General features: G+C 44.9%; 5 protein-coding genes, 3 long non-coding RNA genes and 1 pseudogene across 15 annotated transcripts in view; 5 read left to right on the forward strand and 4 right to left on the reverse strand.

The window, feature by feature from the left end:
- Positions 1-9,862, reverse strand: part of LOC112888974 (protein DETOXIFICATION 16-like) — a 15,722-nt gene extending 5,860 nt beyond the window's left edge. Inside the window, exon 1 of the mRNA XM_025955420.1 lies at positions 9,365-9,862. Within this exon, the coding sequence (XP_025811205.1) occupies positions 9,365-9,604 (240 nt within the window). The 5' untranslated portion in view covers positions 9,605-9,862. The remainder of the gene's footprint in view (positions 1-9,364) is intronic.
- Positions 9,863-15,044: 5,182 nt separating this feature from the next.
- On the forward strand, positions 15,045-21,629 carry LOC112888975 (elongation factor Ts, mitochondrial-like). Of its 2 annotated transcripts, XM_025955422.1 has the most exons (10): positions 15,079-15,200; positions 15,961-16,163; positions 16,503-16,779; positions 16,870-17,042; positions 17,821-17,901; positions 18,989-19,163; positions 19,868-20,052; positions 20,702-20,827; positions 20,920-21,008; positions 21,367-21,629. In XM_025955422.1, exons 3-10 carry the CDS (start codon positions 16,515-16,517, stop codon positions 21,410-21,412), a joined length of 1,140 nt encoding a protein of 379 aa, XP_025811207.1. In that variant the 5' UTR covers positions 15,079-15,200; positions 15,961-16,163; positions 16,503-16,514; the 3' UTR covers positions 21,413-21,629. The 2 variants fall into 2 exon arrangements, with proteins under 2 accessions (XP_025811206.1, XP_025811207.1); XM_025955421.1 differs by lacking the exon at positions 15,961-16,163 and having other exon boundaries at positions 15,045-15,200.
- A 1,052-nt stretch (positions 21,630-22,681) lies between these two features.
- Positions 22,682-24,870, forward strand: LOC112888977. The gene is made up of 2 exons (XR_003227973.1): positions 22,682-24,294; positions 24,378-24,870. It is a non-coding gene; the product is annotated as an uncharacterized LOC112888977 (long non-coding RNA).
- Positions 24,871-24,957: 87 nt separating this feature from the next.
- LOC112888976 lies at positions 24,958-26,710 on the reverse strand. Of its 3 annotated transcripts, none has more exons than XR_003227972.1 (5): positions 26,508-26,710; positions 25,820-25,920; positions 25,456-25,617; positions 25,186-25,303; positions 24,958-25,083 (listed from the first exon to the last, which is right to left on the reverse strand). It is a non-coding gene; the product is annotated as an uncharacterized LOC112888976 (long non-coding RNA). The 3 variants fall into 3 exon arrangements; XR_003227971.1 differs by lacking the exon at positions 24,958-25,083 and adding an exon at positions 26,133-26,213 and having other exon boundaries at positions 25,165-25,303; XR_003227970.1 differs by lacking the exon at positions 24,958-25,083 and having other exon boundaries at positions 25,165-25,303.
- Positions 26,711-41,442: 14,732 nt separating this feature from the next.
- On the forward strand, positions 41,443-46,123 carry LOC112888747 (G-type lectin S-receptor-like serine/threonine-protein kinase SD2-5). 5 transcript variants are annotated; one of them, XM_025955064.1, is made up of 3 exons: positions 41,443-41,595; positions 42,658-42,754; positions 43,361-46,123. In XM_025955064.1, the coding sequence occupies exon 3, from the start codon at positions 43,371-43,373 to the stop codon at positions 45,897-45,899; it is 2,529 nt and encodes an 842-aa protein (XP_025810849.1). In that variant the 5' UTR covers positions 41,443-41,595; positions 42,658-42,754; positions 43,361-43,370; the 3' UTR covers positions 45,900-46,123. The 5 variants fall into 5 exon arrangements, with proteins under 5 accessions (XP_025810849.1, XP_025810851.1, XP_025810853.1 ...); XM_025955066.1 differs by having other exon boundaries at positions 41,444-41,595; positions 42,662-42,754; XM_025955068.1 differs by having other exon boundaries at positions 41,464-41,600.
- Positions 46,124-46,636: 513 nt separating this feature from the next.
- LOC112888748 (paired amphipathic helix protein Sin3-like 4) lies at positions 46,637-50,049 on the reverse strand. Its single transcript, XM_025955070.1, has 4 exons — positions 49,812-50,049; positions 48,825-48,948; positions 47,089-47,169; positions 46,637-46,992 (listed from the first exon to the last, which is right to left on the reverse strand). The coding sequence occupies exons 2-4, from the start codon at positions 48,882-48,884 to the stop codon at positions 46,807-46,809; spliced, it is 327 nt and encodes a 108-aa protein (XP_025810855.1). The 5' UTR covers positions 48,885-48,948; positions 49,812-50,049; the 3' UTR covers positions 46,637-46,806.
- A 2,462-nt stretch (positions 50,050-52,511) lies between these two features.
- LOC112889769 lies at positions 52,512-55,071 on the forward strand (annotated as a pseudogene).
- Positions 55,072-55,196: 125 nt separating this feature from the next.
- On the reverse strand, positions 55,197-60,672 carry LOC112889768 (phosphate transporter PHO1-3). Its single transcript, XM_025956542.1, has 14 exons — positions 60,077-60,672; positions 59,535-59,871; positions 58,557-58,998; positions 58,425-58,473; positions 58,257-58,328; positions 58,034-58,163; positions 57,835-57,955; positions 57,477-57,726; positions 57,284-57,388; positions 57,152-57,196; positions 56,757-56,909; positions 55,992-56,270; positions 55,769-55,905; positions 55,197-55,682 (listed from the first exon to the last, which is right to left on the reverse strand). Exons 1-14 carry the CDS (start codon positions 60,401-60,403, stop codon positions 55,595-55,597), a joined length of 2,535 nt encoding a protein of 844 aa, XP_025812327.1. The 5' UTR covers positions 60,404-60,672; the 3' UTR covers positions 55,197-55,594.
- LOC112889770 lies at positions 57,511-58,813 on the forward strand. The gene is made up of 4 exons (XR_003228196.1): positions 57,511-57,605; positions 58,252-58,298; positions 58,388-58,558; positions 58,687-58,813. It is a non-coding gene; the product is annotated as an uncharacterized LOC112889770 (long non-coding RNA).
- Positions 60,673-60,948: the final 276 nt, after the last annotated feature.

A 60,948-nucleotide genomic window follows, 5' to 3' on the forward strand; every position in this document is an offset into this window, starting at 1 on the left:
TACCAAGAACCAGGTTTACGAAGTGCTTGCCGTTCGGACCACACCTCTTCAAGTGTCTGAGCACGAGGCTAACGCCAAGGCTGTCAATGCCTTGTTTGCTGGCGTTTCTCGTGCGGAGTTCTCACGCGTCCAGGGTTTTCAAGAAGCCCACAAAGTTTGGTCGTGCCTTGAGAACTACCACGAGGGCACACCTCAGGTGAAGGCCAGACTGTTCGAGACTCACCGGCGTGAATACGAGAACTTCACACAGGGGCCGGGTGAGAGCATTGGCGATATGTTCAGTCGATTTCAATCGATTGTGAACAAAGTCAATGCGAACAGATCTGTTGATGCCCTTGAGTACACGGAGCACGAGAAGGCCCTAAAGTTGCTCTACGCACTTGACCGCTCTGTGTGGGATCTCAAGGTGAACACAATCATTGAGTCTGCAGGCTATGAGACTCTGACCGTGAATGAGCTTTTCAGCAAGCTCAAGGCCACGGAGGTGGATAACCAGACACGAGCCAAGCTCAATGGTGCCCCTCCTTCCAAGAGCATCGCTCTTGTGACTGGCCCAGGTGGAACAAGCTCTAACGCTAACTCTGCTCTTGGCTTTTCTCTTGCCACTTTGCCTTCTGTTACAGATGAGCAGCTGGAGATGCTGGGCGACGACGACTTGTGCCTCCTCATCAGCAAGTTCCAGCGCGTCTACCACAACAGGCAGAGGAAGAAGAACCCCGGTTGCTACAACTGCGGCGATTTGAACCACTTCATCGCCGATTGCCCCAAGAAGTCCGGCGGTGGCCAAAACAACCACCTCGACAACTACCGCCACCGCGACCGCGACGAGGGAGGCTCCAATAAGGAGCGTCGGCGCCACAAGCACCGCAGTCATGACCGGGGAGGACGCTTCGACAAGGAGTCGCTAAAGAAGCGCTTCCAGTACAAGGCCAAGAAACGGGAGAAGGCCTTTCTGGCGCAGCTCAGCGACCTCGACAGGAGCTCCGACACCGACCGCTCTTCTTCACCGACCTCCGACGACGACGACAAGAAGAAGAAGAAGAAGTGGGACAAGGAAGCCACCGGCTTCATCGGCCTGTGCTTGGCGGCCGGTCGGCGCAAGGGTTTCTGCACCATGGCGGGCGAAGCCGATGGTGCTCGTGCGTCTTCGGGTGGACATGCTACACCGACGCACGTCGACTCTTCTCCTGGATCCGAGAGCGATTCAGAGGTAAACTCCACAATCGACCTGCTTGATATGGAGGTTAGGGAGTTGTACGCTGCTCTCGACAACCAAAAGAGGCTGCTTAAGGAAGCAGCTAGAGAGCGTAGAAAGCTTAGGGCTGAGCTGGCTTGTGCTAGGGAGAAATTTAGTGAGGATGAGTGCGCTGGCTGCATATCTCACATGAATGATCTTGTTGCTCTCCGTGCCAAGCATGATGAGAACGTCGCGAACTTAGATGTTGCTAAGACTTCGCTTGCTGACGTGTCTCATGAGCTCGCTAAGGCCAAGCATGAACTAGAACTGGTTAAGGACGCTCCTATTGTTAGCGATGTGCTTGAATGTGATGAGTGTCCTATCTTTAAGTCCGATCTAGCTTCGTTGCAGTCCAAGTTTGCTACTGTTGTGTGCGAGCTAGAGGAGATGAAGTCTAGGCCAGTTCTGCTTGGTGCTTGCAAGCTTTGTCCCACGCTTAGGTCGGAGCTAGATGAGAAGAACGCCTTGGTTAAGTCTTTAGGGAAGACTAAGGTCGTGGAGTCTAGTCCACCTATTGACTGCTCTATTTGCCCTGGTTTAATCTTTGATTTGGATAATCTTGCGGTAGAGAAAGCCAACTTAGAGAATGAAAATACCTATCTTAGGGCGATTCTTAGTTGGGTTTCTGCTAGTGAGCCGCAGTTGGGTATGATGATTAAGCAGTTTAAGCGTGGTGATGGGTTTGGGGTCGGTTACACATACACGAAGTCAGACTTTGACAAGTTGTATGGTAAGATCGGCAAGGCTGTTGGAAACACTGCTAGTACAAGCACGCAGCCTTCGCTTGTTGACCCCGCGGATGGTGTGCTTAAAGAACCACCGAAAGCACCTCCGCAGAAGCAGGTTTGGGTTCCTAAGCCCAATGAGCTGAGGAATCCCCTTGACACACTCCCTGCTGCAGCAGCCCAGGTTGCCCAGAAGAAGGGGGCTGCTCCTCCCCGTCCGCAGGCTAGGCCTCCACCTCCCAAGCGTGAGGTGAGGTACCACTGCGAGTACTGTGACAGGGAAGGTCACCTTGAGGAGTTTTGCTTCAGAAGAAAGCGGGCTGTGAGGCGTGAGCAGGAGAGACGGAACGCGGACATGTACCCTGCTCGGGTGCATGGTCCTCCTCGGCATGGTGGTAGGCAAGATGCTTGGGCGCGCCGTGTAGGTGGAGGTCAGGGAGACGGTGGTGGTTACCGTGCTCCAGCGGGTGGTCGCTTTGCCGGTCGTGCTCCTGGTCGTTTTCAGTATGGCTATGGACCACAGGACCGAGGCTTTGGAGGAGGTTTTGAGGCTCCACGCTTTCCTCGCGGTGGTGTTCGTCAGTCACGCGGTAGACGGGACGGGAGATACGCTTTGTCTGGTTTTCCTAACCCCTCTGTAGAGCAAATGGCTCGACACTGGTTTGCTTCTCACTTTGCTAACCCCAGTGTTGAGACATTTGCTCACCCTTTGTCTCACTACTAATGTGCAGGTTGGAGGCTTGGAGAGCAGGTGGATCATGGACTCCGGTTGTTCGCGCCACATGACCGGAAATGACAAATGGTTCTCCAGCCTCACCCCGATGCGCTCAAAGGAGTACATTGTGTTCGGGGATAATGGAAGAGGAAAGGTACGTGGACTTGGCGCTGTTCGAGTTTCTGACCGCTTTACCCTGAGAGAAGTTGCTTTGGTTTCGAATCTTGGTTTTAATTTGCTCTCTGTTTCGCAACTTCTTGATGAGGGGTTTGAGGTTCGCTTCAAGGAGGGCTGTTCGCGTGTTTTGGATTCCAGAGGAGATTTGGTTTGCCGGATTACACCTCGCGATCGGGTTTTCTTGGTTGACTTTTCTGGAACTCCTCTTGGCCCTTCTCGTTGCTTGTTGGCTGGTCCTTCTTCCGATTTGTGGAAGTGGCATAGGAGACTTGGACATTTGAGCTTCGATTTGTTGTCGAGACTTAGCTCACTTGGCCTAATCCGAGGATTGCCCAAATTGAAGTGTGAGAAGGACCTTGTGTGCCATCCGTGTCGCCACGGGAAGATGATTGCCGCTTCTCATCTGCCTGTTAATCAGGTGATGACCGCTCACCCTGGAGAGTTGCTACACATGGACACAGTTGGTCCTTCTCGGGTGATGTCAGTTGGTGGGAAGTGGTATGTTCTTGTGATCGTGGATGATTTTTCTCGCTATTCTTGGGTCTTTTTCATGAGAACCAAGGATGAGGCTTTCGAGTTTGTTCGAGACTTGATCTTGAGGTTGAAAAACGAGCTACCCCAGGCCATGAGAGCGATTCGCAGTGATAATGGCACAGAATTCAAAAATGCTCGTTTTGACGCTTTTTGCAGTGATCAAGGGCTTGAACACCTGTATTCTTCTCCCTACACTCCACAGCAGAATGGAGTTGTAGAACGGAAGAATCGGACGCTGGTGGAGATGGCGAGGACGATGCTCGATGAGCATAGGACTCCTCGCAAATATTGGGCTGAGGCGGTTAACACCGCTTGTTACGTGTCCAACCGTATTTTCTTGCGTGCCTTCATGCATAGGACTTCTTATGAGTTGCGATTTGGACGCCAGCCCCGCGTTGACCATCTCAGAGTTTTCGGTTGCCGGTGCTTTGTGCTGAAAGATGGAAATCTTGATAAGTTTGAGTCTCGCTCGTCTGACGGCATCTTTCTCGGTTATGCTTCTCACTCTAGAGCGTACCGTGTGCTGATTATTGATACTAACATCGTCAGAGAGACTTGTGAAGTCACTTTCGACGAGACTGCACCGTGCAATTCTTCTGTCTTTGAAGTTGCAGGAGATGATGAGCTCGGCACCTCCATCTTTGAAGATGAGGAGGAAGAAGCTGCGGAGGGCGACCCTGTGGCTACCACGCGTGCTGTGGACCCAGTTGCTTCCGCCACGAGCTCAGACGATGACGACGGCCCCGACCCGACTACGTCTACTTTCCGGGGGCCGGTCGAGCAGGTGACTCAGGCTTCACCAGATGCACCTGAGGAGACACCAGCGTTGGTTGAGGAGGAGGCAACTTCGACAAGGGAAGCACCGCGACACATTCAGCGCCGCCATCCACCTCAACAGATGCTAGGTGATCTCAACGAGCGAGTCACTAGGTCCAAGGTAACAAGTATCGCTGGCTTTGCTCATTCAGCGTTTGTTGCCTCTTTTGAGCCCAAGGATATTGGACACGCTCTTTCTGATTCTAATTGGGTCAATGCCATGCATGAGGAACTTGAAAATTTTAAAAGAAACCAAGTTTGGGTTTTAGTCGAGCCTCCACCTGCTTGTAATCCCATCGGAACGAAATGGGTTTTCAAAAACAAGCAGGGTGAGGATGGGTTGGTTGTTCGGAACAAGGCTCGTCTTGTTGCCCAGGGGTTTTGCCAAAAAGAGGGCATTGATTTTGAGGAGACTTTTGCCCCTGTTGCTCGTTTGGAAGCTATTCGAATCTTTCTTGCATTTGCTGCTTCCAAGGGTTTTAAAGTTTTCCAAATGGACGTTAAATCTGCCTTCTTGAATGGTTTTATCGAAGAAGAGGTTTATGTGAAGCAACCCCCTGGTTTCGAAAATCCCAAGTTTCCAAACCGTGTTTATAAACTTCAAAAAGCTCTTTACGGTTTGAAACAGGCACCTAGAGCTTGGTATGATAGATTGAAAACCTTTTTGCTGGCTCAGGGCTTTAAAATGGGATGTGTGGATAAAACTTTGTTCCTCATGCGGTCTGGCACTGATTTTCTATTAGTTCAGATATACGTGGATGATATTATCTTTGGTGGCTCTTCTCACGCTCTTGTCTCCAAGTTTTCTGAGCAGATGTCCAGGGAATTCGAGATGAGCATGATGGGTGAGTTGCAGTTCTTCCTTGGGCTGCAGATCAAGCAAACTCCTCAGGGCACCTTTGTCCATCAAGCCAAGTACACTAGAGACTTGCTGCGGAAGTTCGACATGAGCGACTTGTCTCCTCAGCCGACTCCGATCAGCACTTCGACGGCGCTTGATGAGGACTTGGACGGCGAGGCGGTGGACCAGAAGGAGTACAGGAGCATGATCGGCTCTCTCCTGTACCTGACGGCGACGCGACCGGACATCCAGTTCGGCGTCTGCCTCTGCGCGCGGTATCAGGCTTCGCCGCGCACCTCCCACAGGCAGGTGGTGAAACGCATCTTCAGGTATTTGAAATTCACTCCTGAATTTGGTCTTTGGTATTCTGCGGATTCTTCTCTGGTTTTGGTGGGCTTTTCTGATGCCGATTTCGGTGGGTGTCGGTTGGATCGCAAGTCGACATCCGGCACTTGTCAATTTCTCGGTACATCTTTGGTGTCTTGGTCCTCTCGTAAGCAGGCTAGCGTAGCGCTTTCTTCCACAGAAGCTGAGTATGTTGCCGCTGCTAGCTGCTGCTCCCAGATACTTTGGATGAAACAAACCTTGCAGGATTATGGATTGAGTTTTGGTAGGGTTCCCATCTTTGTAGACAACATGTCAGCCATTAGCATTGCTAAGAACCCTGTCCTACACTCCAGAACCAAACACATAGATATCCGATTCCATTTCCTGCGAGATAACCATGAGAGAGGACACATAGACCTGATCCATGTCCCTTCAGAGAGGCAAACCGCAGATATTCTCACCAAACCGCTTGAGCAGGACACCTTTGCTCTCTTGCGGGGGGAGCTTGGGGTTTGTTACCCCTTTTAATCGCTGACTTTTCTTTGGTTAGCTTTGTAGGTTTTATTTGCTTCTCTTTGATTTCTAGGTTTGGTAGTTGCATTGTGCATATGCATTGTACATGTTTGCATTTCGCATTGCCTCACTTGCACTAGCATTCTTGTATACATTGCTATGATCTTCTAGTGCCTGCTAGTGTGAGTTGATAAATTTGATCATGTATAGCTTGCGCCACTATGTATATGACATCTTCTGAGTTAAGCTATTTTGTTTTGAAAATCCGAAAACATGATCACCCTGCTTTGGCTACTAGCATGTTAGGGCGTGTTGATGTGCTTTGCTATCTTATTCATGCTAGTGTAGCCTTTCGTTCAGCAATTCATACTTGAAATGATCTAAATTTGATAAAATTGCTTGAACTGTTCTTGAAATGGATTGAAAAGATCCAGGTGGGATTGCTTGTCGCACTGATCGAGCTTTCGGGACGGCTCACTTTGCACTTGTGAGAACCCGGGCAAGGCTGTGCATGACTGAAACGAGTGCTTTAAGCTTCTAATTGTCTTTTGGCATAGGCTTGGCCTCGTTGCTAAGTGAAGCATGACAAGCTTTCAACCCCTGGCATTAAGAATTGCTTGATATAAAATTGATTGAAAAATGAATGTTAACAACTTGTTTTTGGCTGAGTTTGGATCACCTGTATGAGTATGATTAGCATTGCTTTCCATTCCCTACTTGTTAGTGCTAGATCATGGGTGATGCTTTTATTTCTCCTAAACTGAACTTGTCTAGCTCTAGACTAATTTGATATACCCTGTTGAGCTAGATGCAGGTCTTATTTATGAATGCACACGTGCTTGTGACTAGATGTTGCTCATATCATTGTATCCCTGAATGCTTTCACTTACACCTCCTGCATTGCATTCATGGCATGGCATCTGTTCAGGGGGAGTCTCAGCTTCAGGGGGAGCTTTAGGTTTATTTAGGCTTGATGTGTGCATGTGCCAACAAGGGGGAGACTTGTTTGATTTTTTGAAAAACTTGTTGTGCATAGGGCTTTGAGAGTGCATCATTTTGGGAGAGTTGCACTTGTGAGAGGGAAAAGCTTTGCTTGGGGAGTTTCTGCTTTGTTTTTGGCTCCTGGTTTTCCTCGCTTTCCTTCCACTTCCAGCATGACTGCGTCGGGCGTTACCTCTGTCTTTGAGGAGTCATGTTTTGGCTTTTGATCGATTGCGTCGAGCTGTTGCCCTTGTCTTAGGGGATCGATCTGTGCTTGAGTAAGTGACTGGTCTTGCCTTTCTGAGTTTTGTGTCACTTGCTTGAGTTCTTCGCTTTCTTGTTTCTTTTTATCACTTCTCTGGTTACAGGTGGTGTGTTGACAATGCACTCATCAAGGGGGAGATTGAGGAATGAGAGTACTCTATCCTGCCTGTGATGAGTGAATTGTCAACCGTGCGGTGTGATCGTGCGCTTGATCTTTGGATTGCAGGTACACGGGCGTCGAGTGTCGACGTAGAGTTGCCGTGGAGGAGCTCGGGCTGGGCGGCAGCTGTGGCGTCCACTCCTGGATTGAGGACGCAAGCGGCGACGGAAGGCGGGTTTCTTGGTTTGCGCCACAAAACCAAGGAGGCGGACGGCGGTTGAAAACGCCAAGTCGTGGATGCACGGGCGTCGGTCTCGGGACTAACGGAGGCGACGGGCGTCGACGGCGTCTAGGGCCTCGCTGCGGGCGAGGAGGTGACGGGCGTCGGGCGGCGTCTAGGGTCGTCAGAAGGCCGAGGCGGGAACGGCGTCTAGGGCCACGGCGTGGAGGCGGGAATCTTCCCGCGCGTGGAGTTTTGGCGGTTTTCTCAAAACCGGCCATCTACCCGGGTTTCGCGGACCCTCCAAAACCGCGGACCGGATCTTCGTCCACACGACGGCATCGCGGAGAAGACTTCGACTCGAAGAAAGAACCTCGGCCGTCGGATGAGATCATGTATCTTTTTCCGGTTTTGCCCCTACGGGCTTTCTAGTGTTTATTTGAGTCTAGGGGTAATGTAGTCTTTTTGGGTGAGAGTTGTTGGGGTTAAAAAAAATAAATAAATAACCCCCTCACGCCCTGGCTCTTGGGGCTGCCAGTTTTTCTTTCCCCTGACGCAAGAACAGAGGAGCTGTGCTCCTCCCGTAACCCCCTCCCTGTTCTTGCTCTTCCTCCCTCTTCTCCCCTAGGGTTAGGATTTGGTGATGAAATTTTGAGAGTTTGGACCACAGATTCATGGGAAAGGAGGCCCTTTCCTCCTCTTGCCCTCTGGGCGGTTGATTCAATTTTGATTCTTGTAATTTCTGTGATCTCCTCGTGCTGTGTCTGGTGTCGTACTGTTTTTCTTTTCCTTGGTCGATTTTCTGTTCTTGCGCAGGTTGAGGTAGTCCTGGTGGGGTGCTTTTTCTTCCTCCTCTGTTTTGGCGCAGGGTGAGCTTGTGGAGCCTGGCAGCAGCACAAGGGAAGGCCAGGGGCGTGCGTGCTTGCGGTGCAGGGCACCTAGTGGAGGCTACGGTAAAATTATTCAGCAGCTTCGTTGTTTCGTGTATGTGTGATTCTTGTGCAGGAAGACGAATCGAGTGCGCGTGTGGGAAATCCCAACTCTGATCGTGTTCGATTATTCATCAGCACAACCCTGCTCGTAAGGTGTTCGATGAATTGCTTCACTAGTCTTTTCTTTTTCTGTCAATTTTGCTAGATTTTTCTTAGGTCCCTTTTGAGTACCAAATCATGTTTTAGGGCTGCCTTCTAGTATTAGTCGCTTAGCTTCTTCTCTAGATTTATTTTCATGCTCTAGGTTTAATTAATTTTCTGCTTAATTAAAACCTGAAAAAGCAAAACAAAAATTAGTTTAGTTGTTCTTATGTTAGCTAGATTTTATTCCAGTATTTCTAGTTTTTGTTTTATCTATGCTCTAACCGCATTGTTCGAGTTTCTGAGATATTCTGGCTTTCCGAACGCTTTGCTCCAATCTTTGTTTGCGTGGTTGAACTTGTGAGATTTTGTTCGGACTTTTCTCGATCGAGCTTCCGATTGTGAGTCAAGAGTATTCCTAGTGCTGATAGTCGTTCTGAGCTATGCGGTACTGATACTCTTCGTCCGAGGTGTGTTGGGTGTAATCGGTACTTTTCTCTTCGGTTTTTCTAATCGAATTTGAGGCTCCCATTCACCCCCCCTCTGGTCGCCTATCTGGTCCTTCAAAAGTATAATTAAGTTCTTCACTAGAACGGAGACAGACGGAGGTCTGCATGATTCGGATGGCAACTCGGCGATTTAATATTTCAGGATCGTTGATCTTCTTCGTCCCCATCAGAGCGGAGGGTGTCGCAATTAGGAAGGTGAAATACTGAAATGTCGGACAGCAACAGCAGGAAACCCACCCACTGTAGCCGAGACGAGATCGACACTTGGTACAGAACAAGAGCATAGCAAATCAAGCTGAGGACAAGCAGCTCGTCATCGAGCGCGTACGTACCAGCAGGCTGAGGCCGGTGACGGTGGCGAAGGAGTTGGCCATGGAGGCGCCGGCGAGGGGTAGCTCGCCGAGGTGGCCGACGAACATGACGGAGATCATCTGGATGACGTTCTGCAGCAGCGCGCCGACGACCATGGGCCCCGCCAGGCGCAGCTGCTTCGTCACCTCCTCGCGCGCGCTCAGCTCGTCGGGCTGGCCCGCGGCGAGGAGCGCTTCCTCCACGCCGCTCCCCTTCGCCATTGCTGCGGGCTGGGCGTCGTCTCGCTGGCCTCGGTTGTTGCGGTACGCCTTGGGAGCGGGTCAGACTGACAGACTCGCGCTGAGAGGAAGGCAAGAGGGATGAGGAGCAGAGAGAGCAGGTGTGAGTGGAGGCAGGAGGCTCTCCCGATCGGCTTCGTTCTCGGCCGCGTGTGCAGCAGCCGAGCAAATGGACCAGATGGGTTCTGCAGCGGCGGGCAAGGGAGGCGGCTGTCACCTGTCACTGTCAGGCGACGCGACTTGCAGCGCCCCCATCTCATGGTCATGGAGACGGACGGAGTAAAGAAGATGCCGTCTCGGCGGCGGCTGGCTCTGCCCGGCGCGGGGAATGGGTCAACCGATGGCGTCAGGTCAGATGGCGGGCGACTCCGGTTGGGTTGCTGGGGTCGTATCGCACAGCCCATCGCGGCCCATATACCTGCTGCGCATAGCCCACTTCGATAGCAGGAACGGAGAGACAAGCACCCAGTGCGCATTCGTGCCCAGCGACGTGGAGGCACGAATAGACGGCCTGCATCTGTCCGTGAGCAACTGAGCTTTGTATTCTTCTTTTATATTTCATTTTATTTCTCTATAAGAACCTTTATAATATGGTATTCAACATTTTTGTCAAACTGGTTCGACAATATAAAAAAACAAATTCAACAACTTGGGGGAAATCAACATTTCCTAAAAATATGTTGAAATAGGATGTTACAAATGTTGAAAATGGCATATTAAAAATGTTCAACTAGTACATTAAAATGTTGAAACATTAAGATAAAAAATAAAAATAACATATTGAATCTAATTTTCTTACGTTAATTCTAATCAATAGAGATCTGCAAGCGGATTTTAAATTGGATATATAGTTTAAGAGAAAATATCATTTTAAGTTTTGAATTCCTTTAGCTTTCCGTCCACCTTCCCCACTCGTAATGTGACACGTGGATACACCCCACTGTCTCCTCTGCTGTCGTTCGCTGCTCCCCACGTGGGGTTCCGGTGCCTACCAACTGTGAGCTTAGAATAAATCCCAACCATCCAAGAATTGCACGTATCTCAAACATCAGAAGATGTATAAGAAAAAATCTTCCAGGAAATATATAGATTTTTTCTAGGTTGTTTGCCTAACTGCGGGGCTTTCTATATATCTTCCGGTAGATGGATAGCTTATGCATCTTTAATTCATTAACAGCCGAATATTTACGTATGACAGGCCCAGAATAGCCCATAAATGAAATAGGCAGAAATTTTCCCTTTCTTACTTGATGCTAACACAATTTAACAGAGATATCCCTACAAAAATGAAATAGGTATTTCTCTTGCCATATCCAACAAAAAGAAATATGGAATAGCATTCTAAAACTCAAAAGACCCTAACAGAAGAAATAATAGAAGCAAAAGATCCATGAAGTAGCAGACAATATGTTGTAGTAACAATACACAATTCAAAGAGTGAACACAAGCAAAAATGAGATAAATAGAATCTTCTTTCTGTGATAAAGCATGACGGCAAAGAGTGAAAATACCATGCCGTACTAGAAGTCAGTAACCACCACCAAGAGAGGCCAGCATTTACTTTCTAATGATTCAATTATGCTAAATAGCAACAAATTTAAGTTTCAACCACCATGTACTTACCTTAACTAAATAAATTTAAAAGAACCTTATCTGCAAATTGCTAACATGATTTCATGTGCATTGTACTTTTCAAGCTTGCTGTTGAGCACGAAACAGTAGCCCCAATATGTTTTTTCTAGCACCTTGACCCCAAGCCATTCTCAGAATATACTGCACCATGGCATAAACAATGCTTTTTCAGTGAACTAAACAATAAGTGAGCATTGCAACAGTGCAATTTCCTTTCAAAAAATATTGTATCATTATTTCCAGAACTATATCGGTCCAGCACTAGAGGCATTTACACTAGTTGGACACATCTATACAGAAAGTTTGGATTTGATTGTACACAGCCAAGGGTGGACCCAGCATAGGACATTGCAAACGAAATCGAAGTTAGTGGGTAATATATTGTAACCGGATCAGAGATCCTCATACAAATAGTTTTGTTAGGGTTTGGGGTGCTCCATCTCACACAACAGAAGGAAAAAGAAGGGGTGGGCATGCCTTGTGGATGCTCGTCGCCGGCAAAGGGCTGGGTGAAGACGTGATGAATGGTGCCGCCGCTCGCCCAGTCGCCGCCGCCAGTTGAAGGAGGTGCAAGGGAGAGGAGAGTCCGAGAAGGGAAAGAGTTTAAGAAACAGAGATGCCTAAGGCCCTGAGCCCTGAGAGGGAGGGCTATCAATGAGCCAAGCTTGAGCGAGACTGCCACCGCAAGCTGGAGTTAGATAGCATCCAGAGCCGAGGTTAATCCGAGCTGAGATCCTGCCGAGCCTACAGCCAAGTTCTCAAAGGCTCGAGACTCCAATAGACTCGTCTACTGCACATATCTCTACGGCTAAAAAGATTAATTGAGAAAAAATATATTCAAATATTTAACTTTTTGCCATCATTTTGAATGCATATCTTCAAATGCTTTAAAGAGGCTCTTGTAATATTGCCACAGAAGATAGAATTTCACGCTCATTTTTGCCAAACTTGCTGACATGGCGCGCCAGCTCAGCCCCACAGCGTGGAAGAGGCACACGAAAAGATCGTTCTGCCCCTACCTTATCCTTCACGGCCGTAGGACACAGCCGAGCCCGAGGCTGACCCTATTCCCGTCCTTTTACCCAAGCCGCTCTCCATTTGCATGCGCATACTCCATCCATCTTTTTTCTTCTCTCCTTGCCCTCATATGTGCATAGGCCCCTATGCACGTGGCGCGGCGGCCTGCCTGCGCGCGTGTGGCCGGGGCCGCGTAGGCCCGCACGCCCTTGGCGCCCTGCACATTGCCGCAGCGCAGCGGCGACGGCACGATTTAGGATGTTACAAATGTTGAAAATGGCATATTAAAAATGTTCAACTAGTACATTAAAATGTTGAAACATTAAGATAAAAAATAAAAATAACATATTGAATCTAATTTTCTTACGTTAATTCTAATCAATAGAGATCTGCAAGCGGATTTTAAATTGGATATATAGTTTAAGAGAAAATATCATTTTAAGTTTTGAATTCCTTTAGCTTTCCGTCCACCTTCCCCACTCGTAATGTGACAAGTGGATACACCCACTGCCTGCTCTGCTGTCGTCCGCTGCACCCCACGTGGGGTTCCGGTGCCTACCAACTGTGAGCTTAGAGTAAATCCCAACCATCCAAGAATTGCACGTATCTCAAACATCAGGAGATGTATAAGAAAAAAATCTTCCAGAAAGTATATAGATTTTTCTTGGGTTGTTTGCCTAACTGCGGGGCTTCCTATATATCTTCCGGTAGAAGGATAGCTTATGCATCTTTAATTCATTAACAGCCCAATATTTAAGTATGACAGGCCCAGAAAAACCGTTTCTTCTTTTTGGACACCTACTACCATCATATTGCTCTTAACAAAATTAATTTTTCTACCGGACAAATTTTCAAATCAGGACAACATCCATTTAAAATTTCTTGCTTTGCCTACATCATTCTTAAGGAAGAACAGGACATCATCTGCATATTGCAAGCTAATAATCCATCTAGGATGCATGTTTGTTAACAAGCTCAAAACCAAACCCTGATTAGCAGCTTTCATAAGCATCCTTATGAAGACATCTGTTACAAAAGAAGTGGGGGATATAGGGTCTCCCTATTTCAGACCTTTACCAGTCTTAAAGTAAGAGCCATTTTCATCATTAATCCAAATGCACAAAGAATTATCTCTAACTACCTTCCTAATCCAACTCACCCACATACTAAAGTTTAATATCTCATTCAAAACCTCTCAATTAACTCTATCATAAGCTTTTTCATAATCTAACTTAAGAATAAACTTTGCTTATCTCTCCTAACCACCTCATGAATTAATTCATGTACAACAACCACACTTTTCAGAATGCCTTTTATAAAAAGCACTTTTCAGAATATATCCGCCTTTTATAAAAAGCAGATTGATTAAAGGGCTAGAGGCTATCAGCCTGTTATTGAGGGCTTTGAAGAAAATTTTCTGCTTGCATAACGATAAACTATCTTATATATATTTTTTATTTTTTATGAAGTCAGATCGTGTTGATAAAAAGAGATGAAAATGCATTAGCTCGTGAGCTCGCACTCGGCATAAGCAATTAAGCATGGTTTATTCCAAGCTGACACAGAGGCGGAACTTAAAACCTTTCTGATCTTGCACGACACGTCCATAAACCACCGAGCCACGAAAAAAGACCCAAGCACCCTCCAACTCGCAACGGCGTAGACCCAGACGCCAATGGCATAATGGTCTTTTGCACAAATATCCTTTCTTGCCCCCAAAACCCTTCGAAACCCTTCTTCGTCCGCCGCTCTCCCCTCTTCTCGCCGCAAAACTAGCTGTTCCTCTTTCTCCCTCTCGATTCCCGGCCGAATAAAATGGCGGCGGCCGCGCGCCTCCTAGCGTGAATCTCCCGGTAGGGTGTCGCCTCGGCCGCTGTGGCAGGGGCGGTGAGGCGGCGGCCGGATGCGGCATCGCTCCTGGGGGCGTCTGCACTGGCGGCGGCGGATCCCGGCGCTTCGATCAAGGTGGGGTTTCTAGTGTCCGTTTGAGGCTCGTGAGCAGAGCAAGTCGGTTGTCGAAATTTTATCTTGGAGTGCTGGATGTGGACCGATTTACAATTAGTGGGTCTTAAGGGCTTATTAATAGGCGGTGAATTCTTTTTTTTTTCTTTCTGAGAGATTAGGGTTTAGAGCAATTCACTTTAACAATAATTTTGATGTGGGTTCTAGGGGTCAGTACTGCATGGAAGAGATTGAGGATGCTTTTTAGGGTTTATACACTTAAAAGGAATATTTTCAACTATACCGTCTCAGAGATGGAGACCACCTCTGGGCTGCCTGGATTTTCATCATAGGCAAAATTGGTGTGTGCATGCAAATGGCGAGCGGCTTGGGTAAGAGGACGGGAATGGGGTCAGCCTTGGGCTCGGCTGTGTCCTACGGCCTTAAACGATAAGGCAGGGGCAGGACGGTCTTTTCGTGTACCTCTTCCACGCTGTGAGGCTGAGCTGGCGCGCCATGTCAGCAAGTTTGGCAAAAATGAGCGTGAAATTCTATCTTCTATGGCAATATTACAGGAGCCTCTTTAAAGCATTTGAAGATATGCATTCAAAATGATGGTAAAAAATTAAATATTTGATTTTTTTTCTCAATTAATCTTTTTAGCTATAAAGATATGTACAGTAGACGAGTCTATTGGAGTCTTGAGCTTTTGGGAGCTTGGCTGTAGGTTCGGCAGGATCTCAGCTCGAATTAACCTAAGCTCTGGATGCTATCTAACTCCAGCTTGCGGTGGCAGTCTCACTCGAGCTTGGCTCATTGATAGCCCTCCCTGTCAGGACTCAGGGCGTCAGGCATCTCTGTTTCAAACTCTTTCCCTTCTCGCACTCTCCTTTCCCTGGCGGCGGCGACTGGGCGAGCGGCGGCACCATTCGTCACGTCTTCGCCCAGCCCTTCACCGGTGCCCGTCACCGCCCGCCCCTCTCTGCAGGTGACTGACCGCCCCTCTCCCCTCCCCTCTGCCGCGCCACCCCCCCCCCCCCCGCGCCGGCGACCGGCGAGCGCGCGCCAGCCCCCCTCCCCGCGCGGCGCCCCCCCCCCCCCCCCCCGGCGGCGGCGGAAACCGCCCCCCCACCCCCCTGGCGCCGGATCTGCCGCCCCGCCCCGCCCCCCGGGGCACCGCCGGCGGCGCCCGCCCGCCGCCGCATGGCTCCCGCCGCCCCCCCGGGCGCCGCGGCGGCCTGGAGGCCCCCCGCCCCGGGCGCCTGGAGCCCCCCTCCCCTTCCCCGCCGGCGGCCTGGAGCCCGGCGCATGGCTCCTTGATCTGTTCGTTGAACTTCATCTGTTCAGTTTCAGTGATTCTTTATTTTTAATTTTGGCAGTTCGCAGGAGAAATTTGGCAGGACAATGCACTTAGGATTAATTCTACATATTATGTCATGTTGAAACTCAGTTAATTATATTGCATATTAGTCGTGTTGAAACTCAGTTAATTATGGTGCATTTTAACTGAAATATGGTGGTAAGCTTACCCCAACAAAGGAGAAAGTAACCACACTCACTTGGCTCTCCAACCAAATACAGAATGGAATGGTTCTACTCTAACGCACTCTCCAACCAAACAAAAAATGGAGTGGCTCCGTTCTTCTTACCAAACATAGAACGGAGCGGCTCCATTCTCAGAAACTGGAATTGAGCCATTCCATTCAAATTGGCTCCCCAACCAAACGCACCCTAACTCCAGCTTGCAGTGGCAGTCTCGCTCAAGCTCGGCTCGTTGATAGCCCTCCCCCTCAGGGCTCAGGGCCTTAGGCATCTCTATTTCTTAAACCCTTTCCCTTCTCGGACTCTCTCCTCCCTTGCACCTCCTTCCCTGGCGGCGGCGACTGGGCGAGCGGCGGCGCCATTCGTCACGTCTTCGCCCAGCCCTTTGCTGGCGACGGGCATCCACAAGGTATGCCTGCCCCTTCTTTTTCCTTCTGTTGTGCGAGACGGAGCACCCCAAACCCTAACAAAACTATTTGTATTTGGATCTCTGATCCAGTTACAATATATTACCCACTAACTTCGATTTCGTTTGCAATGTCCTATGCTGGGTCCGCCCCTGGCTGTGTACAATCAAATCCAAACTTTCTGTACAGATGTGTCCAACTATTGTAAATGCCTCTAGTGCTAGAATGATATAGTTCTGGAAATAATGATACAATATTTTTTTTTGAAAGGAAATTGCACTGTTGCAATGCTCACTTATTGTTTAGTTCACTGAAAAAGCATTGTTTATGCCATGGTGCAGTATATTCTGAGAATGGCTTGGGGTCAAGGTGCTAGAAAAAACATATTGGGGCTACTGTTTCGTGCTCAACAGCAAGCTGCGAGGGGATACTCATCTTCAACATTTGAAACTCGTCTATTGGGCACTCCTGTTCCCCAAAATGATATGTTTCATAGGAGATTCAGCTCTCAAGTGTCTTCTTTAGAGCACATGAACCTTATTAAACAACTCCGAGAAAGAACGAGTGCTCCAATCAAAGATGTCAAGGCTTCCTTGGTTAGCTGCAACTGGGATATTGGTTAGCTCTTCTTTCTCACTGTTGGAGTACTTTGATTGATATCTTTAATTATTTTCATTTATTCTATTTGAGTTTGTTTATTTCTTTCAGAGGCTGCACAGAAAGACCTGCGGAAGAGAGGAGTGGTTCTTGCTGCCAAAAAGTCTTCACGGACTGCTGTTGAAGGTTTGCTAGCTATTGCACAAGATGAGAAAAGGGCGGTTGTGATTGAGCTTAACTGTGAAACTGATTTCGTAGCAAGAAATGATGTTTTCCAATATCTGGTTGGTTTCATTCCCTGTAATATTTTATCTTATTAATGGGAACTAAGCTGCTTTGTTGGTTTATGTTTAAGAAGTTTGTACCTGAAAAGTACAATGCACATGAAATTGTGTTAGCAATTTGGAGATAAGGTTCTTTTAAATTTATTTAGTTAAGGTAAGTACATGGTGGTTGAAACTTAAATTTGTTGCTATTTGGCATAATTGAATCATTAGAAAGTAAATGCTGGCCTCTCTTGGTGGTGGTTACTGACTTCTAGTACGGCATGGTATTTTCACTCTTTGCCATCATGCTTTATCACAAAAAGAAGATTCTATTTACCTCATTTTTGCTTGTGTTCACTCGTTGAATTGTGTATTGTTACTACAACATATTGTCTGCTACTTCCTGGATCTTTTGCTTCTATTATTTCTTCTCTTAGGGTCTTTTGAGTTTTAGAATGCTATTCCATGTTTCTTTTTGTTGGATATGGCAAGAGCAATACCTATTTCATTTTTGTAGGGATATCTCTGTTAAATTGTGTTAGCATCAAGTAAGAAAGGGAAAATTTCTACCTGTATGTTAAGCAGTTTGGTGTCAGTTTCAAATTCTGTAGCAACTGTATGCTTTAGGTTCTTCTGTCATAGCTTTGCTATCTCTTAGGTTGTTAATACTTTGTCTATTTTTACATCTTGGGCGCAACACCATATTTTAGTTCATTTGCTGCTTCTATTAATCATCCATCATTGCACACATTCAGCCTTGATTTATCTATATTTTCTAATTTCATTCACCATGCAGGCTTCATCAGTGGCAAAGATGGCTTTGTCTGCTCAGGGTCCTGGTCAATTGTTTTTGCCTTTTGATCCTGAATATTTGGAGGTATGTCATATGTTACTTTATGACTATCTTTGTTGGTGAGCTTATGGATATCTTCCATGTATTGGTCTGTGTTATGGCCTTGGTACAAAAGAAGGAAAGGGGCTTGTTATTGCTTGATTTTGATAGTCTGGTGGTCAACTAATTAATGAATTTAGCCTGAAACAGAAGACCACATAGTTTGGATAGCCCCGATTACTAAATAGATCTCCTAACCAACTGGGATATCACAAGTGGGGCTTTTCTTGTGGCAGCTGAGTCAGCCACACTCGTGTGCATAGCTACTTCTTTGGTTTCGCAGTGCAGCCCCACCATGACAGACTATGTTCTAACCCTTCTAGTACTTGATCTTCAATATGATAATATTTTGCAGTTGACTAAATGTTCCTGCACTACCAGTTATGGATTTGGATTTTTCATCTGAACTCTGAGCTATTATATTTAAGTTCGATCAACAATTCAAGAACCATGTCTTGGGCAGTCAGCTGGACCCTTTGGGACAGCTCAGCATTATAGTAGGCCTGCTACATTAATGCCTGGTAATGTAGCAGGAGTTTCCTCAGGGCTATGGTCAATTAGAGTTAAAATTAGAGGTCGCTTACCTAGGGTTCAAGAAAGCCTTTCTGTATAAAGAGAGATGTATCAATCCAAGCAGGAATTATCAGGAGAGATTCTCATCTACTCCTGGGTCTTGAGTTTGGGGGCTACTGTGACAATCCATATTGAGTTATATTCCATTTGATCAGGGTTTTCAATTAAAATTTTGTCCTGAAACTTATATCATTAAGGATTGATGTCCCATAGTCCTTAGAATTTTGTTTCCTATGGAGTCAGTTTGATGGGTTATATCGGCACTTGATCGTAATTTGTGTTGACTAAATAAAATGAAAAGAAAATGAATGCTTCAACCAGGTGTATGTTTCTTCTACCACAGATTGGATGAGGATATGTTGAGGTTGATATACAATTTTAACATAAATGTAGAATGGCAATTGCAGTTGCCATGATGAATTCAAGATTGCAATTGATTGCATCTAACTATGCAACAAAGGTGATTAGATCATGACTGGTCATTTCTCCAACCTTGCAGAACATGTCTATCAATCTAGATCATCCTAAGCTCAGTGGGGAAACAACTGTCCAAAGTGCTGTTACAGAAGTTGCTGCCATGGTTGGGGAGAATGTAAAACTCAGAAGAGGTTTCATATTATCAACAACTGCTCATGGTGTAGTTTCATCGTATTTGCATACCTGTCCTCAGCCAGGTTTGTGGACAATGAAATCTGAGCTCTTTCAATTCTATGAATAATGTACATTCTTTATTCTTCAGACCTATTCCCCCCCCCCCCCCCCCCTCCAACAACTAAGTTAGATTAAACATAGCCAGTACCCGCAAGCAGTTTTCTACTGAGGGCATGCTTATATACCCCTTTATTTTCTAATCATTTTCACCAGTCTAACATTTTGAAGAGTAACTAAACATTATAGTATATTTTTCTGTATTTCTCATAATTGTAGTAATTAATCAATTTTTGCGCTTCTTACTATTGAATGTTTTCCCCTCTGTTTTATTAGAAGGATGCAAGTTCTTAGTTTACTCCTGTACTTGTTGGTGATAGTGCAACCATGAATTCACACTCCCGTCAGACTACAATTTCAACACAACTTCTCTCTTGAATGCTTCAACTGCACTACACTTTTTTCCCGAAATAAAAATAATAAGAGAAATGGCATTACATCCAAGAGGAGGAAACACGTATTTGTGGACTCATGGTAATACAATAATTTAGCATGTTATATTAGTTCTATTTTGCTGTTTGCTCTGCTGACCCCAACTCTGTTTTTAATTGAGTTGCTGTTAGCACGTCCTTTCTGGTTCCCTCATTAACATAAGAATGTTTGTCACTTCTGTTTGTTAACTAGGATGGTGTATTCATTTACTTAACTGAGCATTTTCTTTTTCCTTCAGGTTTGGGTCGTATTGCTGGATTGGTCACGCTAGAAGCAGAAGATAGCAGTGCTTCCCTCGATGCTCTCAAGGCAGTTGGGTCATCAATTGCGATGCATATTGTTGCAACAAAACCATTATTCTTGTCAAAAGAATTGGTTTCTCCTGCCGCTATAGAAAATGAACGTGAAATACTGCGAACTCAGGTGCTTTATTTTGATAAATATTATCTTTTCTCCAGCATGTTTGGTTAGGCAAATTTGTCTTCTTCAGCAGTATTTAGTTCCCCGCCACAACTGTGGTGTTCTGTACTTTCGTAGCACCATGTCCTGCATGTTATTTGCCCAATTTTGCCATGATTGTGATGGTTGTTCGCCACGACGATGTGGTTAGCAACAAAATATGACAACTAGGACCATAAATTTATAATTGGCGTCTTTCTAGCTCAACGAGAATAAACAAAATGAATAAGAGAGAATGGGGTGACACTGGTATGAAAAAGATCCAAATTAACCAAAGGCATGCATTTCTGTAGTTTGTTATGATTAAAGGAAAATTGAGGCATTTGTATGTGCCTTAGGAAAGAATCATACTCTAGTGCTTTAATGAGAGAACAGTTCAATGGTCAAGAAACATCAGATGATGAATTGTAATTAGAAAAAAGCACATGCATTGGCTTAAGTTTTCTGGATTGAAAGATAATTGGTACGTGGATCTGTCATAGGGCTTGTACATACTGCATTTTTTTTCTGTAACCAAGAGTTGACACATGGACTGCATATCCTTCATATGAAGGTCAACTTCAGTGTCGGTTGCACTGGAAATGAAATGACTTGAGGTCTTGTAACATGTTAGGCTGAAAGTTCAGGGAAATCCCAAATGGCTATGGATAAAATGGTGGAAGGTCGATTAAGGAAGTATTTTGAAGAGGTTGTGCTCATGGAGCAAAAATATGTTCTCAGTGATAGCACAAACATTAAGGTAAATTGATAAAATATTTTTCTATTTGATGATGTACTTCTCCAAACTGTTTGTTTCTAATAGCTTTTTGTTTCTGGTGCCTTTCTTTTCAGACTGTGCTGAATGATTTGTCAAAGGAGGTTGGTTCTAAAGTAACAATTGGTAACTTTTTCAGAATGCAAGTTGGTGAAGGAATTGAGAGGTACAATATATTTGTCCCATGCCATCTCCATCGATAAGTTGTCTTTTTTTTTGTTGCATTGATCTGTATAGTTTGGTGGGTAAGGTGGTGATTTTGATTGTTAACCTTTTGGTGTGGTGCATACCGCATCAATGCCAGCAGCAGCATATGCACCATATGAAATGATGTTTACCATTTACATACAAATTATGCTTTATTCCAGGCACCAATTGTTTTTACTCAAACAGGGATTTTTAGTTTGTTTTGGATTCTACCAATGTTCCCACTCGAGTTTTTTAGTACCTCGTTCATAAACCTTTGCACTTATGACCATTTGTCCATATACTCAAAACTTTTGACCAATGTTTTGTGCCTGCAGACCTGAAGCTGCTGATGAGTCAGAACCCGTTCCTCACTCTGCATAGGTGATATGAATCAAATGAGACTGTTAGGGTGTACGTGAAGATCCATGTTTTTAGATATTTTGCTTTCCCAAGAATTTATTGGGCTATAATCTGTCCAGGGCTGTATCTTTTTACAGATGCTGACCGATCATTTAGGTGTTTGCAGTGAAATTTTCCAAAAAGCCTAACTGAATTAAGTTGAATAATAATGCTTTTACCATAGCAAGGTATTCATACATTCTGAGACCTGCAAAACTGCACAGTTCAGTTGCAACCATGTGTGATTGAATCACATTCAGATGGTAAGAAATCAGAACAGAATGGTAGTTGGTACTATTACTTGAGCGTCACTTGTTTTAGGGCCTGTTTGGATCCTCCATCCTAAAGCAAAATGACTAAAATCCAATCACTTTAGGAGCTAAAGTTCCAAACAGAAGTATTAAATACCTCCTAAAATGGTTTAGGAGCATTAGCACCCAAAGGGGTGCTAAAAGGGGCTAAAAGGACCCATTTTCAGGTAATGCCTCGCACCTCGCCCTCCTCTCGCCCGCTCGACCTGCCCCACTCGCCCTCTCGCATTGCCCTTCTCCTCCTCCGCTGCTGCCACCATCGCAGCTTTCCATGCCTGCGCCACCACCCACGCTCCTCCCACGCCCACACCCACGCCGGCGCCCCGGCTCCTCTCCACACGTGGATCCACCATGGAAGGGCAAGGGGGGTGGGTACCATGACTTCTTTTCTTAGACGAGTTCTTCGTTAGCAGCTCCCCCTACTCATGCTTCTGCCGCCGCCGGCGCAGATTTGGGTATCTATTCATAGCCGCCATGATATCCTGAGGCTAACTTGGAGAATCTAGATCTGAACTCCCACGGCGGCGGCTATCCCCGTATCGACTCCTACTCGGGGTTGCTACAGTCGGATGGAGGTAACGCTGACCCTCATCTTCCTCCTATTGCACCGAGCGGCGGTGGCGGCAGATCCGCCCATGCCTTGTTCTAGACTCCCCGTCCGAGCGCACCTGTGCCCAGATCCGGCCGTGGAGGATCCCGGGCTGCACGCAGAGGAGGTCGCCGCCCTAGCACGCTGAACATTGGCGCGGGATTCGCCTGCTTGCCATAGGGATCCGCTCCCTCCTTCACGTCTCCTGGTGTGGGTGGCGGCGGCCGTGGAAGGCGTGCGGGTCTTCATGTTTGTGGATCCACATCTGCCGCGAACAGCTCTGTTCCTACAAATGAAAGCGGCGGTCAGAACCAGTTGGCGGAAGAGGACAACCATTCAGTAAGACCTACTTCTGTTTTTCCTTTCTCCAGTTCATCCTTTGCTTCATGTGCTTGAATGTTTACTGTTTCTGTTCATTTGGAGGATATGGTTTACTGTAATTGTGCCGTTTTAGTTATATGTCTTGATGATTTCCTCGATTACGTACTTGATCTATTAGTTAGTTTCACCCTTTTTTTTTCTCTTTACTAGAACCAATTTGACAAGGCCAATTGGACCAAAGAAAACACACATATTTTGTGAACTTGAACAAATTAGGGAAGGGAATTGCCCTGGTGGGCAGATGAAAGAGGGGGAGCAGCACCACAGATACAGCCACAAGTCCACCCAAGAAGCACAAGAGTCCAATGCTCAAGTGCATGAAGAACTTCATGGACCACATACAAAATGGTGGCAGCAAAGATGTTGATGTGGCCAGGCAGATTGCCAGCATGAAGAAAGAAGAGAAGAGGCTGGAGGAGCAAAAAGTTGAGCAGAGATAGAAAGATGTATGGAGCTGGTGAAAGAAAGTGGAGCAACTGAGAATTCAAAGTTCTATATTGCTACTATGCTGTTTGCACAGAAATACAACCAAACAGTGTTTTGCAAATTTACCACAAGTGCAGGCAGGATGGCATGGTTACAGAAGTGCAGTCGTGATTGGAGAGCTTAAACCATTGTGATGTGTACTACATAATGTTTGTTTGAACTTGTGTGATGTGAACTATTTGAATTTCTGGAGTGAACAATTTCAATTTCTGGTGTGAACCCTTTGAAATTGTGCTGTTGTTGTTTAATAGAAGTTCCTGTTGTGATTATCTACAAGTTTCTGTGGTGTTCAGTTAAATTTGTGCTGCTGAGCTAAATTTATTTTTATGGTGATGTGACCCATTTGCATTGTATACGCGGGAAGAAGATAGTTAAGAGGATGAATGATTGAAAATTATGTGATGCAGTGTCGGAAGAAGAAGATGAAGTTTGCTGCTGCCGCTGCCTTGATCGGTATGAACCACTACGACACATACTGGGGCAAAGCTGAGTATAGAGTACCAATAGAAACTGGTTACCAATGGGTCATAAGAAGCCTAGGAAGTACCACATATTGCTACCGGAATTTTAGGATGAATAGGAATGTGTTTGACCTTCTGCATAATGTGCTTGTTGGTTCATATGGTTTGACGTCCACGAGAAAGATGTCATATGTAGAGGCTTTAGGTCTTTTCTTGTGGATGTGTGGTTGCCCCCAGGGCACGAGGTAGGCTGATGATCGATTGAAAAGGTCCAAAGAAACATGCAGTGGGACGTTTGATAAGGTACTGCGAAGTTTGAACAAGCTTGCAGGTGATCTCATTAGACCATTAGACCCTGTATTTAGCACTACTCATCCGAGGTTGCAATCTGCCTGGTTCTCTCCATACTTTGACAATTGCATAGGAGCTATAGATGGTACACACATACTTGTTGTAGTGCCAGCAAATCAGGTTGTACAACATATGGGAAGGAAGGGCTTCATAAGTCAGAATGTGCTGGCCATATGTGACTTTGATATGAGATTTTCTTTTGTCGTTGCCGGATGGCCTGGCTCGGTTCATGATTCAATGATGCAATTGACAAGTATGGCGACAAGTTTCCACATCCACCTCAAGGTATTGATTTGTTCTATGATCACTTCATACAAGATAGTTGAATCATGTGAATTGAAGTAACCTTTTCAAATTTGCATGTGCAGGGAAGTTTTATTTTTTGTACTCGGGGTACCCAAACCGCCCGTGTTACCTTGCACCGTACAGGGGAAAAAAGTATCATCTCCCTGAGTTTCGACAAGGACCAATGCCAAGAGGTAAAAAAGAGCTCTTCAATTATGCACACTCCTCACTTCGTAATGTCATCGAGCGGTCTTTTGAAGTGTTGAAGAACAAGTGGAGGATTTTGTTGCATTTACCGAGTTATCCGATGTGGAAGCAAAGCAAAATAATTATCGCATGCATAGCAATTCATAATTTTATTAGAGAGAGTGCTATGGAAGATGACGACTTTGATGTGTGTGATCATGATGAGAACTATGTTCCTTCGTTCGAATAAGGTGCATCGGCTTCTCAAGCAAATGGAACTAGTAATCGTCATGGGGACGAAGACCAAGATATGAATCGGTTTTGGAAGTGGATAGCTGATGGTTTGTTTAGTTGGTCCTAGTTTTGATGATTTGTAACAACATTTTTGCATTTTCATGAATACGGAAATTTTGTATGAAACATTGAAGAAAAGCGGCAAGCAGCGCAGCCAGGAGCGTGGCCAACGCGGCCAACGCGGCCAGCAGGCACGCGCACGCCACAAGGAGCGCGTCAAACCAGCAACTTAGCCTGCCCCTCTCCCCTCAGGGGTAGTTTGGTCTTTGTGGACAACATTTAATGCTGCTTTAGTCCTTTTTTTTAATCCTGTTTGGTTCCCATGAAATAAAGTTTAGTCCCGTCACATCAAGCGAGAATCTTACCATTTAGAAGTATTAAATAAAATTTACTGTGGCATGGCTATTGTACCTTTGGTTCATGACTGGTGTAGGGTAAAACCTTGCGCGAGCAGACCGCGCAGCCTCTCTTCCTTAGCTGCATCTTCCTCAGTATCTGAACAAAACGCTTCCTTTGCCTTTCCTCCTCCCTGAATAAAAGAATAGAAGCCTATTTTATTCAGTCACCATACTTGTCATGTAGATAGGATATGGTCAGCATAACGATCTTCAATAATTGCAAGGTCCTTTAAGGCTCTATACTCTATAGATAAATACACGAGGAGCGTTCTATCACGTGTACCTTGGTTCTGAGATTGAATGGAGATTGGCTCATCAGCTTCGCGAGGCGGAGGCCTCACTGCCCCGCCGTTCTTGGCTCGCCCTCATTGCAGGGAAATGATGAGAGGATGGACCTTGCCTTTGCCTCCTCTTGACATGGCTGAAATTAGAGTGAACCATAGGACTGCAAAAAAAGTCTGCTTGAATAGGAAAATAAAATAGGTTTGGTAGAAAAGGCAACAAAGTATCGATCGAGCATATTGATTGCAAGTAATGTTCAGATTGTATTATATTTTATTTTCAAGGCAAAGTGGCAAACATCACTTCAAGTTGTAAAAGAAGTACAGAGGATCATAGACCTTTGCTCTTATTCAATATAGCTGTACCTGGCAAGATGGTGAAAATATGCACGGCAAGCATGTAGTTTCTCTCCACATCCTTCTCATATTCAGTAAGCCAATGATTATACCCATTTCCAGCAAAGGATCTAAAATGGAAAATGTAGATATTACAATTTTAGGAATATGAGAACCATATCTAACCTGTAACTGAATACTGCAATCGGACAACGCACGGGCACTTGTATATTCTGCTTGATGTATGCAAAACTACTACTTAGGAAAAAAAATATTCCAGACCCATGTATCACAAATAATAGCTTAAGAGAAGAAATCTTCAAAAAGGAGGTGTGTAACTTACAGTCATTCGGTCAGAGAGATCATTGTACTTAGGTACTATGTGTTAAGCACATAGCTGGCCACCAGAAAATTAAAAGAATCACTTCACATCAAAAAAAATTTAGATATAGTATTCATGTGGTTACGTTAACAAAGTAGGGCTGGGTTTGGGTTGAAAAGATCTCATAGATATAGGGGTTTTCAGCAGATTTTGCAAGATACAGAGAAAGAACAGCGTAATTCCAGATTTCGCCAGCGGCTAATATGCAAAAAGCTTCGCAACACAGCCATGGTGGCCGCCAGCCACTGTTGGCCGGATTCCCGGCGACTCGGTGCGCGATAGAGCTCGGGATTTGGGGGAAAAGAAAGAGGACGACAAGAGGAATCCGTTTTATACCTTACATGCAGCGGACGACGGCGGGAATAGCCGGATTTTTGGCCGGAAAAGAGGTGGCGGCGGACTGGTTTCTTGGCGAGCAGACCTGGCTGTGGCCCTGACTTCGCAGGACGATGTTGCCCGGGCGCCACGGACGGCATGACGTTCGGGTGCCAGGGGATGGTCGCGGGGAGCAGCAGGGGGCTCACGCAGCAGGGGCCCTTGGGGGGGGGGGGGGGGGGGTGTTTGGTTCCGAGGGCCGGGGCCGCGGCTCGCGGCCGGGGGGGAGGGGGGGCGCGGTGCGGGGGTGGCGGGCGGGCTGGGCGCGATGTTTCCCGGCGAGCGGTCAATCCGGGAAATAACACGCGGTCGAGATTTCCTAGGTCGCATACGATGCAATGCAGCTGATTACTCGTCCTCTCCTCGATAATAAAAAAATTAATATTTTTGTGATTGGAGCTCCTTCAGCAGGTCACCGATCTGATCCGAAACTTTTGATAATCATCAAAATATACCTTCCTCTCATCTAAATTATCTAAATGAAAGAGTTTTTTTCATCTACGCTATTTTTGTGATTGGATTGTGACAGTATGTTAAGTATGAGGTATGAGTAATTTTTTTATTGGATTTTGATATTATGTTAAGTATGAGGTATGAGTAATTTATTGAAGATACTCTAAGATCTCCATCTTATAAATACTAGATACGTACCCATATATTGTTCGGGTAATAAAGAAATATATAATCCTATGGTACAATACAAGCACTATTTTTCTTGACGATCGACCTAAAAAAACAGTGTTGATGGGTTAAATAATGAGTGATCAGATACAACATGATCAAGTGTTGTTTCCGAATGATCCAAAGTAAATAAATAATTGGGAGAAAATAATAAAAAAGATGATAGGTAATTCGACATACACATTGAGAGATAAACAAAGACCCAACTTTCAATAGTCAAGAATGTCTGCTTAGAATACAGACATATAAACTCGAAACACACCTCCACTCGTCAAACAGTAATGCCATGTCAAACTAATGAGTAGCCATCTTGACAGCAATGCAATGTCATAGATAATTGTACTGAAAGGGTATACTGGACACTAAAAAAATGATGGCAGATAGAAAAGGTAATGCAGAATATAAATAAATTTCGGTGAGAAATCTTCACCCAATCACGACGGGGTTGCGACCTTGCGCGTCCGCCGGATCTTGCTACGGGTAAAGAAAAAATCCTCCTCTATGCATCTATCTTCCTTGCATAAAATACTTACAATTACATGCATATCCTCCAAGTGTTTATGTCATATGTAAAAAGACACAGATATGTAGCAACACAAAAGGTCACTTAAATTTAGTATTTATTCAGATAAATATTTTAAGGTAATCTATCACCCTGATCAATACGTCTATGATCTTCCTCGTAGCAGTTGGCAAGGAGCGAGAAATAGAATATTACCATTTTCCGTAACCATGACTCTTCCCCTCTACACCAATACATGCAAATTAGTTAGAATATGTTAGAATTGATCTCGTCCAACTCGGTCCAACGATCGAGTCGGAGTACTTGATCGCGCCCTGATCGGGGGCGCCCAACCGAGAACGGGGCCGCGAGGGCACGCATGCTAAAGTTCACCGTGTCCCAAAACCCCATCGACAAAACCTTAACCAATCCACGGGGAGCGCTGAAGCGGCGAGAAGCTCGCCGCCTACTGCACTGCGCCGCCACCATCATCCACGACCACGCCGCCACTCCTGCGTCCTCGACGTCGGCGTCCTCGACCACCTACGTCGTCCACGCCGCCACTCCTGCGTCCTCGACGTCGGCATCCTCGACCACTGACGTCGCTCCCGCCACCGCAACACCGTCACAGTCGCCTTGGCATGCTCCTCCACAAGCCCGAAGGTCTACCTCTCTCTCTCTCTCTCCCGTGCATGTGTATCCTAGATGTAATCCATAATTTATTCTCAAGATTAATGGAAAGACCAGGTGGATCTATTCCTAGAAGATCCAATAAATCTATCAATGGTATCAGAGGCCTACACTAGCGTGCAGATCCAGTCGGGGTAGAAGAAAAGAAGAAGAACCAAATTCGATCTCGAATCAAAGAAGCAAAATAAGAAACTCTAACCCTAGCAAGAAAAGAGGCCGCGGGACCTACCTGGCTCCCACCGCCACCACCGCTAGCAGTTGCCGTGCGGGCACTCACGCCCGAGCCGCCGGTTTCATCAGCAGACCACCGCCATTGCACAAAAAGAACCCGAGCTACGAGCTCGCTGGTGCGCCGCCACTCCACGCGCGGGCCCAGGGCACCACCGCTAGGCCGCTCGATGGCGACGCGCTCACGCATGGGCGAGCGCGCATGTCGGCGAGGGCACAAGCGGCGGTGTCGTCACCTCCCTCGGGCCGCCATGCTTGGCCGCCGCTTAGCAGAGAGAAAACGGGGGAGGGAAAGAATGGGATTAGGGTTTTGGGTGCGCGGCCGTGGGGTTTTTGACCTGGGCGAGATCAACGGAGGGCCGTCGGATCTGATCCGATGGCTAGGAGAGGCACCGCCAGATCGGACTCGGCCCAGGCAGGGAAGGGCTACGCGCCGCGGTGGGCCGCTTCGCCGGCCTAGGCCCAGGTTGCGGCCTGGGACGCAGGTAGCCGTGCACGCGAGCCGTGCCGAGCCACTGCTGCTGGGCTGGGCCGCGCCCGCAAGTGGGCTGAGTCGAGCCGCGCGAAGATGGGCCGCTGGCTGGTTTTGCCGGATGGGCCAATGAACAATGAAGTTTTTGAATTAAGTTCATTATTTTTAGAAGCTTTTTTGATGAATTTTAGTATAGTTTTCATCTCTAATTTATTTGCACCAACGTGATATTCTTTAGAGAGTACATGAGTATACAAAGATGCTTCTGAAAATGTATTTTATTACCTTTCCACTGCTTTTATATTTGTGTTCATCTTCTAATTAAATTAGAACCAACGCGACAATTTAATTGTAAGAGTAGTTAAATTTTCAAGTTAATTATGATATTGTCATTTTTCTGACCAAAATTGATGATAATAATATTATAATTTTATTCATGAGTTTTTCCATGCACTATTTCTATTTCTGCCCAATGGTGATGTAGAATTAATATAGTAGTAAATATTGTATGTTTTAATTTTGACCAACGTTAAATTAAAGCACGCAAGTGTTATTATTAAATATCCTTAAATCCTTTTGAATTTATTGTTTTCAAGCTATAACCCAATATCATTTATCTCGTCCATCGAGCCCCTCAATGGAGGGAACTATGGCTCATGGAGAGAGAAGCTTGAGATGGCACTTGCTCTATCCGAGATTGATCTAGCAATGACCTCACCCTGTCCCACTAGACCTGAGGACTTGGTGAGGGGAGAAAATAAGACCGAGGCAGCATGGACCGCTTGATAGCGAGAGCATGCACCGTTAGTAATGAAATATGATCTTGATAAGGCAAGGGATCAGTCAAACCGCAAGTGTCTGATGGTGATTAAGAGCTCCATTGTGGAGGCAATAAGGGGAGCAATCCCAGAAAGTACCACTGCCATTGAGTATCTCAGGAAGGTAGAGAGTCAGTTTATTGGCTCTTCAAAGGCTCTCTGATTAAGAGGTTAGTTACTGACAAATACAATGGTGGAGGGATAATAGAGCACATACTTTGGATGAGCAACATGGCATCTAAGCTTAAGCCTATGAACATGGGGCTCCCAATTGAGTTTCTAGTTCACTTGGTTTTTGCTTCCTTGCCTACAGAATATGATTCTTTTGAAGTTAACTACAATTTACACCTAGAGAAATGGGATATTGAGAAGCTCATTGCCATGTGTATGCAAGAAGAAAAATGGCTTAAGGGCTCACATGGTGATTCAGTGAACTATGTGAAGCAAGACAAAAAGAGAAGCTACCATGAAAAGAATGTTAAACCACCAGGTAAACCTCAGTGGGAAAGAGGCTCTTCTTTCAAGTCATATGGAAAGACCCCACAAAATGTTCACCATCCAAGACATGGCAATCAAGAAGCAGTGGGAAGGGACCAATACAGATGGTGCAGGAAGAAAGGACGCTACCAACAGGACTGTCCAGAGTTTCTGAAGCATCTAAACAGAAAGGGTGAGGACATTATTACATTCGTAGATGAGTCTTTATATTTAAGTTATGCAAAATCTACTTAGTGGATTGATTCAGGTGCAACTGTTCATGTTGCCAATTTCTTACAAGGATTCCGTACGAGGAGGACCCTGCAAAGAGGAGAAAGAAGGCTTAGAGTCACCAACGGCGTCGAGGCTGAAGTTGAAGCGATAGGAGAACTCCCATTAGAACTGAATAATAGCTTCATTCTTCATTTGCATAATGTTCTCTATGTACCCTCTTTGAGTAGAAACTTGATTTCAGTATCATGTTTAGCAGATGATGGATTTGATTGCCATTTTGGCAAAGAACAATGTTTGATTAAGTCTAATGATAAGTGTGTTGGTCTTGCCTTCCGACAAGACAAGCTATATATGTTATCAATGCATGAGAATATGAATGTTATATGCAATGAAGAAAAGAATGAGTCTTCCTCAACTACGAATGTACAAATCAAGCGCAAACGATGCGATAACGAAACATCAGCGAAATTATGGCATTGTCGTTTAGGCCATATTTTGAGGGGGAGAATTGAACAATTAACCAAAGTGGAAATTTTGCATCCTCTAGATTTTTTAGACACAGAATATTGCATCGATTGCATTAAAGGAAAGTACGTTAAACAAATTAAGAAAGGAGCCAAATGAAGTGCAGGGGTTTTAGAAATAATACATAGAGATATTTATGGTCTATTTCCCGTAAAAATTGTGGACGGTTATGATTCATTCATAACGTTTGCAGATGATTATTCATGTTATGGCTATATTTATCCAATTAAAGAATGATCGGAAGCGTTGGATAAGTTTAAGATATTCAAAGCTGTGGTAGAAAATCAGCACAGTTTAAAGATTAAGATAGTAAGATCCTACCGTAGGGGGAGTACTACGGTCGACATACCCCCTATGGTCAAGTTCCTGGTCCTTTTGCAAGGTTTTTATAGGAAAATAGAATAGTCGCTCAGTACTCTACACCGGGCGAGCCTCAACAGAACGGAGTAGTTGAAAGACGCAACCGTACCTTAATGGATATGGTGAGAAGTATGATAAGTTACTCCACTTTACCGATAAGTTTGTGGATGGAGGCGCTAAAAACCGCTGCTCATATTCTTAATTGAGTACCAAGCAAGTCGGTGCCAAAACACCTTATGAGTTATGGACGGGAAGAAAACCCACATTAAATTATTTACACGTGTGGGGCTATCCGGCTAAGGCAAAAGTATTTAACCCAAACATTAAGAAGTTAGATTCAAAGACACTCAGTTGCCATTTCATTGGCTATCCAGACAAGTAAAAAGGTTATTGCTTCTATTGTCCTAACAGACATACGAAGTTCGTAGATATGAGACACGCTGTCTTCTTGGAGGACGAGATGGTCAGGGGGAGCATGGTAGCATGAGAAATTAGTCTTGAGGAGAAACGGGTGCATGCACCCACTCATTCAAGAACCATTCTTCTCGACACATGCTATTGCTGCACCGACAGTACAAGAGACTGCAGTGATGAAACCTGTTGTTAGTTCTCCTGTGGCAACAATGAATGAAAATGAGAAACCTGTCGTTCAGGATCCTATAGAGCCTGTTGTCGCACATGAGGATGAGCTACAACAGCTCCAGGTAGAAGAGGTGCCAATTAATGAAGGACCCAAAAGATCTCAAAGAACTAGAAAGCCAGCTATCTCTAAAGACTACGAAGTCTATATTAGCGAAGAAATTCAAATGGAAGGTGATCCCACCATATTTGAAGAAGCCATAAGAAGCGCTCACTCGTCGAAGTGGCTTGAAGCCATGCAAGATGGGATGAAATCAATGAGTACCAATAAAGTTTGGGACTTAGAAGAAATTCCTAAAAGAGCCAAGACAGTAGGCTGTAAATGAGTCTACAAAATAAAATGTGACTCCAGAGGGAATGTAGAAAGATATAAAGCATGACTCGTGGCGAAAGGCTTCATGCAAAGAGAAGGAATAAATTATGATGAGATATTTTCTCCAGTCTCATTTCTTTTAGAATCATAATGGCGTTGGTGGCACACTATGACTTAGAGTTACATCAGATGGATGTGAAGACGGTATTCCTTAATAGGGATTGTATAAATATGTTTATATGGCACAGCCCAAAAGTTTTGTCGTGGAAGGAAAAGAGCGTATGGGGTACCACCTGAAGAAAACGATTTATGGATTGAAACAAGCATCTAGACAGTGGTACTTGAAGTTTGATGAAACAATAAGGAAGTCTGGGTTTAAAGAGAATAAGGAGGATAATTGCGTTTATGCAAAGTTTAAGAATGGGAAATTCATTTTCCTAGTCCTATATGTGGATGATATCTTGCTCGCTAGTAGTGATGTCAGTCTGCTATTGGAGACGAAGAAGTTTTTATCCTCGAATTTTGATACGAAAGACCTCGGTGAAGTTTCATTCGTATTAGGAATAGAAATTCTCCGAGATAGAAGAAATAGGGTATTAGGATTATCGCAGAAGGCGTACTTAGAAAAGATTCTAAAGAAATATAGTATGCATGCGAGTAAGCCCAACACCTGCTCTTATAGCCAAGGGCGATAGTTTTGGAAAATCCAATATCCTAGGAACCAATATGAGACCGATCAAATGAAAGCGGTTCCATATGCTTCAGCTGTCGGAAGTTTACAGTATGCTTAAGTATGTACACGCCCTGACTTAGCATTTGTTGCCGGGATACTTGGCAGATATCAGGATAATCCAGGAATAGAACACTGGAGAATGGTAAAGAAAGCTTTACGCTACATGCAAGGCACAAAAGACCTTATACTAACATACAGAAGATCTGACTCTCTAAAAATAGAAGGGTACTCAGATTCAGATTTTGCGGGAGACGTAAATGACAAAAACTCTACGACAGGTTATATATTCACTCTCGCGAAAGGAGCAATATCGTGGAAAAACTCTAAACAAACCATCACTGCATCATCGACGATGTATGCCGAGTTTGTAGCCTGTTATAAGGCCACGGGGCAGGTAAAGTGGTTAAAGAAATTTGTAACCGGGTTAAAGTGGTAAACAGCATTCAAAGACCACTTAAGTTGTACTGCAATAATGAACCAGCAGTGTTTTATGCTCGTAACAATAAGTCAAGTGGTGCTGCCAAACATAGTGACATAAAGTTTTATGTTGTGAAAGAGAGAATTCAGGATCATACTATTAGTCTTGAGCATGCAAGAACAAAGAAAATGCTTACAGATCCACTCACAAAAGGCTTACCACCCAATGTGTTCAGAGAACACTTAGCCGGCATGGGTTTACAGGAAAGCCTATGATCCCTGGATAGTAAGGGCCTGGTTGAGAAACTGTTTCAAAACAAAACAGAAAGATGTATTGTGGCTATTAATTTAATGGTATTAACTGTTATGACGAGGCATGCTCTATATACTTATCTGTAATGAAATAGGTTGAATTAAGAATATAAGAAGTAAGTAGGTAAGATGAGATCAAGGGGGAGAATGTAAGGATTGATCTCGTCCGACTCGGTCCAACGACCGAGTTGGAGTCCTTGATCGCGCCCTGCTCGGGGCGCCCAACTGAGATGTGGTTGGTGGGTCCGGTCGTGCAGCGCTATATAGAAGAGGTGGGGGCCGCGGGGGCACGCATGCCAAAGTTCACCGTGCCCCAAGATCCCCCTGACAAAACCCTAACCGATCTACGGGGAGCACTGAAGCGGCGGGAAGCTCACCGCCTACTGCACTGCGCCGCCACCGTCGTCCACGACCACGCCGCCACTCATGCGCCCTCGACATCGGCATCCTCAACCACCGATGTCGTCCACACCGCCACTCCTGCGTCCTCAACGTCGGCGTCCACGACCACCGACGTTGCTCCCGCCACCGCAACACCGTCACCGTCGCCATGGCAAGCTCCTCCACCAAACCCGAAGGTCTACCTCTCTCTATCTCTCTCTCACACGTACATGTGTATCCTAGATGTAATCCATGCTTTTATTATCAAGATTAATGGAAAGACCCGGTGGATCTATTCCTAGAAGATCCAATAAATCTATCAGAATAATGATACTTTGCACGGAACGGTTTGACACTTTACACTAATCTACGGACAGGTACATAATGGCAACATGCAAGATTCGCAACTTCAATTCTTAGTGAAAGTGAAAGCCTTGCTCGTCATCTTTTGCCGTCAACAGTAAAGGCAAGCAAACAACAGTATTCAACAGCATGTGATCATCAGCCTCGCGCAGCTCAAAAACTGTTCTACAACGAATGGTATGGATCAAATTGGGAACAAATAAGAAAGATTATTCATTCTAATCTGAAGCAGAAAAGCAATAAAAATTAACATCAGCAAAGGAAATTCAGTACTCAACCTCACGTGTAATCAACTAAAGTAGCAAACCTTTTGAATCATGTTGATAAGAGTCTCCATCAGACCTGCAAATAGGTAGCAGGAGATATGTTGGCTCAGATGTGGTGAAGGCGTCGAAGTAATCCTCCAGCTTGGGTGTGGAGACCTCATTGTTGATATCTTGTGTCATTGCTTTAGTTCTGCACCAAGAAATCAGCCTGAAAAGAAAACCAACAAATTGCAAATTTATTTATCTTACATGTGCATAACCAATATCATAACAATGCAGGTTGTTCAGCCCGCTTCAAATTAAACAAACATTAACTTCCCCGGTCCTGGTTGCTTACAATCAGTCGCAATAGAAAGATGTGTCATTTGCACATTTACGAATTTCAGAGTTTTAGAGAGAACAAGCCTGAATTTCGTTCTTCCAACACAGCTGAGCTCCATTTGCAATCATGGCGCAACGTCTCCAAATCTATAACCTGAACATGAAACAACTGGCTGTTGTTTCCCTTCACCTTTTCATTTTAACTCGGCCTCCTGTCTTAACATGAGGTAATGCCTCGGCAGCTCCGGTTATCGCGTCTGCTGCTCATGTAAATAAATTCGGCCAAAATAATTGCAGGGAAGATCAGAATTACATTTGAATTGTTATATCACTTTCGAAATTCGGACGCCAGGAACTTCCTAGGTTTCTAGATCAGTCTAAGGAAGTAGGCCATCAAGACCTACGTGTATATACGCTCCCAAGGCTAGCTAAATCAGTGATCTGGGCTCCCATTGGTACGGTGACGAGAAATGCATTAAGTATCATGACCCACATAGTACTCCCTCCATTTCAAAATATAGATCATTTTGATAAATCTAAATGCCTAGATTTGACAATGCATCTATATATATTATATCTAGATCTATAGCAAAAATTATGCATCTAAATTTGCTAAAACGACCTACAATTTGCAACGGAGGGAGTATCCAATACACTACTAGAAAAAAGAAAGTTGATCAATACCGATTAAAATAAAATAGGCGTTAGTACCAATTCTGCAACCGGTACCGAGGAACCGAAGTCTCGGTCTTTAATACCGGGTAAACAGACCATACTAAAAGCCCTCTCTAGTACCGGTTGGAAGGGTTTTCCCTTTTTTCCCGAACTCAATTTTATTTTATTTATTTATTGCTTTTATCCATGCATGATTGCTACGCGTGCCCGAGCTATACTCTATTATACGTCCATTAGTCATAATCGAGTTAAAATAATATATGAAAATAAATAAATATCAGGACCAACCATGTAATTAAGTATATAAATATAGTATAAATTATTTAAATATCATAATATTTACAAATATATAAATACATATAGTACGGACTGAGGTGCTACATCTCTACATAGTCCTGCATAGTTCACGGCTGTGCCATCATTTTCGACTTTGAAATTGGCGTTACAAATAAAGTTTTATGCTCGGTGGTGTTCCAGCTGGGCAAGGTTCGTGTCAGCCGGCCACTTGATAGTTTTGTTGTATGATGCTTCACCACCATTTTTCGTTTCTGCCGAACGAATTAAGGATGTGGATGCCTGTACGTGTGTTATATTATTGGTAAAATGGTTTTTCAAGCGGATTTCTACCTCTACTCTCTTTAAATTCGCTGAGTTTGGCAGAGGAAATCCCACAATATCCACACTGACTAGGTGTACAAGACTGACGATATTCAGGAAGCCTTGTTCCCTCAACGAAGATAAACTCCTAAAAATCGTCAAAAGCCATTAACGAATACAATATGAAACCAAACTGAAAATTCTAGTAGTGATTTAAAATGCATATGTTGCACCAATGATCCAAAGAAATTGTTACTGGCCTGCTTATATTAATGTTGAGCTATAGCAAGTTAGCAACCATCCACTGTAAACCCAAATAATTAAACTTTGCCCCACCATGCACCCATTTCCTCGATGCATAAAATACTATGCAAGTGGAAGAAGGGGGATCCCAAATTTCCTCATTACCATTGCCCATGAAATTAAATGACATCAAGGGGTAAGTAGGCACCCATCGCCTTCTGAAACCTTGGCACCATATAGGACCTAGTAAACGTGGTCGGATGCAAAATAGTGATGCCGTGTGCCTAACTAAAGCAACATGTAACAAGGCAAGACTTAATTAATCGTTCCAGTAAGTACTGGGGGCGTGCTGGTTAGTTGATGCTGGTGTTGAAACTCAGATCAGATCACATTTTCCTAGTCCAACTTGTAATTAACAATCGATAATCTTTCTGAGCCTACGATAATGATGACCGATCGAGCTTGTCATCAAGATATTCGAAGTCGTAAGCTACGGGACGTACATAAATGAGCTAGCTAGCTTTGGTCTTGATTGTGAAGTAAGCTAGCGGCCGGTTCTTTCATGACTACTGTGAAGAACCACTAAATTTTAAGAAGAAATATGATGTGGTGGCCTATTTGATCTGTTTGATCTATTGTACCACACTATGTAATAAATCCTTTTTGGAGACGCGGCTCAAAGCTCATTGCAGATGAAAAAAGTTTTCATCTCCAAATTTGTGTCACTGATGTGAGGCATATTAGAGTCGCGGATTTCCACGTCTCCAATGACGCTCATCGGAGATGCGGGTTGACAAAAACACGTCTCCAATGACCCTTATCGGAGACGCGGTTTGAAAAAAACACGTCTCCAATAACCACTCATCTGAGACGCGGATTGAAAAAATACGTCTCCAATGACCTCCCATTGGAGAGGCGTTTTGCCAAAACGCGTCTCCAATGATAAATTAGAAAAACAAAAAAAAAGAAAAAAGCAGATTTAAAAACACCTTAAATACATAAGAGATACGCATGTTTTATACATTACATACATTCTATTACATACATTCTATAGGTATTACAACCTTCCTAAAAAAATGCAGCTGAAAAGGAAGAAGAGAAAAAAACTGCATAACTTTGGACTTCCTTCACTGCTTGCCACCTGCAATGGAAAATGTAGTCTGAACATTAGTTGGACATGTGTCCAGCACCAAAAACCACATCATTTGTTCAGTTAATTGACAAATTATCACGTGTTTAGTTACATACCTCAAGGATTGCTCTGATGGTGAACTTGAGCACTGGTCTAAGCAATGCATCCAGGTGACTCACTATCCTTGGATCCCAACATAAGTTTCTGGAAAAGAAAAAGGATGTTTTCATCTGGCCAAAGTGGGAAAAACAGAGGATAAGTCATAGCATACAGACAGTAGTACTGAAAGACTGCATGTGACTGCATAACATGGCATGTTAGAAATCAAATGGACAAATTACAACAGTACTTTTGCATCATTATCGAACACTTGGAGGCATACTTATTTGAAAGAAAAGATAAGCATATTGGGACCCCTTGCACTTCAGTCCACTATCATGCATCAAACATATTTTCTAGCTAGCAAAAGAAATCTATCATGCATGAATTTCCAATGAACACTGCAAGCTTGTATAAAAAAACAGCAGCCTTATGATGTTCAGTTATAACCAAGAACAGAAACCTGAGAGAACTAGTATGAAAAACAAAATACCTGTTGGACGACCTGGTTAAGTAGCCACATTATTTTATAAAAATAATAATATAAAATGTGAATAAACTTTGCTCCACCACGTACCACATTTCCGATGCAATATATATAAAAATACTATGCAAGTGGAAGAAGGGTAGATCTCAAATGTGTCCTTGTTAAAAGTTGCCCACGAAACTAAACTGTATCAAAGTAAGATAAGTAGACATCCATCGCCTTTTGAAACCTTGGCACCGTATAGGACCTAGTAGTAACCGTGGTCAGACGCAAAATGGTGCTGCCGTGGGCCTAACTAAACCAGCGTGTCACAACTCCCAAGCCAAGGCTAAATAATCGATCGGTCCAGTAAGTGGTGGTGGCGTGCTTACTGGTTAGTTGACGCAGCTGCTGGTGCTGAAACCCAGATCGCATTTTTCTAGTTCGACCAGTAATTAAACAATGGCTAACCTTTCTGAACCTAGGATGATGATGGCCGATTGAGGTCACCTTCTCGGGGTACCCGTAGTACGTGCACCCGCCCGTCACATAGGAGTGTTCACAGCGTGGCCTAGGAGTTGTTTACAGCACCAGGTCAAGGAGAATCAGAAAACTAATCACCCCGCGGAGCACGCGGGCGCGAGTGCGCTGAAACACAAGGTGTCGATGACTACGCTTCCAAACTTGAAAGATGGGGAGGTCATGGTCGCGTCGCGTCGCGTCGCGTCGCGCGTGGCCCGGCCGGGAAGACGATGGTAGCTAACCTCCATCTGTCTCACTTCAAGTCGCTGGCTGCACGCACAGGTGCAACCAATGCGCGCGACGCCCTGGCTGGACTCGGCGTCGGTCCAGGTCACCCGGCCCGCACGGCGGTGGTTTTGGTTTTGCAGAGAGGCCGCGCCGCCGCCGCGGCAGTGGCATGCACCCCCATCCCCAGCCTGTCTGTGGCCCTTAAACCAAGGTTCTTTTTTTTCTTGACCAAAACCGGGTCCTTCCCGTGAGCTATACGCGTGAAGAAATCCACGTATTTGCTTCGTCCAGAACTAATGATAGGGAATATAAAGTTATACAAATAAAAAATAGGCATTCTGCATAGGAATGTTATCTTCACAATCCAACTTGGCTCTTAAATAATTTTAGCTTAAAATTGAATAAGGTTAGAGCCCAATCCGGACTCGGCTCCTTAGATTATCTAGATTAAAATTCAAGACCCTTTTACCACCGCTATTTCTACCCCGCGCACGTGGGCCATAGAGATGTATAACCTACTGCCGGATGCTTCGAAGATCCGGAGACTTGGTCGCGCAGACGATGCACGGGTAGTAATCTCCTATTTATTTCCTAGAGAATTCAATTCAGTTCCATCATGCACCAGTCTGCCACGGAGGTGGTGGTGGGGCGGCGGGAGTGATTTTGCACCGATGCATCTGATGCTGCCGCGCCCGTACTCGGCCGCTAAACAAATCAGGATCCGCTTCCCCCAGGCCCAGGCTACGGCGATGGCGACTTTATTAGTAGATTATATATACGATATAGGTTAAACAAAGCGGGCCATGGCCACCACTTGCTGCGGGCGCCCCATCCGTCTGCATTTAATGCCGCGCCCGGGTCAGCTGGCTCGGCTCGGCTCGGCTCGCTAGGGAAACGAGCAAAACTACCGGCTCGGCTCGACTCGTGAAAATCCCGAGCTGGCTCGTTTCAGCTCGCGAGCTCAACGTACCAAGGGCAGAAGAGGGCTGCTATGAGGTCCGGCGAACGGTGGCGATGTGATTGCTGGCCTGTTGCTGCTGCCTTGCTCTCGGCTGGGAAAGGGAAAGCGGAGAAGATAAAAGGAGCTGGCGCTGCCGTGCTGATTCGCGGAAGGAAGAAGAAAATAAAAGTTGCTGCGTGTTTGCATCTTGATTGATTTGGACAGAGAAGAACTGCAGGGGGAGCTTGCCTGTTCGTGCGGATGAGAAGATGAGGCCATAGAGGAAGCTGGTGAGTTACGCGAGGTCGCCGGAGGGCGGGAAATCTATTCCTCGCATATGTGAGTGGAATCGATTCCACCGCAGGAAGCGTTCTCCATCTCTGTTCATCTTCCTCCCCGAGATCCGGCAGCCGGACTTCGAGGAACGGGGTTGCTAGGGTGCCGTTAGCCACCAGCGGCCTTAGAAAAGAGGAGGGGTGGGGGCAGGGAAGCCCGGCAGCGGAGGCACGTTGCGAGGGCGGCATGAAAGGCGGTGGGGACGCCGGCGGCCGTCGGCGGTTAGAGGATAACCGGTGGGCTAGATCTAAGCGGAGGAGCTTGACGTCGTCGGATTAGCGTGGGAGTGGATGGCGAAGGCGGTGACGGGAGCGGGACGGCGGCCTGTGGGTGGGGCGGTGGCGTTGGGGCGCTGCTACGTTGGATGCGTTCCAATCGCAGTTGCCACGAACAGACGGCCCCCCTGGCGGAGGGGATGGGCCACGCGCCCATGTCGATGGCTCGATGCCACGAAGATGGAACATCCAGCGGCCAACCTGCACTGCGGCAAGTGAGCCGAGACTCAGGGGAGTAGATAAAATTGGATCGTTAAAAGGCTAGCGAAGGAGATGGAGAAGACTACAAAGTACGGCAACCCCGACTCTGCGCGGCATCCTGTCGCATGTGCCGCATGGCGGCACGAGATAAGAGGAAGAGGATAGAGAAAGCGGAGGACACGCACCACATTATATCATTAGAGTTGGCCAATTCGAGTTGGGTGTTGTTGGGTTGCCTTGTACTGGACTGGTTGGCGGGTTTGATCCTGCTCAGTGCTTTAGTTTATTTGGCTCGCGAGCAGTTCACGAGCCAGCTCGTTAAATTAATGAGCGAAAATGCTAGCTCGGCTCGGCTCGTTAGAAAATAAGCCGAGCCGAGCCGAGCCTTCAAGTCAAGCGAGCTAACGAGTTGAGCTTTTCATCCAGCCCTACCCACCACCCACCAACAACTTGCCGCCTCGCTCCATCACGCCATCGCCCTCCTCCACTCCCACCGCTCGCTCTCTCACCTCTCTCTCTCCAGCCGGTTGCAGTTGCAGCAAATCTTTTCCGCCCTGCGGAGGCCGTCGCCTCGCCGCTTCGCCGTCTCCTTCCGGCTCAGAGGTGAGGTGACAGACCAACTCTGCTGCCCCTCCCCTGCTCTGCTTCCTCGCTTGCTTTCCCCCTTCTGCGGTTGTGCTTGCCACCAGTTACTGCCCGCTCCTGTTCTTGCTTCTTGTTTGTCTGTTTCTTTGTTTTCTTCTCTGCCGTGTTTCTTTCTGGTCTAGTACTAGCAAACAGCGTGCTTCGTTTCATGCGGTTTGGATGCACAGAGAAGGTCTTTTTCTCGCTTAATAAAGGGTCTACTTTCGAGTTAAATTGAGCGCGCTTTCTAGGCCACGGGGAGCAGACAGGGACAACCCCCAAATTTCATTGTGTTTCCCAAGAGGGTGACATGGATTTTGTGGCTGGGATTCCGAAAATTCAGGCGTCGATTTACCCCCATTTCTGGAAGGTTGAGCGGGGTCGGATTCTTGCAGTTACTGATGGTTGTGGCATCAGAAGATTCGAAATTCTTTTTTTTTGAGTGGGAAGATTCGAAATTCGGTGCAATGGATACACGAAATTGCGTATGTCCATGTGATCTGAATTCGTTTCTCTTTTTTTTTTTGAAAAAAAAACATTTTCGTTGGGAGAAAGGAGAATTCCACATCGTGCTTTGCTTTAGGACTAATTCGTGGATTAGGGTGCAAGAAAAGAAAAAAAATGATGGGGAAGTCAAGAAAGCAGTTGGAATACCGAAAGCTCGAAAAGAGCGATTGAGAGGATATAAACCTTGGTGGAATGTTAGGTGTTACTGCGCATATTATGATATTATATAAACGAGGCTTGTTCATTCGGCCCCTGCTAGATAGTGCTCTGATTGTCGCCACAGTCTCGGTCAATGGTCACCAGGGGGGATAGTTTTGCTCTGCAGGTCGTCCTCGCTTTGAGGTTTACAAGTCAAAAGCAACTCATGCCAATTCTCTGTAGTCCATTGATTTGATGCCTTTTGGTGGGTATTTTGGTTGCAGATGGGGGCTGCACAACACCTTTGCTCTGATTGTTTCCCCATTTATGTTGTTAAAGAGATTATTGTGCTTTACCAATTTGCCATTACTCATTCTTCGTATCTTTTTCTCAAAGGTAGCTTGTCTGGGACTCCACTGAGCTGCCAGATGTTCGTAAAGGAGGAGGTCGAGAAGCCAATAGGAAGCTTGATCAGGAACCACTCCCACTTAAGGTACCATACTGAGATTGAACTCTCCTTCCACCCTTTCATGTGGACAAATGCTATGATGATGTGCTTTTTCTGTTCTCTTTTAAGACATTTGATCAAAAGTCAAAAGTGTCTCATTCTGAATGTCATGTTCATGTGTTTACATCTTTTTCTGCTAGCAAATTACAATGCTTATGAGTTGACTTGTTTGATACTGAACGTCCTGAGGAAAAATATAAATAAATAAACAAATACCATATGCTTCAACAAAATAATTGACTAGTTCCGGTGCTCCCGTTGTCAAATTGTAATGAGCCTGGATCTATTATGCCACTTAAACCTCCCAATAGCAATTGAATAGATAGTGTTCTGCACAAGCAAAGCAAACCAAAGCATATACCTAGCAAAACATCCTGATTACCACACACACAGCTATTGCGAGCAAGCTGTCTGAGTTCCCGTTACTGCTTTGCATGATTGCTTCTGAATTTGCATGCTGGTGAGATAACCGTTGAAATAAAGGGCACACCATGTTTCCTGCAACGCTGCATCATTCACTCTACTAGTTTTAGACTTCAACATTTTGGTTACCGACCGTGAGCCTAACTGTGCGCATTCTGAACACTTCAGATGACGGGTGATGAGTGGAGGGTCACAGAAGGCTGCTAACCGGAAAAGCTTGTCTTTTGTAATCATGGAAGCTTGCATCGGTCATTGTGGCCATTCAAAATGCAGCATTATGCTGTGGATGCTTATGATAGCCAACCTCTGGATAATGTGCAGCTGTAGTACCCAAAAGCAAGTCCTCCCACCTGGTTTTAGCGGCTCGGAAATGGACTACATTGATAATAATGGAATATTTCTTCTCTCCAATGGTTCTGTCTTTGGCTTTGGCTTTGTCACCAACAGCGTGTCAGACAGCGCGTCCTACCTCCTTGCAGTGGTCCATTTGGCCACCACTTCTATTGTCTGGTCTGCTAATGCTAACTCTCCAGTTTCCCATTCAGACAACTTTGTGTTTGACAAGGATGGCAATGCCTACCTGCAGTCTGGAGGCTCCACTGTCTGGACCGCCAATATCTCAGGCAAGGGGGCCACCTCTATGCAGCTGCTGGACTCGGGCAATCTTATAGTGTTTGGCAAGGACAGCTCTTCTCCTCTCTGGCAGAGTTTCAGCCATCCAACGGACACACTCCTGTCTGGCCAGAGCTTCATTGAGGGGATGACTCTGGTGAGCCGTTCCAATACACAGAACATGACCTATACACTTCAGATCAAATCTGGGGATATGCTGTTGTACGCGGGCTTACAGACGCCCCAACCGTACTGGTCTGCGCTGCAGGATAACAGGATGATTGTTGACAAGAATGGCAACAACATATACTCTGCAAACCTGAGTTCACGTGCCTGGTCGTTCTATGATCAATCAGGGCTTCTTCAATCACAGCTTGTCATCGCGCAGCAGGGCGATGCTAACACCACACTGGCTGCTGTCCTCGGTAATGATGGTTTGATTACCTTCTACATACTCCAGACTCTGAATGGCAAGAGTACTCTGCCTATCACAGTTCCGCAGGACTCCTGTGACATGCCTGCCCACTGCAAGCCGTACTCCATTTGCAACAGTGGTACAGGGTGCCAGTGCCCTTCAGCCCTCAGCACTTATGCAAACTGCAACCCTGGCATCATATCACCATGCAACTCAAAGGACAAGTTTCAGCTGGCTCAACTGGACACCGGTGTTGGGTATGTTGGCACTAACTTCAAATCACCTGTACCCAAGACAAACCTCGCAGGATGCAAGAATTCTTGCATGGTTAACTGCTCATGCATCGCTGTATTCTTTGACCAAACGTCAGGCAATTGCTTCCTTTTCGACCAGATAGGTAGCTTGCAACAGAAAGATGGAGGTAAGAGTAGTTTTGCTTCTTTCATCAAGGTGTCAAGCAGTAACCGTGGCTCAGAGCAAGGTGGAAGTGACAGTCGTAGGCTAACCATTATTGTTGTCATTATAGTTGGAACTTTGGTTGTCATAGGGGTCCTTGTGTATGTTGGTTTCCGCATTTACCGAAGGAGGAGACATCATCCACCCTTGCAAGATGATGCTGGTTCATCAGAAGACGATGGTTTCCTGCAAACTATATCAGGAGCACCGACACGCTATACTTACAAGGAGCTCCAGGATGCAACAAACAACTTCTCGGACAAGCTTGGTCAAGGAGGGTTTGGATCTGTGTATCTTGGTATTCTGCCTGATGGCAGTCGCATCGCTGTAAAGAAGCTAGAGGGCATAGGCCAAGGGAAGAAAGAATTCCGCTCTGAGGTGACCATCATTGGCAGCATCCACCATATCCATCTTGTCAAACTCCGAGGTTTCTGTGTCAAGGGCGCACACAAGCTTCTTGCATATGAATACATGGCAAAGGGGTCATTGGATAGGTGGATTTTCCAAAGTAATCAGGATTCCTCCCTGCTAGACTGGGATACAAGGTTTAACATTGCACTTGGAACAGCAAAGGGATTGGCATACCTCCATCAGGACTGTGAGTCAAAGATCATTCACTGTGACATCAAGCCTGAGAATGTTCTACTTGATGACAACTTCCTTGCGAAGGTGTCTGACTTTGGCCTTGCCAAGTTGATGACCAGGGAGCAGAGCCATGTCTTTACAACGCTCAGAGGCACGCGGGGCTACCTTGCACCTGAATGGATCACGAACTATGCCATCTCAGAGAAGAGCGATGTGTACAGCTACGGGATGGTCCTGCTAGAGATAATCAGTGGGAGGAAGAGCTATGACCCCGTGGAAAGCTCAGAGAAAGCTCACTTCCCCTCCTACGCCTTCAAGAAGCTGGAAGAAGGCGATCTTCGCGATATCTTTGATGCCAGGCTAAAATACAACGACAAGGATGAGCGACTTCATGTGGCAATCAAGGTCGCCCTGTGGTGCATTCAGGAGGACTTCTATCAGAGACCATCCATGTCGAAGGTCGTACAAATGCTGGAAGGCGTCTGCGACGTGCCCCAGCCACCAATATCTTCGCAGATTGGATACCGGCTCTATGCAAACGCCTTCAAATCGAGCAGTGAAGAGGGAACGTCATCTGGGATGTCGGACAACAACAGTGATGCTCTGCTTTCTGCTGTGCGGCTCTCTGGGCCCAGATGAAACGAATCATATGTACATTGCTGTGCTTTAGCTAGCATTATGTACAATTTGGGGGAAGGTCCATGGTTTGGTGTTCATTTGTTCATAGTCATGTACATATATGTTGTAGATAGAAACTCTGATCGCAATTTTGCATCTATGCGCAAAGATTTCTCAGATTCCGTATCGAAGCTGTGAGCAGGGATATATGCCAAGATTTGCAACTTGCTGATTTTGATGATGTATCAAACTAGTGCAATGTTATCTGAAGGCTGAAGCATCTCCAGGGAGATGCCGAATCCATTACACCATAATCCCATACAGATAACTGTCACGAACCAGTAATGCGTTAGCACCATGCTACGTAACAGAAATGTCCACCTTTTAAACCGGCTTTACAAAAAGATGATACAGATGTTCCGTTTGCAGCGAGGACAACCTGAAGAACTTCATCTGACCACATATACGACATAGAAGGTGGCTTCACTACAAATTTCTCCTAACTCATTTGCCGGGTTTAAATTAAATCTGACACTTTCAAAGAGTGGTCAAACTGTTTGGATTTTTTTTTTCAACTCAATACTATTTAAATCGAAGCATCAGCCAAGTTTTCACCAAAACGATGCCTGTCGGTGTCACTAGACATGTCCCATGTTTCTCATATCTCTTGTTTCACGTTGATCCCTTTGGCCAAATCATTACGTCACTTTCGTGGATTTCTTTGTGCATAATTGAAGTTCGTATTGGACAAGGTCAAATGATCTCTGTTTTGGCTTTGCTGCCGCATTCCTAAACTTTGATAACACTGTATATTATTGACGTGCATGAGAATACAAGGGCATCTTAAAGATTGCAGGAAGCAATATATTTACATATATGTACACTTGGCCGCTAGTACCACGATGCAGCCTTTTCAGCTTGTAACATGCTACTGGAGCAGAAAGCACTTCAATGGCTTCTCAAAAGCGAGGACAAGGCTCAGGAGCAGAAAGGGCATGAGGAATATGATCATCCAGATCGAACCGTGGGTATATACATTGTTTGGACATGAAAGGGGCCTGAACTTTGACAGCTCCGCTAGCAGATCTTCATGATGCCGGAAGAGAAGTAAAAGCTGCACTTCAAAGGTGATGGGACAAAGTTACCATGAATCAGTATACCACAGAATTGCTCTTTGACAGGAGTAAAAAGAGGATCAGAGTCATGCTACCTCGCTGTAAGCTTCGAGAGGGATTTGATCATTCCGGTTGAGCACATCAAGCAGTGATAGGTATAGCATATAGTCACGTGCCTGTACAAACAAAGCTCCATAATAAATTATTGCAATATTACTTGAAGCAGATGAATTAGGACAGGATCATGCTAAGTTCAAAGAATTGGTTTCATAAATCAGAAGCCTTCTACCACAAGGCTGATAGCTCGTAGAAGGCATATGTAAGCAATGTTCATGTAAAACTCATGATCTTGTGAAGGTAAAAGCTACACATATATAGTTGAGCTGAACAGAGAGAGAGCAATGAACTGTTGGTGCAAACTTGCCTCTCATTGTTCCCGTCAAACCCTATGTTAAAAGTATATATTATAATTTTGGTGATTACTTCATAGGTAGGAAGCAGCTGACCTGGTTGAACCTCGAGATAAAAAATCACAAAATAATCACGGAAATTTCGTGAAGTAATTTTTCTAAAATAGGGAAAACATAGAGACACAATTTTTTGTAACAATAGGTATGATGTCATATACCACAGGACTAACTGAATAGCTGGGTATAGTAAAATGAACTTTATTTTCCCCTTAAGTGTATAAGTTTTTTTTCCCCAAAGCCGTGGAACATAAGTCGTCATGTTTCATAATCTAATGCACACACAATTCAATCATGTTAGATAACAGTTTCATATCGCACCATAAAACACTAATATTCCATCCATAGCACAATATAAGGAATTGGATGCTTTTCAAAACAAATACTCCAAATACCCTACAGCTCAAGCCTACTCAATGCTAAAAGGTACATCCCGTAAAATAGATAGTAACATGTCATAATGTAAGGCATCAGATCTAATAGCTTCACATGAACTAAAGGAGAACCATATATCACAAATATAAACTCTAATCAATTAATGTAATGCATATGGTAAGTATATTAGTTCAACTGAAGTATCTTACTTTTTTCCCAAATCAAAAGGTAACCGCAAGTCAGGTGATGCAAAGGGAAATAATTCATTTTCTTTGTCCTTTTGGACAATCTACATGTCTGAAACATCACGTTGGCTATCACCTTTACTAATACCTTCATTTTACTTTTTTAATGCACTTTATTGGTTGCTCTTGTTGGGTTTTATCTGTAGTAGTCTAGCTCACCCAACTTGCTTGGGACTAAAAGGCTTTGTTGTTGATCTTGTGCAGGCTGGGTTCAACCTTTGTACAGCAAGTATTTCTGGATCTACACCAAATGATTGCTGACAGCCTTTTATATCAAGAAAAGGAAGCATAACCTTATTCACTTAATTGCAGACAACTTGCTACCTAATGATTGAAAAGGACTATGCACTTTCTTGCCATGCACCCTAGATGATGAAACTACTATGACACAGGGGCGAAGCCAGCCGAGCTTGCCACCGGGGTCGGCTCCACTGAGACGACGGGGTCAAATACTGATATAGCAGTACTATACACACGAATTTGCAGATTTCGTCGGGTCCGACGACCCCGACGAGTACATGCAGCTTCGCCCCTGCTATGACACTGCAGATATTTTTGTGACTGGGTAGACCATGGTACATGTATCTTTCCAGCACTCTTAAGGATAAATTGTTGTAATTCATATAACCAGAACACAATCTATAAGAACATATAGGGCTTGCAAAATACATCAAAGATCGCTACCCATCAATAACGCAAAGATTTTAATAGCAGACTGAGAGTTCCTTTGAGGAAATTTCTCACCTTTACTTTCTTGACAAAGCTAAGAGATTCCTCAAATGTGACTGGCTCCCACTTAGACATGGAGTCCAGACAGGTACAGGCAAGGTCCTCGATTCCCCTCAAAGAGACATAATTTCCAAAGTTCCTGCAAGGAATAAGTTGACAAAGTGAATATGATATCCCACTAAAAAAGGTACAAAAGAAAATTTACACGCCAAACTTGCAGGTTCACAAAGACGCAAAGACCATAAGTAGTTTGTTCAAATCAACATAATGAAAACAATTGATCATTTTGGAAGAGCTTGTTGAAGAGAATTAAACTGAAAGGTTTACCATGGAAGCTGAGAAGACCATAACTTCTAATGGGAAAAAACCACCAGCAAACTACAATGAGATGCCGATTTGGCAAAAGAAGAGGGAGAGAGATATTCTTAATTTATTCTAGCAAGAAATTAACCGGAAGTGCACGAAATCAACCAAGAGATGCGCTTTTTGTACTATGAGGATCAGGATAGTGTAAGCACGGAATTAAGAAAAAGATGCAAGGATCATGAACATGAACCTTAAAATCCTTTTCCCCTATTTTCTAGCTACAGTATGGAGCAATTATAACAACAAAATGGACTCCCGAAACGAAGCTCCCATCGAAAGGTCTTTATATTGCAGCGATATTACGCCACAATCAAGAACAGTTCAGACTTCAGAAGTATGATTCAGGCTAGCTAACAAACAGGTCTAGTAGCATGGATAACCATTTCCGGCGAGCACCGCCACCACAATTCACAGCCACGTAACTAAATCATACTGCAAAGCAAGAATCACCCATTAAGAGGTGACGCTACGCTCCATCAGTCTGAATCAGACAAGCGCATCCGCGAAGGACAGGACTAGCAACCAACAAGAATTGAAAAAAGAAAAGAAAAGGAAAGGAACCCAGCGCACCAAAGCGGATCTCCATACAACGCCAAGGGTCCTAGAAACTGGGGAGAAGAAAGGGTTCTTGCTCACCTGGAGGGGAGAGGCGACGGAGGAGAGGCTGGGCGACGAGAATGAGAAGCTTCAATTCCTTCCCCGCCGACAAACGAGTCTTCGAGGACTGAATCGTTGGGGAGACGTGGAGGATTGGATGCCGAGGGAGAGGGGCGGAGGGCTGGCTGCCGGTGTCTGCTGTGGCCGTGCGGGTGGGGCGGGCTTGGCTGGCTGGGGAGGAGGGAGGTGGACTCGAGCAGAGCGGCCGAGTGGGTGCGGAAATAGAGGCGGAGACCCAGCAGATGCGGGAAGACAAGTAAACAGGTGGCAGTCAATTAGTTTTTTCCCATTCACGAAAACAAATTATTAAGGGTACGGATGGAGTGTTCTAAGGATCATCACAGACGTTTTTTTCTCAAATGTAAATAAAATATAACTGTTCTTTCTTGAAAAAAATGTGGATCTTACACGCACCCAGTCGCACCTAGCAAAGACAAAATGAAATAGGGATTCCTTTTTTCTGGCAAAAATTAGATTCTGCTTTCCGTAGTTAACATAATTCGTATAGGCCTAACAAAACGAAGGAACACTTACTTGGCTGGTGGAGGTATTTCGAGCAAAGAGTCATTTTTCTAGCAGAGCAAGTGAGTTTGAAAAGCCCTTTCTTCAAAAAGAAAAAGAAAGCATTTCTTTTCATCTTGGTGCATAAACACAGTAGTATTTACATTTTCTATTTCGCCAGCAGTATATGGAGAATACTAGTACTAATAATTTCTTTCGCTAATAGTTCCGCTTCGATTTTGCGCGCTGATAGCTTATATTCTCAAGTGTGAAAAATAATACATCAGGTAATGATAATATTCAAATTTAAACATATGGATCATCGTCGCCTCACTTAATTTCTCAAATCAAACACGCCGCAACAAAGCAATCCACATCATGTCCATATCCATTCAAAATTTATCCTCTTTGTGTTTACTCTTATGATTTTTCTTTTCCCAACTGCAAACTAACCGACTACTGATTCCTCTCATAAACGGACATCTTTGCCCCACCAGGAGATGTCCTCATCAAATTTAGTTTGATTAAAGATTGAACCAGCTGTGCACGTGTTTAGAAAGCAACTTTCTCAAGAGGAGCGGGATGCTAATGTTCCATTACTCAAGCTGAATATGCGTAGTTCAAAACATCACTGTCTTGTTTCTCAAACCAAAAAACCGTGCATCAATTACAATTTACGCCATGCCAAATTCGAAAATTACCCTTTCGTTATTGTATGATTTTCCAACCGCTAACTAACCCATTCCTCGTTGAATGCTAAATTCTTGTCATAAGATATTAGAGGCCTAGGAATGAGTAGATAAGTTAGTTCGAGAATTACCCACTCACAAGTATGAAATTATTTTATGATTCTCCAACTGCTAACTTGTCCTTGCCACATTTAGTTCGATTAGGGACTGGACTCAAAATTAGTTTGATTAGGAGGATAGCACAGGGTGCTATGTTTGAATTGGCTTAGGGTGTGATTGGTTTCTTGCAGTTCGAGAATCACTTGCTCTGAATGCACACGCTATTCTTCATGCGTGCAGCCTGGCCAAGAGGGGGTCTGGTTCATGATAGAGCCAGGCTAGGTACCTCTAGCCATCCAATCAAGTACTTACCTGGCAGAGACAACAAACAACTTAGTAGCACCTGAAATTATTTTGTAGATTAACTTATATTACCAATGCTGTCTCCATCATCTTCCTCTCTCACATTTTTCTTTGAAGAGAAGCAGGTCAAATGGCAATCCATGTATTAATGAATAAAAAAGAAAAAAAATAGATAGATATAAAAATGCAATGCCACGGCATCGCCACTACCACCACACACTCATACCTAGAAAAGTAACCACATTAGAGCATTTTTAGCAGATTACTCACCTCTCATACCTTATATATTTTCTCTCTCCATCACCAGTAATACCTTTTACGTTTTTGTAGCTAGTGCTGTAGCAGGTTACTCAAATGATAGGGCAGAGGAAGGAATTCTTTTATATTTGAGTAAGAGGGAGGTATGTTTTACTAATCACCAAAAAATATTTTGGTACTAGAGATAGAATTGGTAATCTATTGGAGCACCTTTCATTCTTCCATTACTTAAAAAAAAGAATGAATAGTTTTTTATACAGGGAAATGGATGAGTAATCTACTGATGCTCTTATAACCGTGCCACTAAAATCATAAAGCACCAGTGGAATTCTACGCAACACTGGCAACAAGAGCCACCAATCCCAGTGCAGTAGCCACCGAGGGCTCTTCACGAAGGATGTGTCTCTGTTACCCGGATGCATCATCAGCGTCTGGAATCAGTCGGGTACTCGGGTTGCGGAATGGGCTCCCCTGCCGTCGTTAATCCACGCTTAACTTGACGGTGCAGGGTTTGAGGATGGAAGAGATGCTTTTTTGGGCTGGATTACACTACTAAATGGCCCAACTCGTATTTATTCCTCCTCTCCTTGCGGCCCAGCTTTCCTCCACTTCCACCCTACATTGGCGCGTGGCCCAAATCCGCGCGTCTGTTCTTCTTCAACCCCCGTTCAGACTCCAGAACTCAGAACCCACCCATCCATCCATGGTCATGCATGGACAGCAAAAAAAGAAAAAAAAAGAAAAAAAGAGGACGGGCTCGGGCTGGCCGCCAGTAGGGTGCGCTCCAGCCCGGCAGTCCCCACGGCTGGATCCACCCGTGCAGGCACCAATGCGCGACCACCCTGCCGCCCTCCTCCGCGGCGGCGGCGGCCGCCACCCGCAATCCGTCCACGGGTGCGTCGCCTCAGCCTTCCTCTGCAACAATCTCCTCCGCGCCTGCGTCCGCTACGCCTTCCCCACCGACGCCCGCAGGCAATTCGACGAAATGCGGCGCCGCAACCTCGTGTCCTGGTCCTCCGGCTCCGGCGCCGAGGCATTCGCGCTGTTCTCCGACGTTATTCGCGGGCGCGTGGCGCGGCAGCTGGGACCGCCCGGACTCTGTTCGCGCTGGGAGCGCTGGCCGCCGGGTGCTCCCGCGCCAGAGACATTGTTGCGGGCACGCAGGTGCACGCTTGTGCGGCCAAGTTTGGCGTCCGCCAGGTGCGGGTGTGGACTCGTCGTGGCGGGCGTTCACGCTCTGCACCGCACTGGAGCGTCGTGAGCTGGGCAACCATGACGGCCTGCCTGGTCAACCACTGCTCGTCAGGGTACCATACGACCATGGCACAGCAATTGCGCTGTTCAAGAAAATGTTGGTTTCGAAGGTTTGGCCTACCAATGCCTGAGGTGCTATCTGTTGGAATTCAAGCTCATGGCTGCTTACCGAAGATGGGGACTGAGGTACACTCTGCTTTGGGACTGCCTTGATGACAATGTATGGCTAATGTGGCAGGGTTGTTGAGATGGCTAGGTTGGTTTGCCGTATGAGGCACGATGCTTTTTCAAAGACTTCCCTGATTCGAGCTTATGCACGGTATGGATACGATATGGAGGCAATTGGAGTTTTCAGGGAGACAATAATGGAAAATATGGCATTTGACCAGTCAGCTATCACGAGTCTGTTGCAAGTTTGTTCATCTTTCGGACACCTGAGGATGGCAAGGGAGCTACACCATTATGCTCTAAAGACTTTCTTCAAGTTTGATGCCTTACTGCTGAATGATACCATCACTCTTTATAGCAGATGTGGTGATGTCGCTAGTGCTGAAACTGTATTTAATCTTATGGAAAAAAAAGACATCATGTCGTCGATGGCATTGTTAACTTGTTATGCCCAAAATGGTCTTGTTCAAGATGTACTCATGTTCTATAGGAAATGCTCCAGAGAGGGTTAGGATCTTGAGACTTTTTCATCACTAGTGTGCTGCGAGCCTGTTCTACCACCTCAAATCTTGCTGTTGGATTGCAAATCCATACAAGGGCTGCGAAGCTAGGCATTGATGATGCTAGTTCTGTAGAGAACGCACTCATAACCCTGTATGCCAATTGCTTAAGTGTCTGGGTTGCATTAAAGATTTAATTCAATGAGCAATAGTGGAATCATCACGTGGAATGCACTCCTCACAAGTTTTGCACAGCATGACTACGAGGAGGCAGCCATTCGGCTATTTGATCTGATGCAAGAAGAAGAGGTCTGCCCAGATGATAATGCTTGCCTGTTACAATCATGCAGCCGAATGGGCCTTGTAAAAGAGGATTGTGGGTACTTCAAAGAGATGAAGATAAAATACAATTTGGAGCCCAAAATGGTGTATTATATCTGTATGGTTGATCAAGTTGCTGTGCTGGAAGGTTTTGTGATGCAATAGATAATTGATGCTATGCGGCTATGCCTTGTGAACCAAACTAAATAGTGTGGGAAGCTTTGCTAGCTTCATGTAGGGTTCATGGTAACACGGAGTTAGGAAAAATAGCATCTAGGAAGGTTCTAGAAATTGGACCAGAGGATCCTTCACCATACATTATATCATCAACTATCAAGCATTCATGCCTCAGTTGACATGTGGGATGAGAAAGTTTGGAATTGCACTGTGTTCAATACCCAGCAAGCAAGAAAGGACACGGGAAGTAGTTAGATTGATGCACAAGAATTATCGGAGAATATATTTGATGCGTTACAAGTTGGACTGACATAAGATTTGTTGATTGTGCTTTTCTTCCAAAACACTAGAGGGAGTTCACTCGCCATAGTTGCAGTGAAGCATAGTGGACTTAATCATACGAAATCAACAAACTGAACAAAGATATCCATGAGTGCAAGTAAAGCATGGTGTGTCTTGCATCCTAGAGAACTGCCTGATATGGTCCTGGTGCTTATCTTTCTATGGCACAGTACACAGTTGTAAACTTTCAGTTCATGTTTGAAGGTGCAATATTCTACGATGCTGCCAATGTTGTAAACTGTATCTAGGGTGCTACAATTTTGGAAAGTATGGTGATACTTTCTTCTTTATTGTCAGATGAAGTTTTTCATGATGTTGAAACTACAGAGATGCATACTCTTACAAGAAGCAAACAAACACTATTTTGAGGCTTCAAAGCCTTCTTTATCTACAATGGGGGGTTAGTATGAGTAAAGTCCATCTCTTCATTATATATTTTCTGGTTTCTAAATTATTCATATTATCTATGCTTTTGGAACAGATATGTGTGTATGTTCTTTTACTCATCAAATGTCATGATGGAGACCTGGGATACATGAGAGACAGTGCTGAAAGAGAGGCCAATATGATTATTTACCATGATTTTGTAGGTTCTTGCAATTCCCAACTCCATGTTGTGGAAATTCATTATTGACATCACAATAGTTCAGTTATGTTTGTTTCTACTGTAACTTGTATGTGGCTGATAAAGAAATTACACATTTTGCAAGCTGGAAAGCAATTCCAAACCTCTTTAACAGGCAATTTATGCATGATGAAAGATTGAAAGTTCCATTAATTTGATATAATTACATCTCCGAAGCAAAGGGAAATACAAAGTGTTTGAGACGCCAAAAGATTAAAATAACAACTTTAGAGATGAGCTGCTGCTTCTGATCGTTCGGATTTACTAACAATTGTTAATTTCATATGATATCAGTACCAATTCTTGCTTGGGAAACTTTTAGGAAGTCCTGCATTCTATGTAAACTGTTTGTTACTAGCATACAGCTTCTCCATACCGACCATGTGGGAGCCCTTCATTCCTCACACCAAAAAATGAATCTTATTATAGTAGTGTAGTGCATGCTTTCTAGCATTAGTTGGTGTTACACCTGTCACCTGAAGTGTTTGTATTCTGAACCGAACCCCTACAACGATGCCCTATTTGTTAGTCCTCTGCCACTTCGTGAAAAGGAAGTGGAACAACCTTCACAGCTCTGAACTTCCCTGCATTGTTTAGATGTTCATTCTCCAACCTGACATAAAAGTTTTTATTTCATTTAGTTTTATATCATATTGGAAAGTTCCTATGGGGATAGATTGATTTGCTAAAAGAATTTACCTGTAGAAGTTCCAGTGACCTCGTCGAATCACCTCAAGTGCTGCTAAAAAGAACAGAGTTACTCTAGAATCCAGGCTTCCAATGTTAGGGTGGATGACAGTCTGAAGCCAAGCAAGTCTCAAGACAAGGTTCAAACCCTGTACAATATTTGATTCTCTGTAAGTGAAATATTTATCTTTACTTTGAATGTCTTGATGCAAATCTTAATTATTTGAGAACATACCATGGATAAGAAATAAATGTATTTTTGTTTAAGTATCAAATCATTACGAAGCCAAGTGTTCTTGGAATTGAACTGCAGAAGACCCCAATCCTTGACAAAGTCCCAGTACAGTTGGTAGATAGTTGCAATACTTGATACAATGACAACAAGTGACAACCATCCAGCACTATTATTATTCTCATATGCCACTTTTGTTCCTGCAGCAAGCATTGCTGACACATACTTCCCAAGGTTGACAATGTGGTTTATATCCCCTTCATCGAACCATCTCCTTGCACACTGTAGGACAACAGTAAAGAAGGGTACTATCACATGTTAAGTCATGTTCAATCTTACTACCTCTTAGTGTTTCAAAGGCGTCGCCTAGGCGTCCGGACAGACCCAGCTCGCCGTGGGCAACAGTCATGCCTTGTCGCCTAGGCGTCCAGGCATACCCAGCTTGCCTTGGGTCGCCTTGTCGCCTTTAAAACACTGTACCTCTGGTCGCAAAGTAACTTTTTTTTGAGTAAATATAGTTTGGAACTTTGAATATCGATGTTTCTAAATATTTATAGAAGATCTGTCCCCAAAAGTACTTTGATAAGATTACTTTTTTAAAGTAAATGTGAGAATCATATGTGTAGAAGATCTATCCCCAAAAGTACTTTGATAATATTATATTTTTATTGGGTTTCATAATTACATTACAATTAAATTCTGTGTACAATATACATTTTGGAGCACGTGTCGCTGCTCAAAATGACAATTTTTTAAGGGAGTACATACCTGCATGGCTCTCCAGTAGTAAGGCAGGAAGGATACTGCATAAGCCAGGTCTCTAAAATGTTTAACTCTCGTGCAGTATCCATAGTCTTGTGTAATGTAGCTGCCTGTTATGTAGTAACATGCCAAATACTCCAGGCTCCTGAGCACTGGTACCTGTTTGTCAGCAGTCATTACATGCTTAGTCATTTTGTACTGATATAATCATTTATGCTTGAGTATGTAGTAGCCTATAAGTATTAACTCACTTAAGTATTTATAGTAGTACAACCACTTTTATTCACCCTCTTCAGTTTATGTTCAAAACACATACTTCTGAGCATTATGGCTTGTAGGGTAAAGCTTAAGTTTGCATAAGTGAACTTGAAAAGGCTTTAGCATTTTTTTTAATTTATTACCTGGCTGCAGAGCTGATCAGCCATGAAGAAATCAACCATGACAACCTGCATATAAACAAAAAGTTTACCAGCTTGTTCTGATGTAAAATTTAGTTGGATGCCATCTTAAACAATTGCCCTTAAGAAACTTACCTTGTAAAAGGGGGTTAGGATGATGTTTCTGATAACTCTAAGGAATTGATAACGACTTGATCGGTAGATGATGTTGAAAGGGCAGACTAATATTGACAAGAACACCTGAATAAAGAGAAGCATCAGCCTCATAAGGGCATAAAAATTTCCAAATGTAAACACAAATGCATTTGTTGAGTTAAATAGTGTATACCAGAAGTAGGGACCCTGGTATTGCTTGGACTGCACTTGATGGATTTCCTTTAACAATGATTGTCAGGTGCGCAAACATTACACCAACAACAATAGTCATGGAAGTGGTGCATATCAAGAAAACATCACGGTACTTGAGCTCTTTAGTAGGTGCAAATTCAAATATGAATGTGTAGTTTATGCGTGTCTTTCTCCACATGAAAATGTTACATCCATAGAGGAAGAGATGCAGAAAGAAGAGGCTGAACATGCTGCAGTTTAGGATAACATAGTGTCAGCAATTGAATGTCTAAACTGTATCAGTTTTTCTTTTCCAAGAACTACGTAGCAGCAACTGAATTGTCATTTTTGGTGCTCACCTAAGGACAGGATAGGATGTTGACATGTACACCTTGTTAGACTGCTGAGTGTACATTCCAGCAATGTGTGCCATGATACAGTAACCGATGGATAATGCTAAGAAGCCACCAGTGAATAATCCTGGAAGTTTGACAGGTCTGTTTAAAATTTGGAAATCAACATTGACCAAGGAATGGGAACCTTATTAAAAAGTATTACCAATGAAAAACGTGGTAGAGTGTGATTCTTCCCTCTGATTTGGCTTCAGATACATCTTTGCTTTCCTTTTGTCACCTTCAGTGAAATGTCTCACAAAGAGCTCCTCGACATCATCCATTAGCCTGATTGCCTATTAAAACGAAATTTCAGTCCGGAACTTTGGAGCTTAGAAAGAAATAATTTATTGAAAGCTTCTCAGAATTGCTTCATCGCTGCAGAATACCTTGTCAGAGCTATTGAAGTAGGAGCTCTCCACTACTTTGAGGTAAATTTGCTGCACTTCCTTGTCTGTGACCTGAAACATGAAAAATACCTTCTTTTGTCAGAAGTGCTTATATATGTGATAAATTTCAGGATATGGCATCAGAGAGCAAGAGATATGAGCAGACACCTTGTCAAATTTCTTCAGGATCTTCACAAAGGCCATCATGTTCAAGCTCCTGCAACAAGTGTGCGCTCCTTGTCATATCCACATAACAAAAGGTTGAACTACATGCCATATTGCAAAATCAGCTATGTGTACCGGTAAGTCTTGAGGTATCCCAATCCCTTGTATAGCTCAACCAGAGCACCTCTGATCATCTTCTCTGCCTGGTGCAACTTCCTCTTGTTGATGCTCAACTTCTCATTGCTATCGCTACCATGTGTGCCAGTCTTCTTTGATTGGCTCAGCATGTCCTCAAACAGCAGTTCGCATATGGCAGTGACAGTCCTTGACGGCGTGGTGACTGGGATGTTGATCCTCACGTTCCTGCCCTGGCAGGTGACCACCCTCCCTGAGAGTGTCCTCAGCTTGTGGGCAGCTTCTTCATTTGGCCTGCCATGTCTCCCTGATTCACCAAGACCATGAGAGATGGAGAGCTGGTCCTCAAGTCCTTCATCTGTGCTTTTAGCTGTTACATCTTTGGTAACTGTTTCTTGGCCATCTTCTTCTTGCTCCGCGATGCCCCTTAGAGATTGGTCTCCTGTAATTTTGAGATGCCATGCCAGGATTAGTATATTGCATGAATGTTACTAATGACGCCCAACCTGATCTCTGCTGTTGGGATAATTATTTATTTGCCATTGCAAATTGCCTTAATCTAAGATATCTCATTCTCATCACTAAAGGCCTAATCCAAGATATGCCATTGCGTCTACAAATCTTATTTTTTTGCCCTCGCTAATGGCCTGAAAAGTAAAGGGTTACAAAAGTGTACATCATTAGTAAATTTGCATGTCTCAGGTTAAGGTAATATGCCTTATTCAGCTGGAAGGGCCTTAGATGGCATATGTCGAATTAAGGCAATTTGCAGTGGCATTACCAAAGGACTAATGCAGAACTCATTTTGTTAGTGCAGTCCGTTAAGGCAAAGAAACTGGACTGATCATGTACGCCCAGATGCCCACCAATATTGCCATTTGTAATATTCTTTCCTATCTAATGAAGCCAAAGGTAATATTCTTTCATCATGTGGCTTAATGGGCATATATTGGTTGAGCGAGATGCAACTATTCTCACCAAGCTGGATGGAGCAAGAAATGGAGAGATCATCTGTGTCGGCGCTCCCTTTTGAGGACCCGCCGCTGCGCCGTGCCTGCTGCTGCTGGGTGATGGCGGCCTTGAGCTCGACAAGGATCTGCAGCTGCCTTCTGAGTGACTCGCCGCGCTCCAGGAACTCCCCCTCCTTCCTTTCGTAGAACCTGTTCACCTTGTTCAACTGCTGGTCCAGCCTCTGAAAAAAGGCCTTGGCAGCCTCAGCGTCCACAAACCCGGCCTCATTTGCCACCCCTGTCTCGTAAACCTCCCCAGCGACTGCACCGTCGATGCTCCCGCCGATCCCCAGCTTCTTGTGCACCTGCATTGCGCGTGGAGCATATTAGTTAGCACTAGCTTCCACTTGCTTTTTTGTGCTGTTCTCTGTAGAGATTCTGCAGATATGGTTATGCGGAAAGATGCTCGTGAGCAGCTAGTGTATAAAACAACAGCAAATTACTCAAGTTTCTTTTCAACTTGGCTCTGCAGTATCAGACGGAGCTTCAGCTAGCCAAGTTGGTACATGCCTGAATGGCAGCAGGCTCCCTATGGTGCCCATGGGGGTGGAGGAACGGCAACCTCATCACCCAGTGAGCTGCGGTCGGTGGCTTCTGGTGCGACCACGGTGATGCCACCACCGCTGGCACCACGACACCACCCCCAGCCGCGGTCTGCAGCTTCTTGACGTCCTTCTTGAGCTGCCAGTAATCCACGAAGGCCTCCTTCCATTCCGGCACGAGCTGGGCCTCGAACTGCTTGGAGAACTTCACCATTGGCGCCCCTGCCGGAAACCCGAGGGAGTAGCAGTGCAGGGCTCTGCAATGGTGAGTGGGTGGTGTCTCAAGGGAGGCCATGGTTTGGGGTGTACTTATATGTGCATGGGAGTGGGCTCTGGTGTTCACTGGAGGTAATTTAGATTTGGAATAGGAATCTAGAGTGAGATGGTGAGAGGCCAGCACATTCCAAAGTATCCGTGAAACAGGATGGAGGAATTGTTGCCTATGGGGAGGCTTAGCTAGCTGTTGTGTATTGTGATCACTGGTTGGGCATCAGGGTTGTGAATTGTGATCACTGGTTGGGCATCAGGGCATGTAAGTTGCTGTGTTGGATTCTAGTGGGCAGAGGAGAGGGGAAGTGGGAGGGAGGGTAGGTCTTTTATAGGATGGAGTGACGCGTAGTGCAATTGCCTGATGCTGTCAGCTGTCTCTCCTTCCATGCTGGAAAGTAAGGTGGGTGATGGCTGCCATGTAACAGAATGCACAGAGATGGGGTAATTGGCAAAAATGGGTGTCCACGCAGGTATGGGCGACTAAGTTGCATTCCAGATCGTCAGTGGTTTTCAACGGGTAAAACGTGGTGATCCTTCAAACGGCCCTTTGTCAGACATGTTACTGTGCCC

This window comes from Panicum hallii, chromosome 4 (assembly GCF_002211085.1).
Source record: "Panicum hallii strain FIL2 chromosome 4, PHallii_v3.1, whole genome shotgun sequence".
Classification (NCBI taxonomy): Eukaryota; Viridiplantae; Streptophyta; class Magnoliopsida; order Poales; family Poaceae; genus Panicum; species Panicum hallii.

What these genes read in the sequence shown, in the direction of transcription:
- LOC112888975 (XM_025955421.1), top strand. Translation starts at nt 16,515, where the DNA reads ATGGCTTGGGGTCAAGGTGCTAGAAAAAACATATTGGGGCTACTGTTT. An exon ending in TTGATCCTGAATATTTGGAG is followed by an intron (nt 17,902 to 18,988) that starts GTATGTCATATG and finishes CCAACCTTGCAG; the next exon opens with AACATGTCTATCAATCTAGA. An exon ending in GTGAAATACTGCGAACTCAG is followed by an intron (nt 20,053 to 20,701) that starts GTGCTTTATTTT and finishes GTAACATGTTAG; the next exon opens with GCTGAAAGTTCAGGGAAATC.
- LOC112888747 (XM_025955064.1), top strand. Translation starts at nt 43,371, where the DNA reads ATGAGTGGAGGGTCACAGAAGGCTGCTAACCGGAAAAGCTTGTCTTTT.
- LOC112888748 (XM_025955070.1), bottom strand. Translation starts at nt 48,884, where the DNA reads ATGTCTAAGTGGGAGCCAGTCACATTTGAGGAATCTCTTAGCTTTGTC. An exon ending in GCTTTGTCAAGAAAGTAAAG is followed by an intron (nt 47,170 to 48,824) that starts GTGAGAAATTTC and finishes TTGTTTGTACAG; the next exon opens with GCACGTGACTATATGCTATA. An exon ending in CTCTCGAAGCTTACAGCGAG is followed by an intron (nt 46,993 to 47,088) that starts GTAGCATGACTC and finishes TTTGAAGTGCAG; the next exon opens with CTTTTACTTCTCTTCCGGCA.
- LOC112889768 (XM_025956542.1), bottom strand. Translation starts at nt 60,403, where the DNA reads ATGGCCTCCCTTGAGACACCACCCACTCACCATTGCAGAGCCCTGCAC. An exon ending in GGGAGCCTGCTGCCATTCAG is followed by an intron (nt 59,872 to 60,076) that starts GCATGTACCAAC and finishes CGCGCAATGCAG; the next exon opens with GTGCACAAGAAGCTGGGGAT. An exon ending in TTCTTGCTCCATCCAGCTTG is followed by an intron (nt 58,999 to 59,534) that starts GTGAGAATAGTT and finishes TCAAAATTACAG; the next exon opens with GAGACCAATCTCTAAGGGGC.